The sequence below is a fragment of the Anopheles ziemanni genome, chromosome 2, assembly GCF_943734765.1.
Source record: "Anopheles ziemanni chromosome 2, idAnoZiCoDA_A2_x.2, whole genome shotgun sequence".
NCBI lineage: Eukaryota > Metazoa > Arthropoda > Insecta > Diptera > Culicidae > Anopheles > Anopheles ziemanni.
In genome coordinates, this window is record NC_080705.1 from 41948503 (window position 1) to 42020591 (window position 72089).

Here is a 72089-nt window from a genome sequence, read left to right on the forward strand (position 1 = left end):
CAAAAAAAAAATATAGTGAGGAAACAAGACAGATAGACATGGCTAATGTGGAGAGGATTAAAGAAAAACGCTGCAGGAGAAAAACCAATACACTGTGGTGGGTGATGGTTCTCAATCAAGAACTCTCTATTTGTAAAAAAGCTAAAATGGAGGAAAGAAAGCGAAGAAATAGTCCAATCTATGGATATTAAACTAACGCGTAAGTCAACACTGGAGAATATATTAAAAAGCAGAAGAAAAAAGAAAAAAAAACTACAAAACAAAATATATTTGCTATATACCAATTGCCTTGCACTGATATAAAAGAGACGATGTAGTAGAGAACAGAGACAACAGACAGAGAACACAAGACACCGGGAGAACTGTGGAAAACGAATCGCATAGTAATAGCACTCCTGTGCGGCCCCATAAAAAAATACTCGACGACGCACTAAAGATTCATTAAAACAAAGAACTCCCCTCGCGATTACTTAAGGGGACGATCCGTGTTGGTATTGTATGGATGTTTCTACGAATGCTTGTGGGTGTATAAATGAGCGCCGCAAAGCAAAGAGAAGAAAGAAAACAAGAGCTGTAATATAAAACAGAGTAAAAAGCTATTCTTTCCCAAGTTTTACCCGCATTCGTTCTAGCAAATGAGCAAAGTAGGCAGAAATGATAGTAATGAAGGAGAAAAAGAGAAAGAAAGAGAAAAGAGCGAGCAGTAAAGCGAGACCGAAGGATGTTTATGCGTTAGAGAATAAAATATAGCAAACCAAACAGAATGGAAAAACGGGGTTACTAGGTGAACAAGTGAACAAATGATAAAATAATCGAAACAATTCAAACAAAACATATGTAAAAAAGTACTATTACGCCACTGAAAGGAAAAGAAAAACAAGCCATTTCCTCTTATTTCCTCAAATATTCTTCAAATAATAAACAACAATTTAGTCACCGCAGAAAATTCGATAAGCAAATTGATCGATATTACACACTCAAAAAAAAAAAATCACATACACGCAAACAAAGGATTGAAAAATAAAAGCGACAAAGTAACACTGTAACGCTACCGCGCATTGGCAAGGTCCTTGTACATACAGGTTGGTGAAAAGGGTTATTGGAAGTTATTGGTTTTTTATGTTCGTTCTGTTGTTAGCAACGATCGACCATAAGGATGCAAGATCCAAAGTGGATGACAAAGGAAAGACTCGAAACGAGTGAATGATTTCTCTGTCCGACTCACAAGCTTTCTGGCACATTATGCCAGATGCAAGCCTTTTTCTAGCATAATTTCCTCTTTTATTAAAATTTAAACACTCACACAGACACACACACACACGCACACACACACACATACATACATATAAACACCACCAACGTTGGACCTACTGCCAGGTATGAAAAAGGACCGATCTAGCTTTTTTGATTAACTTTCAATTAAACTTAGCCTGGGGTACTTACTTAGATTACTTCAATCAACGCCACTAACAATGTGGCGTGTTATGTTGTTTATGTTAAAATATTATTCCAAACAATTGCACTGCTTACAGCCAGTGGTTTGATATGTTCTAGTTCGAATTTGTTAAAATTGACATAGTCTTAACAAACTTAGATATTATGATTGCGATGTGCTTCGGGATTTGTTTACTAGTGCATGGATGTTTCAACATCGTCCATCTTCCGTTTTTCTAGGAAATATCTATGGTGAATATAAGACAAAAACATAATAGCTTATGTTTTTGAAAGCAAGTCGAATCGGTTCATTTGGGCTCAATTCGTTTCTCTCTGTGGTACATCAAACAATGTTTCTCGAATTTATTTTTCATAGAACCAAACATTATATGCACAGACAAACAAATTGAGGCGGTTTTATGATCCGAATGGCATCACAAAGGTAAAAAGAGAGGAGGAAACAAGGAAAACGAGATCTCGCGAAAACAAGAAATAGTAAAGAATCATCAACCTTTCTCTTTAGGGCACAGGAGGGGTAAATAAAAAAAAAGAGAACTGTAAAGCATATTTAAAAACTCGATAGCTAGTTTAAAAGGAACAGTAAAAATCCGAAAGGCAGTAACATAACCGATTGGTGCGAAAAGATTTTACGACTACATCTCTATGGAATAATTGAAGAAATACGAAAAGCCAGCTTCACCTCGCTAGACCAAAACCAGCCATATTCCACATACACTCACACCTGACAGTAACACTTACATTCTTGAACATGTCCTCCCGCATTAGGAGGAGCCATTTCGGGGTTAGTTTAAAAGGGGCCTGTTTTCCGCCCGGAATGTGGATTAGGTAACCGAAAATGGCAGGAGCCGACATAGCTATGGTGCATTGCGATATTGTTTGAGCCGAACAGGAAGCACTACGTTAGGAAAAACACTTTCACTTACCTTTTCTCCCCTCCCCTTGACTCACTTAACAAATAATATAATTCGTATGGACAGAGAAACAGCAGAACAAGAAAAATGCGAAGAAAACTGTGCAAAAAAATGATTAATTCTTTATTGTTGCCACATTTAAATTAAATTTAAACAAATATTTAAAAATTAATGAAAAAGAAACTCAAAAATCTTAAAAAAAACAACAAAGAAACCCTAAATCATTTGTAAATATATGATGAAAAAATAAAAATAATTTTTATCTAGCATTGTCTTTCACTGTACAATTGAAAGAAAAGGTGACACAATATAAATTAGCGCAAAGGGAAATGTGCAAGGAAAAAGACAACAATACAAAAAACAAATAACAACAAATAACCATAACTAATTTTTCATTCCTTTATTTTATGTCTTTTATAATTCTCTTCGGTATGTTCGTTTCGCTTGGTGGAGCGAACATGATTGCGTAACAGAAAGCTAGCGATTTTGATGTGATCTCACAAGTAAACGTTGCTTGAAAACCTATCACGTTCGTTATTTTACAATGTTTTATAAATCCTTCAATTCACAAACCAAAATCAAGCACAAAACGCCCCTCCAACTTACGATAGTCCTTCACTTTTCCCAAGTAGCATAAATCGATGCATTTGAATACGATAACATGATCGGCATTCCTGTAGCAACGTGTTTTCGATTGATAAATTGGGGAAAAATGCCCATTTAATCGATTAATGCTACCGGAGTTGTTTATGATTTTTTTATCTTAAATATAATCATAAATGACGCTTTTAATTATGTACCAAAACCACCAAACGGAATCATTTAGAATTTGCAAATGGGTGTCCTTGAACGCTATTCGTAATCTGGGAACATTTCCTTCGTTCGTGTTCATACTTCACACAGTCGTTTCTGTGTGTTTTATTTTGTACAGTACAACTTCAAAGCGGTTTTTGTGAATTTTCATATATTTCTGACGGGTGTTACCCTCCGATATGCTCCGCTCCATAATTCACAAGGCAAACTTACATTAGCATAAGGAGGCAAGTCATACCATTTCAATGTTAAACGTCAAATCAAACAAATGTTTTGCAAAGTTCAATCGTGAAAATACAGTTCCCTCATTCCCGAATTTCCCCGCGCAAATAATGATATCTTTTAACATGCACCTGCTCGTGTACTCGTCATGCACTCGAATGTGTGTACTTATAGTAATCTGGTTGAAAAGGTGAGGCAACTATTTGAAAAACTCCTAATTATATTTAACCTAACCGCCTACATTCGATGGAACGAGGTGTGAAATGGAAAATTTGCTAGCTCAACGTCAATGTTTTATTGCTCTAAGCGCATTGAATTTCTTACAAAACTGAACAAAAAAAAAACGTTAGTGCAACTTTGCATTCACAAATCTCCTCTCATGTAGGTTGAGTTACTCTGTTTTCCTAGCAAAATGTGTCCACTACTTATACAACATAGTTATGAAGTAATTTGTTTGCATGCAAAGAAACATGTTTCTATCGAAGCCGTCATGTTTCTTTCGTTCTAACGGAGTGTCTTTGTCGTCTTCAATCTTACGGTTCTTTTGCCTCAGCCCCAGTTCGTCAGCTTTCTTTCTTTAACATTCTTTTCCTTTTGTTGCGGGTTTTGCACTGTTTTTTTCTCGCATTTTCCAACAGCACTACAGTAGCAAACTTCATTTGGTTTATGTTTAAAACGAGCTCCATTCGTTCGTTACTCTATTTTATCACCAGTATTTGCGTATAAATTACTAATACAAAACAATGGCATACTGGAGGGAACACGTAGATTGAAAAGGAAAAAGAGAGAGGGAGCAAGAATGAAATAAGTAGTCAGTACTTTCTAGGAAGGGAAATTCATCCGGAACCTGAAGCTGCAAGTAGAGTAGCGAGCTGAGTTGGGATGAAAGGATCTTTTCGAGCTAGGGGGAACTAAGTAGGGTAGGGTACATCAACTTCCACTATTCGCTCGGAAATCGGAGGATGATGATGATGCTGATGATGATGAAGGTGATGGTAAAGATGATTGTCCGGTTGAAGAAGCAGAAGATGGCGAAAGTTCCTCTCCTCCGGTACGGCTGGAGGCGTTGGTTGTATTGTCCCTACCAGGACCACGGCTAGTAGCTGCGGTTACGCTTGAGTTAGCCCGACTGTTCGACACCATCGTCACCGTCGGGTTGATCGGTATATTTGTAGTGCTTGTTGTGTCGTTGGCACTACCTGATGTGTGCGAATGCTGCGTCCGATCAGGAGTCGAAGAAGACGCCGCAAGGGACCCCGGGCATGACCCCGGACGCGACGGTGAAGAAGCGGAGTAACCCGGACGAAATAGTGGTCCACCACGAGGAGTTCCACTGCCAGCAGCACTCGACGATTGTGACCCTCCTCCCGTAGTCTTAGTATCTTCTCCAGGCCCGCCACTAGCAGCAGTAGGACCGTCCCCTCGCACACCACCACTGGCCATAGAAGCCGCTGCCGCCGCACACCGCTTGTTACTATATGTGTATCTTCTGAGCGGTCGCGCTGAGTTCGTCCATACTTTTGCGGGCCTGGTCCGTGATGTCGTCCAGGGACTTCTTGGTGTGTGTCAGGATCTCGTTCGTACTGTTCGCCGCACTGTTGGCCAGTTCTTTCATCTACGGTGGAAGAAATCGAAAACCAGATCGTTAAGCAAACCGCATTCAATAAACTGCTACTTCTTCACCTACCTCAGCATTCAGCTTCCCTATCACCCATTCCAAACCCTGACGACCCTTGCCCGCATTGGTACTGATGTTCTTGGTCAGCACGTCCTCCATGTACCGGTTCAGTGGGACGCCCTCGACCTGCACCGTCGCTTCCTGCTTCAGTAGCGTTTTGGACGGGTCAGTCGGGTGTGGAACGTAGCTGAGCGTTTCGTACACTGAAAGGAAGCTGCCAAAGGTGAGGTTGATCGTCTTCAGTGTCATAAGCCGTTCCTTCGGATCGACGGTTGACTTTTCACTAGCGTAGCAGACGTTTGGGGAACCAATGAGCTGTAGGGAATGAAAAAGAAGAAAAACAGTTAAATTACATCTTAAGCGGCAAGAACAACAGGGTAAAAAAAGATCTAATACACCACACGCCTAACAATTTCCGAATTTAATGGGATCCAAAACACCTGTTAACCTTGTCCTAGCACAACGCAATAACCGCAGCTCAACCGGGCCTGTATAAACTCTCTTTCTACATCAGGAAAAAAGCATCATCTGCGATAACAAGCGCAAAACACTACCTATCAAGAATTAAATGCGACGAACGATGCGACAATTCTTTTTTGAGCAGTGAAAACAAATTCAATTCCTAGCAATTAATACTTTTGACCTTACTTATCCGTTTGATTAATGGTGGATTACTTTTATTTTTTATGTTTATTAAAATACGTAAAAATGATAAAACTCTTATTTACTATTAAATTACAGCCTGCAGACAGATTAATATGTAAATCCGAATATGAATAAGATTATGAATCTCGTTGCCTTCTTAATCAAAAAGATATATGAAATTGGATTTTTTGCGTACAAAAAACATGGGTAGATAATAAGAAAAATATTGCATATGTCCTAAAACATTCAGAGTTGAATTGAAAAAAAAATCATGAGAAGCATTTTCCATGGGCTTGTTTATGTCTAGTTTACAATACAGGTTTGAGAATGCCTTTAAACTTTTAATAAAACTTGATTTTATTCACGCAATTAGCGTGCTTTTATGGTATAAATCTTTTTGCAGCCACAGATATCTTTTTAGATATAAATTTAATCGTTAACGGAGTCACAGGAAATCTTTGCGACCTTCTTAAGTCCACTAAAGCTCCCCTTGTTGAATACCGACACGGCGAGCATGACGAATGAATTGCATCCTCAGGCAGTCCAAAGATCATCACAGCGCGTTTGTCGTTATCTTATCAACTTTTCCGCAACACACTTCCTTGCTTCTCTTCTTTACCAAACTCACCAACCAAATCGGCGTGTCTGGTCACGCGTACTGGTATTAACATTGCCTTAGTTGATAAGAATTGGCAAAAAACGTAGTTTGCACATGGAAAGTTTGGCCGAGGGCATCGAGGTTGTTGCCGGGCACGAGGCAATGCTGCTACACAGGTGCTAATCAACGCAAGCTCACAATTGCCCCACTGGTAGTGTGTGGCGGTTGAAGTGGTTGGTTTGTATTGGCCCATCATATGGACGCTAAATGTTCTTATCTATTGGCTTCGTGACGATTTCTAATTAATGACTTGTGAGTTGTATGGTTGTTCAGTTCAGTGACGTATTACTTTTAGGAATATATTCTCACATGGTGAGAAGCATGATGAAATGTCCATTGTTATGGGACGAGAATGAAAAACAAACAAACGTGCTTATATAAAGGGACATAGTTATATGTGTTGTCTAAACATAGACACATTTTCCAGTACGTTCCGCTTTGAATTCTTGGGAGAATTCCTTGACAAACTCAATGCTACAACAATTAGAGCATAAATTGGCATCGATTTCACCGTTCGTTGAATCGTTCATGCAACCAACGCGTGCACACGCTTTGACCGATCATCGGAAGTGTAGGGTTTCAAGTGTTTGTGAAGACGCCGTCGTTGCTTGCATCTGACTAGACAGTGAAGAAAGGAAACCCTCGCCTCCGAAGAACGCGTCTCGAGAACATTGTCAGCGGTTTGGGTCGAGAGGGTAACCACCGGACGGGGAATTAGATAAGCCACGAGCTAACACCACATGGATGCTCGTGCACGCGCAGAGGCAATGCGGAGGAGTTTGCGCAAAGGCACAGCATGTGAAACGATGACGCGTGCTCATGACGAAGGTGAAAATTGTCATAGTAAATTTAGAGTCACATTCCGTTCACGGTGGCCACACTCGTCGACAAGCACTAACACTACCCCTACAAGCCCTAAGCTGAGATAGTGGTAAAAGCGTGGATCATTTTACTTGGCGTACACGCGAATACCCAATACAGCGACAGTAGGTAGTGTATTTTTATCACGCCGTTTTCAAGAAGCGAACCGGCGAAAGATCAGCCCAAGAAGGTTTTCGTGTCGTCTAGATCATCGAAAAAGCCGCTTGAATCAAAAGACAAAATCTTTGCCAACCAAACTAAACGGGTTGGCCGGGTGGGAAATTACCTTTTGTGCCCACTGTGGGAAATACCATTTGGAGCTGACCAGCCGGTGCGTGTGCAGGACGCCATCGACGACCCTTCGTTCCACCACGTCGGTTCCGATGACGGCTGTGTTGATGGGGTTCGGGTACTTGCGCCAGGCGGCCTGTGCTACGGTTTCCCAGGGATGGCTGTAATTAGACGGCATTGGAGAGAGAATGGATCAATTATTAATGTTTAATCAGTTAATGTTGGGTCTTGTTACAAACAAATTTAAATCAAAGTTAGCTTCTTAGCAACTGTTGCTAGAGATCGATTAATGCAATTGTTTCCCATTCGATCTGATACAAACGATTCCCAGCCCTTTAAAACTTTGTCGTTATGCGGAACGTTTCTCAACAGTGGATTACCTTGAGCGGTGGAGAAAGTCAAGGTTGGGTAAGGTTCCGCGGAATGCTATTGAACTGTGGCCAACATTTTACGGAAATACAAGAAACAGATGGCTTACGGTCAAACGACTCGCCTCCTCTATCCGAGTTCAATGGACCAAAGCAAATCATCTCCATGTCGGTTGCAAGCATCGATCAACCGCGATCGCGGAGAGAAATATTTGAGAAACTAAGTCGATCACATGTGTTTCAGGTGCAGTGTGAAAAAAAGATCAAAATCGACTCGCCAGCTGTTTCACACAGGAATGTTGTGCAAAAGCGGATTGCGTTTCGCTTCGCACACTCATAAACAAAGCGTCAAAGTGACGTTTCTTCTGTTTCACAAACCCGCACACACACACCATCGCACCAGTTGCTGCTCAATTTCGTAACGAGCTTGAATTTGATCTTCTTTGCTGAGCTTTGCACAGATGAAACACGAACGTTTGTTAATTGACGAAAATTAGAGCAGTCACTTGGAAGTCTACGATACCACTTGGTTCGTTTGAGCAGAAAAATATACAACAAGCAACGATGTAGCAGAATATTCCAGACGCACGCGGACGGTATCTGTCAAAAAATGTTTTTCACAGCGATGCGCTACATTTACATAACGACGAATCTATGCTGCTCTTGGCGACTGGCGTAGCAACCCCGATCTCGCATACTTACTTGAAAACGTGCTCTGATGTCCAGATTTTCATTATTGCGCTTTTTATTTGTGAAGTTGGGTTTAAGATGCTGTGCGTCACGATGATTCACGGACGCTTGTACCTCTGCAACCTAACCACCTATCGCCACAAGGTCTGCTTCACTTGTATTGTTCCACAGCACCACCTGAGGAACGTGAAACGAGCGAAGAAAAAGGAGTTTGTAGTGCAAACGGGGCGACGTAGGCAGTTGTTCCTATCGGCAGCGTGCACGGCACGAACGCCAAAACTCGAAGAACTCGAAACGCAACCGCGAAAATAGTAAACAAAGAAATGAAATACACGCACGTTTCAATAAAGAAAACCTCCGCAAACACCACACGGATTCGTTATCCTCAGCACCGAACCAACTGTTCAACCGTAGCATTCATGACAAAGTGAACGATTTTGCGGGAGGAGCAGATTGACGGAAAAGATTGATACGGGTGCGCACAAAGTGATTACTACTCAGGTGGGTTCATTCCGAAACAAGGTGGGTCGTAAGAGAGGTGAGCTCAATAGCCTGGCCGTGGCAGCCATATTGAAGTTCTGAGTTTTGTTTACCATTAAAAGGACAACCATGTGTTAGCAAGCTGATAGTTCCAGTTTATACGGTTATCGGAAGATTCTACCCTCATTGGCCACAACTTTACTGAGAACATTATCTGCGATATATTGCGAAGCCATCCTGGTTCCATCTACGATATAGTGAATGAGGTTGCACGACATGGGGTCGTCTTGCAGCATCTTGGTCGTCCCACGGCACATATGTTAAGGATATTAAGTTCATTATACTCTATTTTTCTTTTAGAGTTATTAGCAGCAATCGACCTTTGGTGTACGTAATAGGCTCATCTTAACGGACTTACGGGGGTGGATTAAAATGTGTTAAAGTTGCTCATTTGCCTTTTAATAGTCTTTCAGTTGTTTGCACAAATTTGTATTGGTTTCTACTATTTTTTCCTTCTCAGCAATAACCTTTGAAAGTTCCAAACTTTACCTGTTAACTTTTTACTTAGCATTTTTCAATTATATTTGAACTTCACCAAATTCGGACGGTAGCGTTTCATTGTTATATTAATCGTTATAAAGTTCGCCCGCTCGCTGATCAGCATTCTGTTGTTCATTCCTGATGTAAATTTCTTTGGCAATTGAATGATTTGCCGCAATGGAAGGAATTGCCAAAATAAAACAATAAGACAGATTTCACATTGCATTGTGATATTATAAACATAGCCTCAGACGAATTCTCAGTCACAAAGCGCACAAATGTGTGTCATCATTGCCTTGCAACGAATTTCTTAGCCGATTATTGTTAAGACATGAATCCCGAACAACTCGGTCAACTCTATTAACTCCATAAACAAAACGATTAAAGAAAAACGGACCGACAGAAGCGACAAGTTAGTTTATGTCCAAAGATATGTTTGAAGCTGTGTTTCAAATTGTAATTATATTATGCTTATTTTAGTGTTATTTAAATTACCTGTTGGTTTCAATCTTATAAAATTATAGTAAAGTTTCATCGAAGGCGACTTTTCTAATTAATAATCGTCTCTTTTAAAATTAACCGAGCAAACAGCACTAGATTTAGATGGAATCCAATTCTCTTCTTGACCACAAAATTTAAACCATCTACGACTCATTTCATCATCTACCGGAAATTGATGGAAAATAACATCGATCCCACATTTTCTTACATTTTCTTGCAACATGAAAAATAAAGCCTTTTTAACTCTTTTGGAAACAAACAGACAACAACAACTTCCTCTTCTTCTTCTTCACTTCGTCGAGGATTTACTCCAGTACGGCTATTGAATCCAGCTTCCTGGGCCTTCGCAAGCTAACCTGGAGACAGACCTCTTTAGGTTAAGGACTGGCAACTAAAGGCCATATGTCCTGATTTTCTGTGGTTTTCGATTTTCTGTAGGCGTCGCCTTTTGACTGCCACCATGCGGCCAGGAGCACTGCTAGCCAACCACGCTAGTGAGCAGTCAAAATGCGGCTGTTCACCCGCCGTAACGAAAGGAATATTTCCTTCCGTTTGTCAGATCGCACGAAACTCGTGATCCGCTTGATTACTCAAACAGCACGAGATGTGCGTCGGCTAGGATTTCTCTGACTTGAGCTCCAGCTCGGCGACACCACGCGGCCGTGCCTAAGATAACCTTACTTTTCAGCTAACCCTTTCAGGAACCTCGTGCACTGCTAACCATCCGCTCTGATGCGACGCCGAACTGGAACTGGACAACAGCAACAACCAGCAAATTGAAAACATAAACAAAACTCAAAGCGATTGTCAAACTTTTGCTTTATTTTTCTAATAAAATCCGTTCCGTTTGATCGGAATGAACCCACCTGAGTAGTAATCACTTTGGTCATGGGTTTCGTTTGACGTTTATCGTTTTGTTTATCAAAACAATTCGATCGATCTCGTCTAGTTTGTCTTTTCACGGCTCAAACTAGCCAGTGTTTTGTAGTTATGATGTTCTGCTAACTTCCTTTGAGATAACAAACAGATCTGCAATGAAGCTCAAATCGCTCCTCTTACGATTGCTGCTCAGTGTCATATCATTGGTTGTGTTCAACGAGTTTATTGTGTACTATATTGTGTTGTTGAAAGTAAGCGATATAAACAGCAATCTCTGAATCACTCGGATATGGAAGTGTTAATGAAACTTTTCTTTCCAGTGCCAATGGCCCTCCAAGCCGGTGTCCGTGAATGGATTAGAGCCCGTCAGCGTAATGTTGCTCGCCGATACCCATCTTCTGGGACCCGTGCGTGGACATTGGTTCGATAAACTTCGACGAGAGTGGCAAATGCATCGCGCATTTCAATCAGCCATGACGCTATTCCAACCCGAAGCGGTATTCATCCTCGGCGATGTGTTCGATGAAGGCAATTGGGTCAACCAGAAGGAGTTTGATAACTACGTCGATCGCTATAGGAAAATGTTTCACACTCCGCGAGGTGTAACATTGCACAGCATCGTTGGGAATCACGATATAGGCTTCCACTATGCAACTCGACCAAATCTGGTCCAACGGTTTGGCGACCAGTTTAACAACACAGGTGTGTCGCTGATCAGCCTTCGGGGAGTCAACTTTGTGGCGATCAACTCAATTGCCATGGAAGGCGATGGATGCTATCTGTGTGAAAAGGCTGAAGTGGAATTGAAAACCATTGAATCGATCTTCAAGTGTGGTCGAGGCATTGGACAGTGCAAGGATGTGCCGAAGCTGGAGGAATACAGTCGACCGATCGTGCTTCAGCATTTTCCCATGTACCGGGAGTCTGACAAGGAGTGTAAGGAGCACGATTCACCGCACGTTGACCTCTACCGTGAACGGTGGGAAGTGTTATCGAAGGAATCGACGGATTTGATCGGTGATTTGCTTAACCCAAGGCTCGCGTTCAGTGGACACTCGCATCACTACTGCCATATGCTTAAAAATCGTTTACAAATCGAAGAGTACACGTTGCCTTCCTTTAGCTGGCGAAACAAGCAGAATCCCAGTTTCCTGCTGGTAACTTGACGAACAGAACTGTCTCATCTTATGCGTATTGACCGGTGATTTTTTCTTTCCAGGCCCGAATATCTCTCAAAGAACATACCATTTCACGATGCCGGATGCCGGAAGAGAATACAATCGTAACCATTTACCTCGTCGGGGGCATTATGATACTTCTCGTCTCCACGCTCAAAGTAAGCGGGTTTATCGGTCAGCTGTGGTCATTCCTCTGCCGGGGTCGCAAGGATTATAAAAAACTTACCAAATAGTGCTGGGAACATAGTGTTGTAGAATAAAATTTATTGAAAGGTATAATAATTTACCCGTTTTAAGCTTTTGGGCCCAAAAACATCAACTAGCTTTTCTAAATGCATAAAAAAATTGTGCGTTTCATTTATTGCAAGCTTCTTCGATTTTTATGGTATTTAACGCGCAATTTAAAATATTTTAGGACTTCTTTTCGCCTCTCAATTCTCCTTCGGATGACAGTTCTCGTTGTGTTTTCGCCGCTTCTTTCAGGCGAAGTGTGTTTGATATAGTGATGGGAATAGAAAATCCCTATAGGGATTCAAATCATTTCAATCAATTAACTAACGTTAAGCAAGCCGTAGACGTTACATATTAATCTGTGCAGATCTTTGACGTCTACAGCTTTTCCTTAGCTCTTTCCAACATCCCCGAGATATTCGGGATATCTCGAGGGATGTTTGACAGACGATGGGTACGAGAGAACAAAGGAAATCTGTAGACGTCAAAGATCTGCACAGATTAATATGTAACGTTTAAATCCAGCTTTACGAAACGATTTTCTTCGCATGAATTTAAATTCGGGCATAGTGATTTTTATTTGTAACATTACCTGAAGAAGATTATCGAAGGAATCTTATTTAAATAAAACCACTTTAAAAACGGTGCTGGACTGGATGGTTACTAGCACGTGTGATAAACGTAATGGTAGAACACCATTGCAATGACAAATAAATCCAATAACAATAGGCAATTGAACGATGAACTAAATACTCATTTATGCAATAGAATGCGTGCATCGGAGTGCTCCGGATACATCGGTATGTGAAAGTGTTAAAAATTTTGCATTGTCCGATACCCTTCACTGGTTCTGGCGAAACATTTAATACATGTGCAATCCATTTTCCCAGCGTTAGATTCGAGTAAACTGAATTCAATCACATTGTATCTACATCGACTCGAACTGATTCGACTCAACTCGTGTCTGAATCGAATCACATGGAACACGTATGGATTCAGATATAGAATCAAATCGAGTTCTAAACGAGTCAAATCTGGATCAAATCTCAAATGAATCACATCTGATTCTAATCCGTCATATTTGGCCCAATTCTTTAAAATCCTTGGGATTCGAGTCTTCGGGTCTTCCGAATCCCGATTCTGCCAACACTAATTCGATACGGTGTTGCTGATAACAAACAAACATTTGGTGAATAATACAACTGCCCATTGCATCGATATTGTGTGTTGCCGTTATCAACAGTTGCATTCTGTGATAAGAGGTAAGTATCGGTGATGTAGGTCAACATTTGGTTTAAAATTGCCATTGTTCTGATAAAGCCTCGAGCTTTCGCATATGTTAAGCAGGTCATTGACCTATCCTCTATCTGCCGGGTTTGCTATTTTGCGTTCTAAGAAATCAGCTGAACTTTGTTTACAATGCCTCGGTTGGCAATGGGTGTTTTTAGCAATGAAAATGTTTAGCAAATGCGTTTATTTCGAATGGACATACAACGTACTCCAGAAAACAAGTACTCTTCTTTCGTGACGAATTGCATTTTGACTTTCAAGGTCAAGTAAAGTCGTCATCTCTTGGACATGGTTTATAGCTTGTAAGATCTTGTAAAATTGCTGGACACACCGGGAGCTTAGCATTTGAAGCTACCCATCGCCTAATTTATCTCATTTGTTTGTTCGAGATTGTGTCTTATCTACTCGCATGGTTTATTCCCCGAGCGGAAATTTGTCACGAATGCGGCCTCTGCACAAAGCAAAAGGGACTATGTGTTTCTGATTTTGACCCTTATTGAAATCCCTGAGAAATCGACTGGACGATGATAGTAAATCGGACTGACCCACTAACGGAAGCCATGGCTGATAAGAAGCGCGCCCGTTGTGGAGCAGAGTACTCGTTAATGATGTTCGCATTCGATTCCTTCAAGCGATCCTCTCACGAACATCATGCTACAGCGAACCACGTTCGAATTCTGATAATTTCGGCTACCCAGCAGAACCTGTTTTTTTTGGTATTTGCTCACCGTCGTACGAACGCCCTTGCATCCTTCCCGTGTGCAAAGCGATCTTAACGAGTTTTCCGATCACCTCCAACACACAGAGCTTGGCGTTCCGGGGTCTTGTGTGTGCAAATAAAAATTGCTACCGAATGTGGGCCGCTTACACGCCATTATTTGCCGAGTCCTCGGCCAACGGCAAATGAGTCCATAAATTGGCCAACGTTTCACGCGCAGCCGTTAGTCCGTTTTGTTGCTCAGACCGCGACTGATCGCGTCGTCCGATCTTCCGTGCCGGACGGTTCAAGTGTTCGCCTACTTCGAGTTTTATTGAAGCCTCTTCTCGACGGTAAGGTCCGTTCGTTGATGAAACGGTGCTGTGTGTATCTGTGGACGCGTGGAAACAGTTTCGCGACCAGTTGTAGTCAGTTAAAGCATTAAATAATGCGCCATGGAGCATACGCTGACATTGACCCGGATTCAATCGATCGTGTGCGGACGAAAATGGACGTGGATGCGACCACGCAGGGCAATGATATGAGCTGTGACCGTGTGCTAGTTCAATGTGGATGGTTGTTGTTGAATTACTTTAGGCTAGGAAAAGGTTGTTCGAAGGATAGAAACTGATAATGTAAGGCGTCAATTTACGCACGTTGCAAATCACTTGGCTCTCGAAAACTTGGAGTGGTTTAAAAAACCTTACAAGTTTAAATAAACATCAATCTCTTACTCTTCTTCATTGTTAACTGTAATGTGGTGCACAATTTACAATGAAGATGCGTTCCAATGTTCAAATCCAAACTCAGAAAATATGTGGCCTGGTGAAGTTATTTTGCCTCTTGAAAGTCTCTAAAGTAAAGCTTAAATTAGCCTGGCTTCCTAATCTCTGGAATTTTAACGTGCAGATTATATCTGTTTGCCAACAGGGGGACACCCTTTTGCAGTGCTATTAACGAGTGCTATTATTGGTGCAAAATTGTCTTTTTAATCTCATTTCGAAATGAAGGATGCTCTATACATGCATGTTTTACAATATAAAAACTAATGTATAATTAATGGAATGAACGGTGTACGCAACATGTATTAAAACTGATTGTAGTGTGGGTATTTTCTGGTAAAATACAAATGAATGAGTGTATAATTCGAACCTAGATGCTTCTCATCATGTCCATTGACAGAAATTTTCTAAAAAAAACTGCTTCATGCTGATAGGAAAATTGTTGAAAAAAGTGTTTTTGAGATCGAGTTAATCGTGTGAACAAATGAACGATAAACTAAGTTTTTTGGAGAATTTCAATTTAAGTTTTAGAAACACATATTATATACATTTTCATCTCTCTGGGGACCGTTATCGAGAGATGCATGAATGCTAAGCAATATTTTTAACATTCTATTTTTATCAAAACGAATACGAATGCCATTGCAATATCGTCAAGCTGTCGAATAAAAGAAAAAAGTTCATATCCGTTTTTCTTCGTCTCAATACATTGCTTTAGCGCATAATAATTAAAATACTAGTGCAATCATTCGAATGAATAAAAAATACAGGATATGCTGGTAGAAGAATGTTTATCAAATGTGATGACCTGTCTTCGTCAAATTTAGCGATCACAGGATCGTTTCAGACTCAGTTCATTAACAATGTTTGTTTTCGTCGAACGCTCCCATCGATATGTAGGTCACCGGGAAACTGTCCCCACAAACAGTGCCTAAATTGCCATCGATACGCTGGCCCTAATTGAATTCCAATCACATGCTCGCTTCCCCGTGCGTATGTGGATATGTGGTTGAACATGAATATCAATTCAAGCGCACTGAATCGTCCTTTGGGAGTGGTTCACTCTTGTCGAACGGACTTCCGAAGCAGAACATGCGCGTCTATCGTGCGGTCATCAATCTTAATAAAAGTCCCAGATTTGACTGTTTCCAACGCGCTGTCTATGGACAAACGTTTCTGTTGAAGCAGCCCGTGATAGACATGGCTTTCCGACACACTGGAGCTAATGTCGTTATTTTCCACTTATGGTGGTGGTTTAACTCCCAGCGGTATGACGATGATCCGTGACGTGGTACATCTCGTGCCAACGTTTCGATGGGACGCTGTTGAGTCTGAGAGAACCACTATCGATTTCGGTTGCGTTTTCACGCATTCCCGGATGGCCCTATTATTGACCTATGTGACCAGTGTGACCAGAAGCTAATCGAGTTTGTGTTGGACTTTTCACAGACACCCCTCCGCGCCTCCCGCAAATTCGCAATGCGTCTGATTATTCTCGATACGGCCGAGTACGTCGGCGAATGGTCGGCCAAGTACGTGATGAAGCGTATCAACGATTTCAAGCCGGGCCCGGACCGCTTCTTCACGCTCGGCCTACCGACCGGTTCGACGCCCCTCGGCATGTACCGGCACCTGATCAAGTTCCACCAGCAGGGTCGCATTTCGTTCAAGTACGTCAAGACGTTCAACATGGACGAGTACGTCGATCTGCCGCGGGAGCACCCGGAGAGCTACCACTACTTCATGTGGCACAACTTCTTCAAGCACATCGACATCGACCCGGAGAACGTGCACATCCTCGACGGGAACGCGCCCGATCTGGTGGCGGAGTGTGATGCGTTCGAGGCAAAGATTAAGGCGGCCGGTGGCATTGAGCTGTTCATTGGCGGCATTGGGCCGGACGGACATATCGCGTTCAACGAGCCCGGCTCGTCGCTGGCGTCCCGGACGCGTGTCAAAACGCTTGCCCAGGATACGCTCGAGGCCAATGCACGCTTTTTCGGCAACGACATCAGCAAGGTGCCGAAGCAGGCGTTGACGGTTGGCGTGGCGACGGTGATGGATGCGCGGGAAGTTATGATCATGATCATCGGTACGCACAAGGCGTTTGCGCTGTATAAGGCCATCGAGGAAGGCGTCAATCACATGTGGACGGTCAGTGCCTTTCAGCAGCATCCACACACGATCATGATCTGCGATGAGGACGCTACACTCGAGCTGCGCGTGAAAACCGTTAAATATTTCAAGGTAACGGAGAAGAATTCCATTCACAGAGATAACCTGGTGGTAGGAGATGTTTATTTCTAGTAGTCTAATATATGTCAGTTGGTGTTGGATCTTGATGGATGTTCACTTCGGTATCAACCCGGGGACCCGAAAACGGTTATAAACCTATCCTATCCTATCTACCCTGATCACAAATTAATAGTCGATACGTTTGAAACTAATTTGTTCTTCCATCCTCCTTTCTGGTGTTGGCTTCTTCACATACTCCTTTTCTTAAATGAAAAAAATCTAAACAGCTGTAGGTTCAAAGGCTATATACCCCATTGTTCCCTTGACTCTTTGCAACTCCTCCCTTTCGGTGGTGGTGATAAAGTAATGCAATCAAACGGTGTCGGTAAACCCATATGTCGAACCGATGGGACAGTTCGTGGCCTAATTTCGAGTCTCTTTTCCATCACTCCCATTCTTTTGTGCACCCACCGTCGTTGCACTACTCTTCCCCAGGCTCTGAGCAATGTGCACCACAAGCTGATCGAAGAGGAATCGGCCGACGTACGGAAGCTTAAGTGATGGCAATTCCCTCATCGCGATTGACCCAAGCGAAAACAAAAAATAAAAACGCATAACGCACTGTCACACAAACTGCAGAGGAAAAGAAGGATAACGAAACTATTTCTTATATCACCGGATACCAGGAAAGAGCAGCATCACTCATCGATAACACATTCCCGACCGATGTGAAAAATAATTCATTTTTATAATTCAAAGGTACTTCCCGCTAAGCGACACATTATTAGAGCTTCATTCGTGATCTTACAATTTTAATACGCCCAGAAACTATCACTCCGTTTCAAACATCGATAAGGATGCAGCTCAGTTTTTGGGCGTTTAATATAAAATTGGAAAGCTTATAAAAATTCCATTGAAATGCAATACAAAGGAATGCAGCGGAAATACTCGGAAGATGATTTTAAAGGATGATTCTCTCCCCCATTTCGTCATTCATCGGATGGTGGTTATGGCTTCATCATTCATTTAATGTTACAGACGTTTTACTTTCTGTGCGATTCTTTATCTGTGCTAACCGGATTTGGAATGGAATTTCTGTACGGTTCCGGTTGCAGTGAGATCGTTATACCGGTTTGTGATAGCTTTTCCAATCCATACCCGCCGACGGGTCTCAAATAAAAACGAAACGAATTAATCCCGTTCGTACTCGTCGCGCGCTGTGACTTATTGTTTTTTCTTCTCTCTTTTTACTTTCATTTCCCCCATTTCCCAACCTATTCCATGCACGAGAAGGATTGCTACAAACTGTCTGCCGATGGCCTCGAGGAGGCAGCCATTCCTAATTGATTTCGCCGGTGCGTTGAATTGGTTTGCGCTGTCCGTGTGGATTTTTTTCTCCGCTATTGTTTTCCGATTCCATTTTGTTCGTCCTCCAACCGATGCATCCCCGTTGCAAACGATCCGCCCAGATGCACCGGAGCTAGAGGGCGAAAAATCAAAAGAAATACGATTCTCCGAACGCGTTCACATGTACTCGGCGCTAACTCGCTTTGATCTCTTCCATGCAGGGCCTGATGGACGTCCACTCCAAACTGATTGAGGACGATGTACCGAAATGATGAGTGGTCTTTGGAGTGTAGAATGGCCCCCGTACAGGGGAGCCTTCGGAGCTAAGCGGTGGAAAATTGCGACGTCGGGCGTATATATTTTTTTTTGTTTTTTACTCAAAACCATATCTACCTTAGTATTGTGCCGCGAACGCCACAGTTGAACGGTCCTCGGGGCCCCACATGCTGACAATTGTGAACTGACGAACAACGTGTTAATCTCATGCCGAGCTGGGGAAGGGAATTTTATGTTATTGTTTGTTGGGTGAGTGTTGCTCTTTCAAAGAGAGTGTTAATTTTAGGAACCGCTGATCGAATGGATCATTTTATAAGTCGATATCAACAGAATCTTTTATGAAACCAATAAATAACATCACAAGTTTGTGTAACATACATGATTTTCCGTTTCGATTTCATTCATTGCGTTCGGAACGTAGAAAGAAGTATATAAATAAATGATACACATTACATAAGTTGATGCAAATCTAATTGTGCTAATCCCAGAACTATTGAGATTTCAAATGTACCAAGCTACATAAAGCGCAGCAAATCTCTCCAGCATAAAAGACGGGAATACTTAAAGGAAGTTCGTTAACTTTCTTCCATAAAACTTGATTGCTTGATTCGTCCACGCCGTAACGTTTCGCCATCATTCCCAGACGGCATATCGCTCCAACCTCTGCGTTCCTATTCGTGGTATAAAAAAAAATCCCCAGCCATTTCTCCCAGGCGACCCTTTAGTGTTCGTAATTGACCTTTTCTGGGCCATAAAAATGATCATTTATGAGCTTTAAAGCAGTCCCATTCGTCAGCAGATCGCGAAAGTTGATCACCGGCAGAATGGCACGGAGTGTTCGCGTGCGGTTATAAAATAAAAGTTTAATCCCTTTTCCTCCATCCCTCATTGGCGGGCAGGCGATCCATCCAGAGAAGAAGGATGCATCTCTGAGATGTTTTTTTTCTTTGATAGCGGATAAGTGCGACGTTTATGGTTAAACATCACACTCGGTTGCTGAAATCGTAAGGACGATTCAAGCAAGTTCTTCTACTAGTTTTATTTTCTTATGCTACGCAATTTTCTAGTGGTTGTAGTCGTTAAATTACTATCAGACATGCTGTTTCGTGATGTTCTCATGCAACAAAATAATTTTTGAATACACGTTTACTACGCTTATTTTACATTGGGTTCACTTAAAAAGTATGAACATCATCATCATCATCATCATCATCATCTGAGATCTGCGCATAACGTATAAATCTCGCCGTTAACCTCAATATCTACGGCTGCTCACCCGGGTTTGTTTCGGAACTTAAAAATTAATATCAACTACCATGAAGTCTCAGTTACTTAAAAGAAATTACCATATTTTCGTGTTTGAAGTTTTGTTTTAGTATGTTGATTAATTAATTAAATTCCTTTATTAAAATAAATAATTTATTGATTCAACGCATCATCTCTTTTTGTTTTGTATAAGAGAATTTCCGAAAATGTTAGAAAAACTTACATTACGACCAACATAAACAAATAGAGGCATATTTGTGAGGGTATCGAATTTATTTTATTTTATTTTATTAATAAGATTTTATTACGCACATCATGTAGTTTAGCTAAGTTTCTTTTATTTAAGATGAATACTGATAAAGTTAAACTATTTTCCGATACGTATGAAGCACTCTTCTATTGTTTCTTTTCTTTTTTGTCTCTCTGGGGTATATTCGGTTTCATGAATAATGGAAATAGAAGCATAAGACGTCTTTATTTACAGTATATACACTGTGCTCATACTGCACAACTATACACTGCACTCACGCCATTACCTTCCTGCTGAAACATAGTACAAGTAATAGTGTCAGTAATGCAGCTACTTCACACTTCCCATTTTTCTCTCTGTCACCTACTACAACCAACTTTATCCTTATCGTACGATAAATTACATCAAAGTACCAGTAAACTCTTAATTAAATCCCGCCACTGTCTTTACCCAAAAGTGACTCCGTTTCGTGATGAACGGACTGCAACTTTCTTCTTCGGAAGGATGAGAACAAAAAGGAAGGAAACCATAATTGCGGGCGAGCAAATTGAGTTGATTCGTCGCGGACGTTTTACTCTTTTGCGGTGCGTCTCCTATTTTCCTGCGCTTTGCTGTTGAGCCAATCTTGAATATTTTTTCTAGCTTTCATTCTTTTTCAACAACCTTCGTAGGAACTTCTACTAGGGAAGCATAATCCTAGCGCTGGCAGCAGGGAAGGGGCTTTTTAATCACCTTAAAACTATAGGGAAAAGAATGGCGTAGCCGATAAAACTGTACCGACCAAATGACGAACGGAGAGACGGATTGGGGGGAGAAAAATCAAGTGTAAGGGTTGCATTCGGTGGTCGTTTAAAACTGGCTATTAGAGGAATGAGAAAGTCCCGAAGCTTTGGTAGCCGGTAGCGAAACGAAACCAAGCCTTATCGCATCAATCTTCTCAATGTTGGAGTTGAGAAGTCCGGAGAGCGATGGATGCAGTCATATTCGTTAATGATTATCGCTACAGTGATCTCACAAGTAAAATAGTGTAAGAATTGTAAGTGAATTCTGAACAAATGTCCAAAGAGAGATGGGGCATGTTTTTAATTAAAGTATGTTGAATGATGAAACAAACATCAGCATCGTCGTTGATTATGAGATTCCTCAGGACTCAGGAGATTATAGCCAAAGTATAACAAGACTAGCATGCATTGTGTCTGTTGAATTTCACTGTTTTATTTCCAATAATACACAACAGCACAAACCCCTTTTCATTTTCCATCGGTTTCACTCGGTGGAAGGATTATAGGAAGACGTGCAAAAGTGTTGCCCCGTCAAGGCCCTCCGTTTGCCGGTTAGCTTTGAGAAAACGAAACGATGATATGGAAGAGAAAAATCCTTTCCATTCAGATCGTTTCGGTGGAATGTGCCGGTTTCACAAATTGGCCGGAACAACCACCCAATTATGTTGGGGATTTTCTTGCGCCTTGTACATCTTCTTTACCCAAGGCGAAGGACGAAAAATAAGGCACATTGCGATTCGATTCATTTACCAGTGGCGTTCGGAAATAAATATAGATCCATCGTTCCCATTAAATGAAATCGAAGCTGCTAGGGGCGAGGTGAATCGAATTTTTTAACCGAAAGGCGGCAAAGTGGGGAAGGTATGATACGAATTAAATTCTTTACATTTAGCTAGACGTTTTAAGACTCCACTTTTTCTACACGGACTCTTTGCTTTTTAGAGCATTTTTTCACTTTTTCAAATTGTTTGATTTACATTTCCAATAGAATTTCATAAAAGAGTTAACAATATTTGTTAATTATGCACGAAGTGTTTGTTCACAGTTTGGGATCCAATGTAAAAGGGATACTGATAACATTTAAACTAACATAGATTTTCTTTAAATACCCACGGTTTAACGTGTTACAAGCCTTTCAAACAAAGTCTTAAAGCAATGTTACTTGTTCTTTCCAATTTCGTTTTGTATGTAAAACATCATCGAGCTCGATCGATACATTTAAATTCAAACAAACAATCTTTAGACTGACTGACCTTCTGTTTCATGCTGCACAGAGCTAAAACTCACTTTTCCTTCTTGGGTCAGCAACTCTCGACGGTCGAAGTTTGGATCTTCGCACAAACCCTCGGGGTTGATCCCTCAAAAGTAGTACGATTGAAAGGTTGGTTTGACGGTGGATGTTTTTTGAGCTCCACCACCTCTAAAGATTTCCCCCACGGCGTGGTTCACATTTCGATGGTAATGATGGGAAAAAACGTGGATCTCATGAGAAATAGAAAAAAAACAAGGGATGATTCGACCATCTACTTGAGAAGCAACTTTTCTTTCTCCTACACATATCCCATGCGGATGGAGAGTTTTCGAATAAAAATGAAGTGAAAAAGGTTCTACAAATAAACCGGCTGGTGGGGTGCGCTGCTTGCTCTTGGTTTCGCTAATAAATTAAGTTTGTGAGGGATTTTAACGAAGTTTACTACTACAAAGTGAGCGAGCGAAAACAAAAACAAAAACCCCGAAAGCGCGAGGCATTTGAATTTGCAGCCTTCGAAGATTCCCTAGATCAGCGTTTTCATTGAATTGCTCCGAAATAGAAGTGCAAAAACAGCACATGGTAAAATATTCTACAAGAAATAAAGAAGGTGGCTGGCGCCTGAAAGGACGCTAATTGTATTTCCGCATTTGCTTTCCCGAACGGGCGGTTGATGGCTGGAAAACATAAACACGGGGATGAGCCATACCTTAGATGTTGCTGTGTGTTGCTTTTCCTTCGGTTTGAGTGTTTCACTTAGTGATGATTTGTGATTGAATGTAATGGAAAGTGAATTTGGTTATACCAAAACGATGCATACCGAAACAGAGCACTACATCGAGAAACAGCAACGCTAGGATATCGATATCACAATAATAAGATTCTGTTACCAAACAATCGGTTTTAACGATTAATATTAGTTAGTTCTATTTTTGCTCGAAGAAATGTTTGAAACCCATAAAATCGCCATTGGAAGGAAGTAAGACATTTTATTTTATGAGTATCGAGGGACGATTTTATGTGGCTCTCACAATGAACATTGACCGTGAAAGGCCGTAAAATGGTTCATTGAATAATCGATTCATGTATGAAGAAGAAAGTAAACGGAAGGTGTTTTAACTTGATTACATTCTTACTTCTTTGGCATATTCAATAAGTGAGTTTTTGTTCAGTTTGGCCGAAACGTCAAATTTAAGCAAATTGAAATCTAAAGGCATAGAGCACTTTTAAATCATTGCAACATGTTTGGAGAATATCATGTCATAACAACCGAACCCGTGTTATTCCAAAGTAGTTCTGATGAGTACAGAACCACAAGAATGAAGCGAAAAACAAAGTTTAACTTGCGTTTTGTTGCGTACAACTAAAACTGCAGATTATCGATTAACTACTCTACAATATCATAAAGGCTACGCTACGTACCAAAGCCCGATCAATCTTCGTACTTCTCCTGATGCAAAGCCTTGATTACGTACGAGCGTAAGCGCGTGTTAAAAGCACGCGCATTGTGATAAAAGATCAAACACGCAACGATAGCGTGCCAGAGGGAAAACTAAAAGCTCCCGATTATTGCGGTGCCTTTTTTGTTCCATGTATCGACTAGAGGTTGGAGGAAGGCACGTTCATTCTTTTCCATTCGACTAATATGCTTCCCCCCACAACACACAACCGACATCGGGCCCCTCTCAGGAAGGTTTGCAAGCGGAAAGTAAATAGCCGTTGGTTATTGTTTGAATGGTTTGATTGCTTTCATCAAAGATGTATGATCATACCGAGCCGCAAATGGTAGGTTTTTTGGTGGAGGTGGTTGGAGGCAATTATGCCGCGCCACCACCCTGCAAACCTCCTACCCGATGTCGAGGTTTTCTCCTTCGCAAAGCAAGGAATCTCGCCCCCGAAAAGCGCTATCATAAGTTTTAATTAATTTCACACCAACCTTCCACCCAGCCATCCAGAAACACGGGAATGTTACACGCCGTCATCATTGACCAGTGGTATGAATATCTTTTCCTTCGATCGGTGGTTCGACATTTTGGTGAAGGGGGCTAAAAATGAGGTGAAAAAACCGTCGAGCCTGCCGTAACCAGTGTAAACATTCGAACCGGGGGCAATTGATTGTCGGAATTGGGGTGTGTTTGCAAGCAGCTTTGCCGCAAGGCGAAAGACTTTCGCCTCACCCTCCCAGTTTCGGTGGCACGATTTCTCAATAAAAGGAATGAGGAAAATGATAAAACAATGCTCGGAAGAATAATGGAGGGACGGAAGGTCTGAAAGCTGGAATCGGAACTGAGAAGGAATGTTTCGTTTGCGCTGCTTTAGGCGGGAAAATACCATCTCTGCACCACGTGCCCGGTGTCGAATCGATTACATTGAAATATTTCTTCCAACCACACAAACACACCCGCCCTTGGTCGCGTGTTGAATGCGATAGGAATGATGATCTAAATTAGTCAAACCAGCTGATAAACTGCGCCCAGTTGAATGTACTGTGGGTAAATATTTGAACAAAGGTAATATGATTTTATCGACGGAACGGTTAACATTAAAAATGAAAGGAAAAGGACAATTAGTGTACAAAGATAGGATAGTAGATGGAGCTTTGGCACACGAGCAGAACCCGTGCTATCGTGTTCTAGGTAAGGTTTGCTTATGAGCTGAGGAGCATAAATCCTTTGTAAACGTAAAACTTCTACACGCTCAATAATATTCACGTTCGGATTGAAACTGTGTGCATAAATTAACCGTACGAGGAGTCGTAAAACTTTTGGTTCAGTTCGTCTCGACATGCGATCCATCGTAGTTGAAAAAGCTAAAAACAAAAAGAGTGCAAAGGAGCCGGCCCCAGTCAATGCTCGTTTTATGGAATTTATGTTGTGCTATGGGGAACGATGCGTGTTGAAACTTATTGTGCCGGGAAGGTATGGGAAATTTATAGTTTGAAAAGGGGTTCACAAAATAAAAAAAAAACAGCAAGAAGTAAAGTCAGTGAAATAAAGACATAAAATACAGCCTAATGTTGGTTTGGTAGTTTATATGGTTATTTTACTTTACTTCGGTCGCAAGCGTATTTTGGGTTTCCATGATTCGTAAAAAAAAAATCAAATAAACTTTGCATGAAACCGACATGTCTACCTTGACCTAGAATCCGTGAAAAGAAATCGGCAGGTATAACCTAGAGTTAAATAGATTAAAGCTAGACTTAGGAATTGCGATTGCGAAAACTAAAGCAAAAAGTTCTGAGTGTCGCTCGTTGAGTGCCTTTTCAGGTTATCGCAAAAAGCTCATCTCATCACTTGGGAGCTTTATTTCATCGATTTTCCCCTACCAAATTTACCGCGAGAAATGCTCTCTGGCTATGTATACTAGAACTGCCTTAGGAAAGAGAGAACGCTCTCGGAAAAATGTTCGTCAGCTGTTGCTACAGTCGCGTTCATTGAATAAAAGCGCCAGGACAGAAAAGCTGCAAATAAGGGAAAATCATCGCGAATGACGCTGCGATGACAGTTGAGGCAATGACACTAGGCTACTGCGACGGGACGAAAGCACAACATTGAGAAGAAAGTATAACGAGCATCCGGAAATGGACCCAATGCGCGAAAGAGATGAACATTGAAGCGAAGGTGAAATAGAAAACACTAACCAGCATTCCATCGCACGAGCGACAGCGAACATACAGCTGCCGTTTGGTGTATTTATAAATAAAAAAAGATCAGCGGTTGGAGAACTCGAGCTTCCACTTCTACAGGTGAGTGAGGAAGAGAAAAAAGGGAGAGATACAGAGAGAAATAAAGGGAAATTATGTTGTTCGCACGATTTTTATCAGCCCACCCGACATCGTCCTTAATCATGGATGGTTGGTTTGTCGTGATCTTTTTCCTCTTTTGGTCGCCTCTGAATTTCTTTTTTTTTTTCGCCCAGCGCGCTTCTAACAACATCCGAAAAGGTGTGATAGAACGAAAACATTTCGTCCTTTCCGTGTGCTTCCGGCAGCGGCCCGCTTGGAACAGAGGAGTTTCCTCAACCCATTACTTTTTGGCACGGGTACGGGTTTCTGTCCGATTGTGACTGCCGCATTTTCCTGAGTAAAATTGCGGGTAGTAGCAAAGGCCCTTAGACCTTCCGGTCCCTTGCCAAACCGGAAAGGAACGTTTCCCCCCAGAACGCGCACAAACTTTGGCCGTCCTACCCCCGCCGTTAGTGTGGGTTGCGTAGTGCGCCTTCGCATGATATGTGAATCGGAAGTGGAACGATCCTTTGATACCTGTGAGTTGTGCCTTCCTACCGGCGGGAAAAGTTTTCCCTTTGTGTCCTATGTGCCCTTTTTAGGGCATTTTTTCAATGATGCTTGACAACTCTCCCGAATGTCACTATCGTGAATTGTGTGGGCTGGGACAAGGCATGTTTACACATACAAACACACTCCATCTCCTGCTCTTACCGTCATTTCGGCACGAGCTTTGTCGAAGAAGTCAAAGTTTTTGATTTCGAATGTTTGAGCACATGCCACTAACATGACACATTTACATTATCATTTTGACTCCGAGCGTGAGTTCATGTGCGGAATTGGTACGAACAAGCAATATGCGCGTTCTTGTATGGAACTATAACGAGACGATAGGCATCAATTGTATTCTTCACTTTGTTGCAACTCTAGTAGTGTGGCAATAAATATTATTAAATTTTTTTTTTTTTTAGTATAAATGTATTCTTTGTTTTTAACTCAACCCAATTCCAAGACCAGCAAATTTGAGAGTTTTGTTTAGAATAAAGTTAAATAACAATGATGAAGATCCCTCAAAACATATTTTCAACAACATGAATTTAGATTTCTCTCCTTTCACTCGTTGTAATTAACAAATTAGAAAAATCGTTCATTGAAATTGTCGCCCATGAAGATTACTTAATTATGGTTCACAAAACATTAGATATTTATTTCTTTCGTAACGATATCATGAACTAATTTTAAATTTTATTTGAATAATAAAGATAATAAACAATGTCGGGATCAATTTAAAAGACAATTTCCATGCTCAATTGGCACACTGGATTTTTCAGTAGGGACGCATACATCCCAGGCATGCAAAGTTATCGTTGCTTAAACGAGAATAAATACTTACCAAGTCCTAGACCTAAGTGGTCTACTAGACGCATAAAAGGTAATTTCCAAATGGGTTCTACGGCGCTTCAAGTAGCTTTTGCAGAAACGAAAATGTGATACTCCAGTGGTTAACCCTTAGACCATAACACTATATACACTTTATACTGAAGCATATTTACACGACCACGAAGAACGACCACATTTTCTACGTCGAAATTATTTTCAAGTGAAATGGAGGCGCCTGGTAGCTATTACATTTGTTTAACATTTTTAGGTGGAACGTAGGCATGGATGAAAGTGTAACAGCATTAGCATAGGATAAAATATAAATATTTGTCCGTGCATCCAAGTAAATACATCTCTCAAATACATATGAACTCACCATGGTGATTTTAAACAGATATAAGTATAAAAATAACCAATATAATCTCGTCTTACGGAAGTACGGGTTTAGTACAGGGCCTACGAAATATTGAAAAATTTCGCTTAAATGTAGTAAATCTTTAAGAAATGCATTAGTAAATCATTTAACTGCGGTTTCCATTCCATACGTAGTTATGTTTGACAAAATGTCTTTAATATTTTATATACTGGTCAAAAGTTAGTGCACCATAAAAGAAACGGTCTACACTATGCAAGGCACATGCTAAGAATGACAAACTTTGTTTGGTTGATACAAAATAAACATTCGGTACCACAAAGGCAACCAGCATTCGCTAATGGAGTACCTTCCTCTGGTTTTAGTATCGTTCGCCAGTTAAGGTGGCCCCCATAAGACTTCCTCCACGAAAATTCCGCACCAAAAGATCTTTCACTGCGGAAGCGCGGTGAAAACCGCAGCCCGAAAGAAACTTGCCACAAGGTTTTCCTGTCTGGTGCGAATGAGAGCCGGGAAACCTTGCCACCTGGCTGGGTGGGGTGATCACAACAAGGAAAACCATCGAGCAAACGCTCTCATAATTTATGTAAATTGTAATCATATCGTAATTATTCTTCCGTCTTTTGGTTTATATTTAATGATGCTCGCACCGTTTGCCTCTACTGGCGCTCATGGGCATGCCGGGTGGATGGAGAGGGTCCTGGGGAAAACCACTCATAAGCCGTAAGATGTGCCTGTAATCCCACAATTGCTACCCGCCGTCTTTTTAGGCCTCTTCGCTGCTGGTGGGTGGCAAGTTTGGCGCCACTATTTGTGGTAAGTGTGGCTCGTTTCCGGGTTGGGTCGGCGGTAGCTTTCCTAGATGCAAACACCATTCCTTCATAACTCCTCCATGTCCTCGGCAGGTTGGTTCGGGGTGTTCGGCAGTAAATGAAAGCTTAAAATGTTCCCACCAAACACACCTGACAGGCAGAAGCGGCCCTGGCAAAGGGCTTATAATTTACCAGACGGCGATGAGCGCGACCTTAAAGGAAACATGGGATGATTTTGGGAGCTTTTGACTGCCGCTTACCCTTGGGAATGGTGGAACACATTTTCCCTACCGAAGAGGGATCTAGTGAGCCAGAACTTTTCTTAAAAATTACCTCCCCACGCGACTTTTTCCATGGATTTTCTCTTCACTCTCGATTATTGCACCTTAGCGCTATACCTAGCGTGAAGGAAAATTGAGTCACGCACAATGAAATTGACACATCATTCGAATGGCTTATCATATTCAGAGGAGGCTTACAATGCGGGCAGGAAAAGATGACGCACGTTTCGTTGACAGTGCCAACGATAAGGTTGTGGTTACGCCTTCCATAATTAATGGAATTAATTTGAGCAAACGGTTGGTGTTTGATTTCCCTTCGCTCCAATCCAGCCTCGTGGTGGTTTAATCGATGTTTCTGCCTCTCTGTAATCGAAATTTCCTCGTCTACCCGTGGGGTTATAAACTGTTAATTATTCTAATTATATAAGCTTTATCTTATTTTATGTTGACTTTGTATGATTCGAGCTAGATGTAAGAAATTGTCGCTGGGAGTGTAGTTTAATAATGAAAAATCAATTATAGAAAGGTTGGGATGGAGACATATCTTGGTAATAAAAGACCCTTCCGATTCTCCACAGCTTCCCAAAGGCAACAATAAATTTTTATCGCACGGCTTTGACCGAAAACTTCAATTATCAAATTAATTTAATGGAGTACAAAATTATCTTGATACCATCTAGTGGACCGTAAACATTTTCATTTTAAATTATCCACTCGATTTTCACCCCCGCAAGGGTGGATGAACGAAAACTGTGAGAAATAAAGAAATGTCCCTAATGTCCAGTCGGGTGTTAGAGATAACGACCGATTCTCCTTCAATGGCTACGGGACATTTAGTGGGAGAGAAAAAGTTTTGCTCATTTTCAGGAAGCAGCAGGGAAAAGGGGATTTGGAGCAACGAACCTGTATCGAGTGTTCGAGACGGACGACACTTTGTCGGAATCGATTTTACCTCCCGCACCGTAATCGATCGGATCGAAGTCTTTATTTCGAATGGCAGTGACTGGTTGATCGTGGGATTGGTTGATAGAAGAAGGGATGTAGGTTGCAGTCGACATGGGCTGTTTGAGCTGGGAAGACAAGGTGGCCGCTTGCCTAAGCGCGACGCAATAAAACGTGATCAAAGAAGGTGATGGCTTTTTATTGACATCCCTCGGGCCGTTCGGTGGAGAATCTGTGGGCTCGAGCGAGTCAAAGACACTCCGGATGAAGATGTACGTCCTTGGACGAGGTTTTCCACTGTTTCAATGGCGCTCCCCGTGCGCGCGCTTTATGTCCGTGCTTTTCCTTAGAGATCTTTCTCTCGCCCGAAGCCAACACGGAACGGTATCTGCGACCGGATATCAAACGCACAGGAAAGGTGATGGCGCAAACAGATAAAACGATGACAACTTCGAACGCTCGTCGCGGGAAAGGGGAATCCGTCTTCGGGAGACGGAAGGAACCGGTTTTGTCGCAGTCGTTAACTGGAATCGTGCGTTGGAATGGAAAGCCGCTTCGAGTTGCTGCCGGCCCCGAGTTTTACCTGGATGTTTGGTTTCGTCGAGACAAACCGAGAAAAGTGATAATAAACATTCGACGTTCGTACCATTGATAAAGGAAGCGCACGACTGAATGACTGCAGATGGGTAGAGTCGACTGCCTGAAGGACTGGTTTACTTGTCGATGTTTTATGGCCTACCGTATCCAAAATCATAAAATAAGGGCCATCGTCAAAGTTGATGCATGCTACCTTTCAACTATTCAATGATGTGATTATGGCGTAAAAGTAAAAGATATGTTTTTTCAGATCGGATCTGTTAAGAAAATGGCTAATTATAAATATGGGAATTGAATTAATTATTTAATTTTCAAAGAAATCCGCTATCAAACTACTCAGCACAATATAGCTAAAGAAGCAAGTTGACAGTGTTTATCCAAAGCCACTCTAAAGCCTTCTATTACCACACTACTTCAGTTACAGAATATTAAATAATAAAATAATCAATTGCGCTATTGTGCTTTGTGCTCAGAATGAAAGACAGGAATTTTTAAATATTTATCTTACATTTCCCTTCTCGAGCATCTACCTTCCCGAGTATAATGGACATACATATTTCTGGATTAGCAAAAGCAGTGTCCAGCACATTTCAAAACATAGCAATAATGCTTAAAATTGTATTAACTTTTTTTCATTTTGAAAAATTTCTTTTTCAGTTTTAAACGACTGAAACGTTATTTTATTAAACCTATAACTGGTCACATTTCTTCATATAAAATGATATGGTAATTGCATGTAATAAACCAAGGAAAAAACATTTGAATGAAATATCATTGAGGTAAATTGTAGTCAAATCTAAACTTTAATTTTTGGTTTGATCTTGATTGAAATTTTATAAATTATGAAATAAATAAATGAAGCTGCTGATTCCCCTAGAAGGCTTAATCCGCCTTTGCTTTCGGATTCCTTCCGGACCTTCGATTCACCAGGGGTTTTCTAATATTTTTCGTTAGGCAGAGTTTCTTTTGCTTTAGAGAACCTTGAACGGGTTGAATAGCGAATTTTATATAAATTGTTCAGAGTAATACCTAAGTTGTGCAACATTGACTGAGCTATCATAGAAATGCATCAAATAGACCATTGGTTGCGTGCAAAAGGGTAAATGATGTTTAAGGTTATTAAAAAGTAAAATTGAAAATTTTCAAAATAAATTACTAAATTAAAAAATTGATATATTACATAAAACAAACAAAATTGACAATTCATTTTTGAAATTGTTCAAAGAAAAAACTGATTCCTCACTCATTCTCTGGTGTGTAATCCATAAAAATAGAATGTATATAAATATCAAATAGAAAACTCAAAGGCTCTAATTTAAAACTCAGCAAATTTCGTGTTTAAAGTTTTTATTACTTATGTTTTTTTTATAATGAAGGATTACATTGGTTCTCAAATCGAATAGAGAATAGAAGAAATAGGCAAATTAGGCGTTCGGTTTGCATAAAATATATAACATATTCTGATCCAGCAAAATTCGTGTTTAAAGTCATTTAATCTATTTTTGTTCTTTATAAAGGATTTCATTGCCTCATAGATGATGAAAAAATTTCGTTTGTTATAGTATAATATAGTTTACCTACCTATCTTCAATACGAAGTATTCTCTTCTTGTACCAAAATGTTCCAAAATAAAACTAATTTCGTTACGTTCTCTTTCTAACTCACAAAAAACACGTTTCGATGGGAGCTCCTCCTAATTGGGACCTGATGATGACATGGAAAATTGAAAACCAGGTCACTAGTCCATAGATTCTTGGCCTTCCAAATCCTTCTTTTGCCGAGAACATGAACAAGTACCAGGTAAGAGCCATTCCAACCGCTCTAAAAAGTGGACCATACTGGAGAGCAATTATTTTTTATGCCAAGACTTGTAAGCTCTTGGTGCTGGTACATTGCTTCATTTTGGCAAACATTTCAGTTTGTGGTTTTATTTTCCATTTGCTTCATATTGTTTTTAATATTAGCAGCCTAGCAGATCGAAATTGTAAATATTTCTTCAATCTGTACTCAACCTATACAATGAAAAATTCTCGATCCTATGTGGTATATCGTTTCCTTTATCCTATTATATTCAACACTTGCACTGAAATGGAGCCCCAAGGGAGGATTGCACTGGAGCACCATAACTTGTACAACTTCGGATCGAATCTCTTTCCACGTCGGAAACCACCCAATGGTTTCAAAAGAAATCCTCCTCCTCTGCAAGAAGCCAATGGTTTTTGGTGGGCAAATTTAATTATGACTGTTAATTTAATTCCGTGGAAAAGCAGAAACAAAACAGTGACAAGCGATGGTGCTGGTGGTGCTGGTGGTGGTGGTGATGCTGCCATTTCTCCAAACACTTTTCCCTCCCCTTCGGCGATGCGACGAGTGTCGATGGGAAATGTGACCGGGCGAGAAGGAGAAACGCGAAGGTCAGCGTTGAAATGCGATGGAACCAAAACCTACGTCACCCGTTTCACCCCCGAAGTGGGGAGAGTTCTGGCTAAAGTTTTGCCCGGGTAATAATATTTGTGCACCGGTCGCCCAGGGGTGGAAAGTTTAATGAAGGTGAAAAGTTGGCGGTGGAAAAAGATAACATCAGATAAGCATACCGCGGTCGACACTCAGGGACGGGATGGGTGTTCGAGAAAGTGGGTGTGGGTGTGTGGGTGTTTAGAAGAACGCCATCATGTGCTTTGCTTTGAAATTTGCACAGAGAAGTCTCAATGCCGGTGAAGCTGCTGATTGGAAGTCTTGAATGGTTTTGTCGACGCACGTCGGGCGGCAGCTAATGGAAGACGTGTTTTATTTCCACTCGCTGTGGTATTAATTTCGCGTGGCTTCCGAGGAGCCACCGGCACATTTTCCTATGAAAGAACATTAGGGAAATATTTTTCCGGAATGGAGCGAAAAACTTGTACAGAACTTATTGATGTTACGACAAACTAGTTGAGAAAATCAAAATATCAACCCATTCCTTTCTAAGAAAATGGACTATTTTACTTACCATCACGTCTCATTTGTAACACTGATTTAATTGATAGAAACAACTGAAAAGTGTCAACTGAAGTTCGACCCGTTGAAATTACTTCCAAAGTTCTGCATCGATAATTGGGATCCACTATAGACCGGGCAAACGAATCTCGTTGGAGCTTGATCCGCGACTCGTCGTGAAAGCTGTGACAATATGCAAACCCACCTCGTAAACCGGTGGGGAGGGGCGGAGGAAGGGGGGTCAATTAATGGCGCGGAAAAACAGTTCTCAATTTTCCTAGTAATACAATCTCCACCCGGACAGTCACAAGATTCACAATCATTTGCATACAGTTTGGTTTTGTTTTGAATCGGTTTTTATTCTTGCACGTAATTGATTTGATTACATTGTTGCTTTTTGCCTAACAGCAGAGAGTTGTTCAAACTTCTCTTGTCATTTTTTGTTGTCTTCTCGTTTATTTTGGTTTGTTTCACTCTCCGCTTATGGCAATTATGTTTTTTTTGTTTTTGATTTCAAAGTTCTACGGTGATGGAATGAAATGAAGTTTTGTGTTCTTTCTTGCCTCCCTCTAGCTTATTTTTCTATTATTAATTTTATGTGTTTACCGCCAATGTTATTTGCACCTCATTTGTTTGTTCTCTCTACAACGTGTTTACTACTTCGCGAGTGACTGTGAGTGGTACCCTATGCTTAATGTTTTTTTTCTTTTTTATCGTAAAGTTTCATGCAGAAGTCGGATTACCGGGGAAAAAAGTTCGACTCGTCCGAAAGGAATGATAGAAGGTGAAGAGATTTTAATAACGGGTACGTAAAAAATGATTTTGTGTGTGAATTTTTCATTTTTATTTGATCTAAGGGTGGGTCAAGTTTTCTAGATGAAGCTTAAATGCACTTTTAAAAAGAGCCTTTTTTGCAGATCAGTCTTGGGAATAAGGATTGTTCGTTCGTGTTCGTTTTGCTATGATCTGAGTAAATCAATGCCTTGTTCGCTCAAACGGCAGGTGCTTGTTGTAGGAAGTTTATTATATATTATTTCTTAAGATAACTTTATAGTAGAGGTCTCCAAACGCTCAAACACAATCGTAACCGATCGTTTACTCTGTTATGAAAATGAAAAATAATTAACATTTATGAAACAATCCGTTCGTCTTTCTTCGTTCATACATAAAACATCTTTCGATTCGATTTCCGACCAGGCATACCAATTAAAATTCGGACGCATCGTTCATTGTGTCTGCCATTGTGTGGGTGCGACCGTCTGTGCGTATTTGTGTACAAAATATTGGTCCACGAAATAAGACATTATACATCTCGTTTGTTGTTTGTTTGTGTGTTTTTTGTTTTAAGTTTCTAGCATGAAACATAACTCTTCCGGTATGTTTCATTATCTTTCTTCTTTTTTCTTTCTTGCGGTCATGCTGCTAACATTACAATCCATTGGGCGTTTGCTTCCTATTGTTGCTTTGCCATTGGTGTACTCTTCGTCTGCATAATGATGCACGATATTGTTATAAATTTATATGTCGGGTTCGAACGTTGCAGATGAATTAAAGTACAATAGTCTTGTTACTTAATACGTTTTTCGTATATCCGTTTTTTGTTTTGTGTGTGTTGGTGTTACATGCTTTTTATGTTTGTAGTACATAAGTTTTTTGATTTTCGTACATTATTGTAGTTGCATGTGCATGATGAAACTTATTCAAGATGTTTGTATTTATTTTAATTGTGAAGATAAATCAGAAACACAGTTTTCTAGTAGTATTATCATCTACAATTTATGACACAATCGCATTATTTGTTCTTTGTTGGGATAACTTTTGCATCACACCTCTAGCCCAAATGAACAAAATCATTTCTAGAAACAACATCTTATATTCTACATCTTTCTGATTGCGTTCGTCCCGTTTACGTTGTCTTAGCCAAACATATAACTCATGTAGATTTTTTTAAATTGTTCTCAACGATATGAACACTACCGAAGCGTGCAATTTTTATATTGCATCGGTAGCACTTTTTTCCGGCGCATAACACGTAACTTGCCATTTTTTTCGTTTTAAATTGACAAACAGGACATCTATATCACAGTTATCACTAAACTTAGTAACGTAAATCCGTCGGTTTTGCGACGTCTCCTTCGCAATACTGTGTTTCATTGGCGTCTATTTTAAATATGAGATCAAGCAAGGCATCAACTAAACGGTACATTCTTTTTCGCCGCGGATAAACGATGGATTATTTTATTTAAAAAAATAATTGCCATCAATTGATATTATTCTACTTGATACAGTATACTACAATGCACGTTACCAGCGGGTTTGTGGAACATTTGGGCATATTTTTTTTATAATTTATTCACAAAAATATGTTTCTAACGATGCATAACGTTATCATTATGTTGCGACTCGAGAGATTTTCGCGTGTGGGTGTGTTTTTTAGTGAAATTATTTTCGATTCGATGCTACAGGTGTTTTAGTGCTGTTAAAATATTCAATACTTCATGGGGATGATGAGTTACACCAATTTCATCTTGGAATCGTGTACATAATAATGTATTCATATTTATGAAAAAGAATTTTTGGAGTTTTTCTACAATGATCTATTGATATTTTACTGTTGTTGATCTATTACGTAGCCCATACGATATTTTACATTACCTTTCCAATGTTTTACATGCCAGGCATGGTGTCATTATCGCCCGTTTTTGGTACCATATTCTCGCCCTATTTAGATCGCAATCTATAAAACCCATTAAATAACTAAAAAATATATTGCTTTCGTACATTCAACGCACCTATGACATGCTTTTCGCTAGTTTATTCGTCGTTATTTTTCAACCCGAATTAGCTTAACAGTTCCCACAACATTCCCATAATGAATTTGTTTTGTATTCTGTTTGATTTTCCCCTTTTGCTCTGAAAGCATGCATGTTTGATGGCGGATCGTTTCATATATATATATTTTTTATATTCTCGACGTTTTACCTCATTTGTGTGGGGAACAGGATGTTACTTGTCAATGCAATTTCCGTCAAAAGCGTAACTCACTGGTGCCTCAACCAAGGTCATATGAGATGTATTAAAAATGTAGCCAAACGAAAGTATTACTGCCGATAGTAATCGAAATTCTAGCAGAGCCATCAGTATGATGGGTGATGATTCGATTAACCTTATCCATGCCATTTGGGTCACGAAATGAGAATTCTTTTACCTTAATTGTCGTAATGATGGGATCGATGCCTCTTTTCGGTTGACGTCATAAATGAATTCGTTCAACTACGTGAAAGTGTGATGGACTATTCAACATTTTTGGACTGTTCAACTGTTTTGAACAATAAATTTGCCGTCAAGAGTGGTAGTACTCGAACTGACATTCGAAATGTGTTTGTTATTTGCACCATTACTCTATACAACTTGTAGTGCTCTAACAACACCGCCGTTCTAGTATGAGTTAATGGGGGAAATTATGCTTCACATTTAAATCCATTTAGAAAATCGGCAGCACAATGGTTCGGAAACGATGAAAACAACGTCCCTGTGGGACCCGTCTGGTGGAAGGAAGGAAGGAAGGAAGGAAGTGAACGTACAACACAACGCTAATTCTAATCTAATCCAATATTTACGCCACCCATTAGTATGGTTATGGTTATTGAAATGATTGTTGGTCCCGGGTACCGGAAGGAACAACCAGAGACGGAAATCCCCTAATGAAATCATTCCATCTGAAAGCGCGACCGGAAGAAAGTGAAAGGGAATAATACTTTTTTCCGGTTGATTAAACCTCCATTAAAAGGCTGGCCAAACAGTACCACAACGCCAACAACAGCAATAGCTGACCCGCCGCAAATGAACGTCGGGTTTTAGTCATCGTAAAAATAGACGTGTTGAATGTTGGAGTTACAATACGCTTGGGAACATCACCCAACCCGACGGGTATTTTCGAGTTTCCCCGTTTCAATCCATCAAAACTTGGTTGAATCATTTGTTATAAATGACGTTCTTTTGCCTTCCCTTTTAATTTCATTTTTGATTGATGATGTTTTTGTTTACTATAATGTTTTCGATGCTGAGTTAAATTCAACAATGATGTAAACTAAGAACTTCCTATGACTTTTGACGACCTCTGGTCAAACTTGAGTGAGAATCAATGCATTCATTCGATTAAATTCTATATTATTTGTTTATCTTTTATAGCAATCGAGCAAATGATTGACGTGTGAGATGTGTCGAAAAATATTTTAACATTTCCAACGATTTTTACTGACACAGATTGACCCAACCGTACAGGCAGATCCCAACCGTGTCATAATGGAATTACCAAGGAAAAAGTATTGCATTGAAATTTTTTATGATGCATGAAGTGGAACGAACAAAAGCCAGGAAAGCTTAATCACAATCGCCACCATTATCGTCATCATCATAATGTTGGCTGCGATTGGAGTAGATCGTATGCTGGATTATTGTTCAGGTGTATTTAGCGCCGGACATTGGATTGGGAGCCCCATTATGGTGTGTTGATTATGCTAACGAATGATGCATTGAAAGTGGAAAAAAGGGAGCTGATTCGTACAATGGCAAATCCATTAGAGCCGATTGTGTGTTTTAATGTTGGGGTTTCCAAGGCGAGTGAAAGTGCCCCATCGAATGGTGAATAAACAATATGAATCAGCACATGGTTCTATTTTTTTGTAACCACACATTTCATGCTTTTAAAACCAAATTGATCAGTTGATCATTTGATAAAGGGGAAGCATTGACAAATAAATTGGGTTGTAGCGCAAGCTCTAAGGGAAAAGGAAATGCTACATCATCCAATCAATCGCACCACTAACAATAAACAAACTTAGCAAAGTCCTCTGACCATAAACGGAGAGGTATAGTGAGATAAAAAGAAGTTTCAGAAAAATTCGCATCTTTTCCCTATCTAACGATGGAATGGAAAAAAACTCCTACCGTAGATTTGTGGTTAACCAGAGCATGTTGAAAAAACAAACAACAAACAGAAAAGGATAAAAGGTTCAAAAACATTTTCGTTCCCGCATGGTGGTGGCAAATTTGCACCTTTTTTCCGTTGTAAAAGTTTGCCTTCGTCACGTCTTTTTTTGTCCCTACGAATTGTTTGCTGTTTCGTGTTTTTCATATGTCTGTTTATGTTTTTTACTTCGAACCATTTGTTTTCGTTTCGTTTTTTCACTTCGATGCACTTTTCATTCCATCGTTTGCATGCTGTTAAACAACCCCGTGAATTCCGCGAAAACACCCGGCTTTGTTTCTACCTCCTCCTATGGTTATCGGTATATGTTTTTGAATTTCACATTTTTCTTTCATGAGTGGGGTTTGTGAGAGCATCACTCTTCGGAAAACTACTGGGCACATACTTGTCAAATGCATCCATAGTGGCTACGGTGATGGAGTCGGATGATTTTCCACGGGTAGGTGTGTTTGTCCGCCAGTTCCTTCGCCAGCTCCAGCTGGTAGCCAAAAGGTGATGGATTGTACGTCCCCAATCAGAGGTTCACTGTCAGCTTCTGCCGAGTCTCGTAGCTTAGGTCTCATGGATTTTATCGAGAAACGCGATCACGCTACAGGTTCGGGTATTTTTCAGTGCAATACAGCTCCATTCGGCCGGAAACCGAGAGACTGATTCATCCTGCGGATTGGTTATTTCTCATTGGCGTCGGTGGGATTTTGATTTTTCTCGTTTTGCTTTTCAGGAATACACATCGGGTTTGTCCAGCGAGAGACCGTCGTTACACCGAACACCACCGACAGCTGACGGGCAGCGCCGGCCGCCGACCAGCGTCAATCACGCCGCGCAATCCGAAACCGCCGGTGGTGGCCGTGTTCGCATTCATAGGTAGTTGGGCCGCGATACGCAGCACAGAAGGCCCATGTTCTTGTAGAGCGAACCGCGACGCCGCTTCGCCGGCCACGGTCCGTTGACTTCGTTCGTCAGTGCGATGGTGCGCTCTGGGAAGGGAAGAGTGGTTTAATTTTAGTACAACATCGATTTTAGACCACCGGCATTCCGGTGGTGGCGATGGCTTTGCGCTTCTTTTAGAACGGAAGCTCTGGGTGGAAATAGATCGCCCCACCGGTTTCGAACTCGCTCGATATGAGACGGTGTCCCGTTCGGCACCGAACGGGCCATAAACCTCTGCCCGGGTGATGGATGGGTTCATGCCGTCAAATGGCCGTCATCGAATGGTTCGGTTCAAAAGCAAAAAGAAACCAACTTCGGAAATGCCAGCCTCCGTCCCCAAAAGCTGTATACTGTGTACCTACCCAGGTAGGTCTCCTGCTGGGGCATGAACTCTTGCAGCTCCTGCAGTATCCGGGCGATCTCCTGCGAGTCCTTGGTGATGCTGCACAGCTCCTCCTGGTTGAAGTCGGGCGTAATTTGTTTGCAGAGCAGTATCTGACTTATCACATTGCCGAGATTCGACGGCCCGGCCCGGTTCTCTGTGCCGAGGAACGAAAGAAAAGAAGTAAACGCCTTGCTTTGGCATCGGGGAACCCGGCGTGGAAAAAGTAGGTCAACGAACTTACCGTAATAGCCGGACATGTCCATCGGTATTACCTGCACCAGTCGATGGCTTTTGATTAATTCTCTTAGAAATAGTTGAGCAAGGTAGAACAGCAGCACCAGGTGCGGGTTGTCGGTCAGGATGCCTTCGGCGATGGCGCTGTGGGGGGGAAAACAAGGGAAGAACAAAACCGTTGATCCGATGAGCATCAAAATGTCTGGCTGGACGAGAACGGTATCGATTTTCCAGCGCCTGTCACTTTATTGCACAGCCTATTTGGCTCAATATTTGGCGCGTTCAGTTATCCCGTTAAAAGCATTTGGCGTTCGTCCATCACTCCGGCGGGAGAGGTATGTGCAAAAAATATAGAGTGAGGATTATTTTTGAGTCGAAAACGTCAGAATGTTGCTATAAAACCATTATCCCTGTATCGATAAACCTAGCCGATGAAAAATGAACAAAAAACTCGCTTTGTTCCAACACAAAGGCTTCAAAGGGAATGAAGACAATAAAACGCAAAAAGAAGGAAATAAAGCATTGTCCATCCATTTCCTCGTTTAGACCTTGAAGCGGTAATGGGCAATCATTTTCGCTCGATATTCCCCCTGGTTCGGACGGGACGCCGGTTTTTCGTATCGGAAAGCTTCTGTTTTATCTCACCTCAAAGTAAACCACTGCCATGCTGCGAAAGCAATATCTCCCCCGCTCGCCCGGATAAACCCTCGTTCCCTCATCCTTATGGTAATATACATGTTCACGATTATCATCATCATCATCATCATCATCACCATCATCCACACCACCGCATGTGAGTTTTAGCTAACCGGACCCGTGCCCCTGACAAACTCTCATAAATGACTGACCGAGCAAGGCTGTAGGATGTCGTTTTTGCGGTTAGGCCTTATACCGGGCCAGTGTGGTTAGTGACAGAGAGAGTTGGTTTTCCATTGGCTGGAGGTAGCATAATTGGGTTAAGCGCTTAAAGCTTATCAAGCAACGAACTGGGCACGTTGGTGTAAAATAAAGCAGACACTAGAAGCATTCGTTTGAGGATTGCAGGAGATCGAGGAGCCCTGAGATATGTTCAAGGGAAAAGTTAAGGCACTTTAACTTTTTCATGCTGACATCAAGTTTGGCAGAACTCGTGGCAAATCTCAGTTAAAGGTGTTAACATGGCGTTACAATGTCCAACTCCTTGCCACACATTTATCGATCAGAACACCCTCCGTAGTGGTTGAATCTCCGAGTGCGTGCCATGATTCTTGTGGCTCTGTCAAAGATCTTACCACCAAAAGTAGTATCTTCCGAGACTTGAAGTCCCTGAAGCTGACATCAATTAATTAACAAAATTGATACGCGTGCTGGATCCAACCGGGGCCCGAACCGACCTCTCGCAAGTGCTAATTGCTTTGAGTAGCAGCACCAGCAACAACGACCACATCGTTTGCGTTAATGGGTTGGGATTTGTCTGGTCGTTATGGGCGGCCAGTGCGCCAAAGGGTGCCGATTTTCGGTGTATTAGTGTGCAAGCAGCAAAGAAAAAAAAACCTCTCCTCCAAGAAAATTAGCCATGGAGCCAAAAATCTCCCTTCGTCCCACTGTGGGTGCCTTCTGCTTGTCTTCACGACCGCAATCTTTTGCAGTGTTTATTGGGCACCTCGACCTCCTCTTTCAACCTCGGGCAGAGAGTTTTCCGTGCACGTACGTATAGGACGCAATCGATCCCAAGGGAGTGTAGTGTGCGGGAGAAGGCAAAAGGTGCGAACATCTTCGAGCAAATCTTGGCACAAAAGAAACGCTTTCTTGCCATGGTAGTGTTACGAACATGTTTTTTCCATTCAGTATACGCTTTGGTATAGCGACGAAGTGAAGAGGAACGTAAGGTAGAACAAACTGAAGAATCATGTTTTGCTTGTTTGATGAGTGGTGGAATACAGGTGCATTTGGGGCTAAAATTGAACTACTTGGGAATTGTTTAAGTTGAAAGTCATGTCTGGTAAGAGAGTGATATATGTTTCATAAGACAAATTACCCGTTTTTGCCAAATAAATAAAACCTTAAGGGCACTAAAGATAATGTCAATGATTTTCCCAAAACAACAAATAAGATGTTGTGCATACAAGCTTGATTGAATTCGAAAACGAATAAGCTATGCTACAATACAAACTCGGGGGTACGCGAGAGCCGACCGATAGCGCGGTTAGAAAATCGACCCATGAGCGCGGGGGCTCACAACCTCGACGGCTTGGGTTCGAATCCCAACCGAGACCGGACTCTCCCTTGTACCAGAGGACTGACTATCCACGTTACACATAGGGTAAAAAGTGCCCTTAACTGGCAGGCATGACCAACAAGGTCGTCACGCCAAGAAGAAGAAGAAGAACAATACAAACTAATAAAAAAAGTATTAAACTTTACAACCAATTCTCAGTTTGGAGATTTTAAGCAATTCATAAATTGAGGAATCCAAGGAGTTTTCAATCCACTTGTATTATATTTAAAGTAGGTGCTACTGTAAAATAAAATTTTTACCTACTCTTGCAGATAATATCTTGTGTAAAACTTTTGCTTAAAAAACTAGAAAAAATCTTTGACGATTACATTCGTTTCGAATAAATTCAATTGAAATTCGATTCATATTATAACATCTTTTTATTTCCATCTTTCGAAGGCGAACTGAAACTTCACCCATTCTTTATAACAGCGTAAGTTAACTAGGTATTTATAAAATGATGTTCTACTGCAATAAGCTAATGTCAAAGCTGTTTATAATTTATGTTGTCTTACAAACGTTCGGTAGATTTAAAAAAATGTAAGGAAGTCCTGGTCAACTTGGATGGTGTAGTAAAATTTTCCCTCGTTCCATGCTGTAACAAAAAAGGTCGTTTTCATGCTCCACGCCTATTTGTATGATTTTCCTAACGCTAATAGTTCCTTTTGATACGACAGGGGCTTGTTAATGCAAGTACAGGCTCATAGTTCCGGACTTTTTTTGAACAAGTTGATTGAAATAAAGAATAGTTGTACTACCTTCAGTTTCAAAGTTGCTTATAGACTTAACTGATTTTGATATTGGGAAAAAAATTAAATTGTTAGTTCAAAGCATAAATAACGAGCTTGATTCGTTTCAAAGTGTGCTGATTAAAATGGATTACATCAGTTTTATTTGTGTTTATTAATAAGCATGCTTCCCAGTGGGCTGCTCATTAGCAGCTGCGTACCGAACGCCCTAATGCGCACCGGAATGCAATTTCACGAGGCAACATTTAATGACGGAGCAGATTTACGATCGACTTTGCTTTAAATACGCACCACGACACCTGATTGCAACGCGTCCGGCTCCACTCTTGGGCGGCAAACGTTGCTAATGATGCTGTCACCACTTTCCACCTTCCCGTTCACTTTGACTCCGTCGTCAACGTCATCCGTGGTGCTGGCTTCGATTTAATACCTTCGATATCACTCTGACCCAGCGTTTCCACCCAGGCTGCGAGCATTAATGAGCGAGAACCGTTCCATGTGGTGGTGCTTTTTGCTGCTTCTGCCACCAGCGTGAAACACCATGCGTCTCCATGGGGTTCCCGGCTATCGATTCGCCTAGGTTGAAACCGTTCCGGTCATGAGCACCCCCTTCTGGCGCTCGATGATAATGGAAAAACAATATCACCAACTCGATTTCACTCGACGGATGGTCCTCTCCCGTTCGGCCGCTCAGCCATTCAGCCAGATTCTTCCCGATGTGGTACCTTCAATCCGTATCGAAGGCTACGCTTTCGAAAATAATGAAAAATAGCACAAAGTGTTCCGAGATAATAGGGCGACCAACCAGATTGCTCCCCGTTTTCTAGAAACGTCCTGCCGATATACTTTATGGTACGTGTGTAGGCTTCCGAAGATTAAAGTAGCATCGAGCCTGTTTTCCGAACGAACTGATTTGAATTAAAATTTGATTTTGCCAATCATCGGAGCTTCATTTCTTACTCAGTAAAGCTGTGTGGGTTTCTGTCTGTTTTCATTATTTTTTGTACTTTTTTTTATCTTTTCATGAGTTTTGTTTGCTGATGACTTAATGAAAGTTTTTTCTAGCACGAATACATACACAAGGCGCAAATTCATTTTTAACCTTATCGCATACTTTAGCAGACGCCAACGAAAACGCGCTCGAATGCGTTGCAAAGACTTGATTTAAATTTTGATTCCGTTCGTCAGGATTTGATGATGCCGGTGCTTGGTTTCCGTCGTCAGCCAAGCAAGACTTTTCCCTACCGACATTTGATGTCGAACATAGATATGACAGCATAATTCCCTGTCTTATCAGGTTCGCGGATCCGTACGGCGTGCAGCCAATCACGAAAGTGCTATGAGATGACGCCTATGTGAGCCATCGCAAAAGGTGCTAAGATTTTAAGTTTAAAATGTAATCATACTTTGACTCCGGCGAATAGGTGACTCGATTGTAGGCACGCTGGTTGGATTATTTTACATTGTTTTTGAGTGGTGATCAACTGGAGGTTGGAGTAAATGTGAACAACGGGTGTTTAAAAGCAATGCACGCATCTCAGAACGTGTTCGATTCGTCGGTGAGGAGCTGCCAGTTCTTATGGGAAAGGGAAAATTACAGCCAGAAAAACATACCGGTGTAATTTATCATCCCTTCCGCAATATCAGCCTATAGATGAATGAAGATGCGTACCTTCCTCAGATGGTTGGTGAAAAACAATTTTCTGGAAAGCTACAGAATTTACGAGGCTTTAGCCGACGCTTGCCTGTTTTGATAGCGGGCGCACGACATTGCCCTCGTCACGCAAAGAACCTGTATATATCGGGACATAAAGATCTGAGCACGACGTCGCAGAAGACGTCCATAATTAATGTACTTCATTACGCGCGGTTGGTCGCATGTTTTCGTGGTTCAAAACCATGCGCATATGTATGTATCTTGCATAGGATGGCGAAGCTTTTCCTGCTCCTGTGCTTAACGTTGCGGCGGAAAAGAAGAGTTGTTTGTTGTTGTTTTGGAGAACTTTGCCAAACCAGAGAGCTCTCGAAACCGGGACCCTCATCAAACTTCGATGGGCCACGCAGGAGTTGAAGGAGATTTCGGAGAAAACAGTCGCCCCATCTGGCAGGCACACCAAGCGGGGGGGATGAGAACGAAACTGAGAAACAGGTGCAAAGTAGCAGATAAATTACTACCTGTAGATCTTCTCTCCTGAGTGGGGAAAGGAAAATAAACGTAAGCTCCCAGCTTCAGAGGCAGTTTCAAAACTAGATCCGTTTGAAAAATAATGATTTTGACCCAGCCGACTTTTAAAGGAAACTTTGAGAAACCCATAGATATTCAAGAAACCAGTTTCAGATTTAAGGGCTTGAGCTGGAAAAAAATCTGTTTCACCTAAGTTCATGAAGCAAAGGTGCGCAAAATATGATAATGGGTGGCCCAATTTTGTCGTTAATTGAAGTTGGTAAATGGTTAATAATACGATTTTGTATAATTTGTATACAATTCAATGTTAAACATAAATTTCTAGAAATTTAACTCAACCTTTATGAATGGTCATGTTCATTGCGTATTGGAATAGGAATATAACTTCATTTAACGAATCCCTTTCGAAAAAACACTAATCGGCGACCCCGACATGGCGACTGATAAACGGATCCACCCCAGCACCGGCCGGCGGATGATGATATGAACCATGATCCGGAGGTATAGCGAATCGCTGCCCGTGACCACATGGATGGCCAGAAAACGGACCATTTGATCTTCTACTCGTTAACTTTTTCACTCTCTAATTGGGTGATTTGCGGTCGTCACAGATTATGTGACGTTTTGCGGTCGTTGACATGCTTGTACCATCACGTCGCCAGCTTCAGTTTGCTATCCCGCACCGTTGCCTGGGTATCGGGAACGGGATGACTTGATGACCTGTCCCCTGTGCGATCCCGGCGAGGGATATTAGCCCAGGGATGTCATTGCGACGACCTGTTGACCGGTTGTTAATGTTGATGCTTGCAATTTGTACCATGTCGCTACAAATTGTGTCAACTTTCGAACGACATCGTTTCACATGGTAGAAGACGGAACTAGACTAGGGGACGAAGTTAACTGACGTTCGACAAGTTTGCATTGGGGAAAATATTTTGTGGGTGGGTGGGTATTTGGGCTTGTTTTTGGCGTTACTCGATTTTCCTGGAAAATGCGCTGCGTAAGGTGATCGAATTTAGCTTTCGATGATGTATTTGTACCATAGCGTAGGTGGTAAAACATTTCTGAAACGCTACATTTATCCATGCTTTGATGAGAGTATAAAATATGAAGAATGGGAAACGATATCATTAAAGCTGGATTTATGATAGTTTTAATGAAATTCAAAATGGTAAAGCGTTTGAATGCTAAAACAAGTCCAATTTGAAGATGATTAATGAATTGTAATGGATTTTTCAACAAGCATTGAGGCAGCGTGTGAACAAGAACATAATTGAAACAGAACAATTACCACGAAATAGTAGAACTAGATAACTCGAGATAAAATTGCAAAACCATCGGTATTTGTAACGCATTGTTCGTTTGTTGTATTACTCATACCATGTTCTTTCTAATTTGCATTGTTTTTCAAATTGTGTTGTAAAGATTTTTTTTTAATTAACTTGAAAAGATGTTCGTATAAGAAAAATATTTAATCCTTTGGTGAAAATCTTTTACTGCGAATAAACCCATTAGCGTTCCAGTTTTAGAGCGTTTTACAAACATTAGCGCTCTTCCTTAATGCCTTTCGGGATGATTTGTTGCAATTCGTGCTATGATGATGGTATGTGTGTTTGTGTCATCGGTACGAAATGGTTCCCGAGCTACCAATTTCCTTTGCCCAGCACGCAGGGCAATAAATCAAACTTTTCATTTTTTAGAAATCCTCCAGCATGGAATAGAGAATGTGCCCACCGTCTAGTCCCAGTAGCGATGGACCGTTTGCGGCAGATGTAGCACGGTTTTGTTCGGGTCAAATTTTTTGGCGGTAATATTCCTTTGAGGGTCCAGATGCGCAATATACAAAAAAATAAAAAGAGAAACGATCCCCAACTGAGAACGTCCACTTCAGGGAGCGTTCTAAATATTTTACAATAGCACATTTTCCGGCTTCGTTCGCTTGTGGCGCCGGCAATTGGTTATAATTTATAGGAGGAGGTCCTTTTCCAGTCGACCTTTTCGGCGTCGCTTAAGCCGGGACTGCCGCTAGATTCTTCAACGAACTTACTAAAACGGTGTCACCAGTGGCATCAGTCGCAGTACGAGCCGATGATTTACGGTGAATTATTTGAACTTCGTAATCTCCCACGACTCGAAACGTGTTCGGGGAGGGAAACGTTTGAGCAAGTGCAGCGAAAGTTTGTTTTGAAACGGTCGTGCATGCACCAATAGGTTCACTTATTCAACCCAAACTGTTTTCCTGTCTACATTCCGTATGTAACATGGAGGGGAAAATTCCCCAATAGGAATGCACACAGAGCAAGGCTCGATAAACTCATTGTTTTTTTTTTCGAAAAGAAAAGTGAATGGACCCGCTACGGTATGTGTGGGATTGCATTGAGTTGTACAAAAGATTATTCCGCGAAGCTTACCACTGGCAGATCCCTTCTTGCCTGGATTATCGCCTACGAAATAAGATGCCACTAATGCAGAGTAGGAAATCGGGAAGGATAGAGATATAAATAAAGTGAAAGCGCTTTGTAATCGTACAATTCCAAGAAACTGTCTGACCATTTCAAGAACGCGTTTAGCTACAAGCCGTGCAAACGGTTTGTGAATGAACGATTCTCGCTGTCTAAAAGCTTTCCTTGCCGCGGGTTATTTTCCTCGTCTTTCTTATTTCTTGTTGGGCGCAATCAGTCAAATGCTGGAGGGCTACCATTTCCAAGAACTATGGTCGTGTATTTTCTTTTTCAACGAAGCTTTACTGATCCAATGCAAATCTTCAAAATAAGGCTTTAAAGAGGAAAGCGTGCGCTGGAGGGTACAGAAAATCAAACATGGCTTTCATTTTTAATACAAAGTTCAAAGATGCTCTCGGGTACTCGTTCAAGCACACTCTGAAAACCTCTAAGCTGCCGACGGCTGTCCAATCATCTAATTGAAAATTATTCCCATACCAGCGTCGTCAATCAGCGCTCGGGTAGGCCAAATGGACGGTGATTTCATTACAATCTCCGAACGTGCTCGGCATACGGACAAAACGTGCAGCGAAAGAAAGTCGGCAGTGAAATGAACAATATGTAAAATTATTCGTAAAAACTCTACAGAAAAACTGCTCGCAAAAGAGACGAAGCGGTACGGCAATGGAATGAAAATATGGCTTTCCGTTTCTTCCAACAATAGACGGTCAATAAATCGAACTCAACAGGTTTATTCCTTTTTTTATGTTGAGCCACGATCCGGAAAAATAAAGCTTAGTGACGGAAAGAGTGCAAATGTTTGCGTTTAGGGGAAAAAAAGTGTCCCACTTTCTGCAGTTTTCTACTGTCGTAGAAGAGCCTAACGTACCAAGAAAGTCGTTCTCACACCAGCACGTGCAGAAGACATTCTTCGACGTTCGGTGGTAAGCTGAGCTGACGGGAAACAGAATTTGTCCCGAATGGGACATGCAGAAAATACGAACGAAAAATAGAACGTCGACACACGCTGGTGCAGTTTTCTGCCAGTGCGACGGGTGCAACGCTTGCAATCGTGCTCTATTCCATTATAACGGGTGCTCAAGACCCTGGGAATAAGGTGGAAAAACTAGACAAATGCTTCCATGGTGCCACACTTGGGTTTGTACGTATTTGAACATGGAAGACGGACGGACACAAAGCAACATAAAAAAAAAGGTTGACAGCTCCGAACGTGACAGGAACGGGAAATGAAATAAGTTGCATAAATTTTGAAACCTGTTGGCCATTATTTCCTCCAACTTCCACTTTTTGCGCAAGAAAGGAAATGGAGGGTAAAACTTCGCTACTCGGCAGTAGCTGAAGAACGACCCGGAAAGGCTTGAGCTCATTACTTTCCAACTAGGGGACATCCTTTGCCTCTGGCACGGTGCCAGGGGCCACGGTTCTTCGACATGAAATATAATTTTCATCAGCATTTCCATTCTTCTCTTCACTTCCATTTCGTAATGATTCCGCGTGCCATACCGAATGCAACCGGCATTGTCAAGACGAAACTCTCCCGATTGGGATTTATTGACAAACCCAACCCACTGTCGAATTCGAATCATTATGCGACACAATGGAACAAATTTATCTTGGCCCCTGCCAGCAGTGTACCGTTTTTGTTGCACTTTGTCCGCAAATGGATGCTAAATGCATCCTGCTGGAGGAAAATTTTAATGCCAGAAGAGATTTGTTACCCGCCGCATAGATTATACGTCACGATAATGGAAAAACTTTCGCACCACCGAGAGGAGTGGAAACGTTAAGCATTACGAGAACAGTTGCAAAGATTCAACCGTATGTTCAGTTTAACGACTTGGAGAATGGGAAAAATGTGGAGCATATATATCTAACTTTTTTAGCTCCATCAAAACTGGTCGTAAAACGTCGGGAAATAATAATTCCTACATTTTTTAAGGTAAAATAAAATAAAACGAACATGAGTGGTATCTTAAACATTCAACGATTCATCGCAAGGATCCGGACTTTAATAACGTATTCATTTTAGGGAAGCATTTACATCGCAGTGGGAAACTTCATGAATAACAAATGATTCCCTATTATGTCAATTGGTAGAAATGACTCCCGATTTCAGCAAGAACGCACCCAAGAATCACCTTCTCTAGCAACAAGAATACATTTCCGCTCTCGACGTGCACAAGAACAAAAAGAAAGAAACCATAAAACTTTTGCACATTCGCACGGCTGACGCGAAAATCCGCCTCGACGACCGCGTCTCTGCGACTCGTGTGGCATGGACACGACGGGCTACGACTATGAAAGAAAGTTGAAGAGTCTCTCGAGAGTTCCGATGGCTCGAGGTCCTATTGGTCCATGTGTCACCGGGCGTCGACGATGGTAAATATTTAAACTGGCGGGGGCAATTTTCAACAGCTCGTTGGAGAAAACAACTTCCGGGCCGGAGGGCACCTTTGTCCGCGTGGCTTGTTTGCATCTCGTTAGTTGGATGATACGCCCCGCGGGTGGTGTCTGGTGGCGGCTAGTGGGGACGGCCGTTCCAACTCGAGGAAGTGAACTTTTATTCTTCAACCTCCCTACCTTATTTTACTACCTCTGCACCGTTTCTAAGTGATGAAATGTGCAGTATATTAGCAGATGCGAGGAACTGTACCGCTTTTTCAAAGATGCTAGAACTTTCGCTAGGAAGTACTTCTTCAGGGAGGGGACCTTGAACAGCATCTTGTTCCTGTGCCGCCCCGATTCTGGCGTCGAGCGGCAAAGTTCAGTGAAACACCGAGCGCCGATGACAATGAGATGCTAATATGCTTATCTAAAGACGACCGGACCTGCGCCTGCCGAACGATCGACCGCCCTGGGTTGGGGCTGTTTAAATAGTACTTACGTTCGTATTTGCGGCAGTATGAGTGCGGCGGTGTGTTTGCACGCTTCGACGCAAGATCGGCGCAGTTTTCGAATTTTCTCCCGCAGCTCCGGGCAATCGCGGGATTGACCGACGTGGATAAGCAGGTCCCGGAACAGCGCCACCTCGCTGTTGATTTCGAGGATGAGCTGGAAAAGCGGAAACAATACAGGACTCAGTTAGTCTCTTATCTCGTCAAGATAATTTACTAATTTTTACAGTACTAAGTATTTTGTTTTCAAATTGTTGAGAATTGAGAAAATGAACTATTTTAATAGCTTTACATTTTCGTCACCTTTCATTCTAATGTCATTAAAATTTAATATGCGGAATGGTAATAAATCGCAAAGACTTACTTTAAATAAAACTTTATCTCTAAAAGGTTTAAAACGAGATGCATACACATTCGAATGGAATTTGGGTCCAGTAAGTTCTACAGGGTGTAACAGAAAAACTTGATGATTTGAAAAACCACTATAAGGAAAAGTGCAAGTAAATCATATTGTTTCTTATTTGAAATTGTAGTTTGTGTTATTTAAAAAAAAATATTGGATGATATTGGACCATTTTGACATTATGACATTTTTGACACTGCACTTTTCCGCGAACTGCTCAATGCTGCGTAGCTTGTATTGGTTTTCAGCTCTTTCAGGGTCGGAAGCTTGGCTTGTCTAAAATATTATTTTAGTTTATTGCAAAAGAACACAAATCCAGTAAAATGAAACATTGAAACGAGTTTGCAATCTTGGATTTAATCGATAGGATGGATTGTAAAATATTAATGAAGAAAATTGAAAACACTCCAACCTCTGGTTGGGTTTCGTAATGCACCCACGATTTCCCAGCAGTTGCCTATTGTGTGTGATTCCCTAGCAACCTACAACGCAGCTGCAGCGAGATCCGGCATTGCAGCCATTCATTTCCCGCAGGAACAGCTTTTGGTCCATTCAGGCCTGGAAGCGGAGAACCCATTGCCATACTTCGCACACCGGGTACACCATTTATGCACCGAGTGGAAGTCCGCGCAATTTCAATCCAACATCCGCCACGCTGCTGGGTTTTCAATTTCGAATCCAAACGTCGGCACGGTTCATTTGATGGGAAGCGGCTTTGTTTCTAATGCCTGTTCTATTGCTCGTTCATTTGTTAGTCGGTGGTCGTGACTGCTTCCACAACTCCTTTCTACCTCGTTATGGTCGTCAGACAATTTCCTAGTTTGGGAGTTTCACTGGCTTGAAATGTAATGGTTCTTCGCCACCGTGAAAAGGCGGGGGTGCACAAGGATTGGCGAGTGTCGTAAAATCATTTGAATATTAATGTCACCAGGAAACGGGTTTAGTTTTTGGTGCCGAAACTTATGCGCGGTATCCTGAGAAACCGTCCAAGAAATTAAGGAAGGATCGAGAATAATCATGTCTTACGCACGTATGATCAACTCTGAATGCGACACAATCTCAAAGTGCCATTCTTGATACATTAGTTCAAGAGCATCCTCGCCGTTTAGAGATCACCGGGGAGTGAGTTATTTCCACCAAAGTTTGGTTATCTTAGAGAAAATAGTTCGAGTCGTTTAATATTAACTTTGGTGCAAATTCCGTCAAAGTCTGCAATAATACAAAGCAAACAACCAAATGCAAACGGTGGTGAACCAAGATGAGCGTGAAAATGAATTTTTGTTGAGTTATCGCAGTGACTGGAAGAGTTTTAACGGTGGAATCATTAACTGCACGATCTTAGGAAAGGGTTTCCTCTTGAATATACCGTCCTCAATTCACTAAAGTTATCCTAGGTTCTTTACGGTGTAAAATGCACACAAATTTTGAAACTGCATCATATTGCATTTCCTCAGCTTAAAACACCATTTTAGATAGAGCCACACTCTCAAAAACAACTCCAAAAGCACCCATCGTCATGGATTCCACTGAACTTCCGGATTAGAAGTTGGAACCCTGAAATACTGCCGTTGCCGTTGAAATGGAACCGTAACATTCCTTATGCAAACACCTCATACTGCAGGCAAAACCAGCGGAAAGCTGATGGTCACGGTATCGTCCGCAGGAGATGAAAAAGAACGACCTCACATTCATACAACATTCAGGCATCCATTAGCGATTCTGCGATATCCGGTGCGCACGAATGACATCATCATCAGCATTACGCGTCGGGCATAGGCTACCCTGGTACGTTAATAGTTTGCCACAACCAGAGGAGCTTTTCGTTGCCATCGGCACGCCTGGCGCACAGGAAATTCATTAAAATTCTACCAACTGCGTGGCCGAAACCCGCCTCCAAACTTAACTCCTCGTGCGTGTCGTCTGTTTCACGAGTTGGATCCGAAACCCAGCGATACTTATGACATTTCGAACGAGAAGGTTGGAAATGTTGCAACGGGTCCGCACAATGGTTCGACAATATGTTTAATATTCATTGGCTGCTGGGAGGCTTAGTTCGACTGAAAAGGTCCGATACGATGCGATCGATAAACCTTAGGGAATTTCCAATGGGGGGGCATTTTGTTATTGATTTGATCGACAGTTTGGAAATATGAATCTTTAAATATGATGTTTTGATACGATGAAAATTGAAAATGTTCTATGGAAATTTTTATTTATTGTATTCAAACATGTATAAATAAGTTCACCATATGAATATCAAGTTCCAAACGGAGGACATTCACTTGCATTGACATGTTTTTCACCTTTTTGTAATTTCTCTATCGTAACTGTACACCATCACGACTAATAACAATTTTCGAAAATGAATCAAATGGAAGCTCAAACTAATGATAATATTGATTTATTTGGTTCAAAGTCTAAACCTGCGACCTACGATAACCTACCGTGTGTCCCTCGGATACATCGATATTGATTTTCCGACCGGTTGACTTGATTCCATTGTTTCTTCCACGGTTTCGTCACGGTCTAAGCTCCCGAATCGTAAAAGGAACAATAGATTCGGATCGACCGATTGTCACCAAACCAACCTTACAAATTCAGAAATCTAGAAGCTTCAAGGGGTCGACCTTCCGAGCTGACCAAGGGATACTAAATTAAACAATTTACATAATAAATATCACCACACCAGACAGGCCAACCTGGCCTTCCAGGTGATACGGTCCGGGTGGAAGAGATCCACATGGCAACGGTCACTCTGCCGGTAGCTGAACGACGTTCAACTGATAGCCGGCCTAGCAAAAGCCGGCGTTTGGTGTTGTAAAGTTTGTGAAACCAATTTGTGGTTTAGAGCCCTAAACAGGCCGGCAAGCTATAATCGCACGCCGTATCGTATCCAACATGGTGCCCTCCAGAGACCCTCGGGCCTTTCAACACCTCTAGCGGGAAAGTCAAACCTTTTGCCCTGCTGTAAAGGGCTGAGGTTTCGCTCCGGTACCACTATTTTCATAACCTCGGAACCACATTCCGCCGCCGGGAAAAGTTGGCAGGTACATTTTAATTATCATAATTGCATCGGCACAAACGGTAAATTCCTCCTCCCATCCTCGCCCCGTGTGCACGGCCTTTATATACCGCAGTCGCAGACTAAAGAATGTTCTGCATTGCTGCAAAAATGTGCAGCCGTTTTGAAAACCGTGTGGAGTTAAATATAATTTTCATAAAAGTATCCCCGTTTGTTCCCCCGGAGTGTCGCAAATAACTTTGGTTTAAAGAGGGAAATGGAAAGGAAGGTGGATGGCCTAGGTCGTGATGCACCAAAAAGGTTTTAGTGCTTAATTAAAAATTTTCGTTCATAGGATCAGGTTTTGGTTGCTACCTGTTGTGGTGTTGGTGGAACAAGAGAGAGAGAGAGGCACCATAAACGGGAACAACTAATCTTTTTATTCTTTCTTTTTCTAGGGAAATTGAAATTAAACTCTACACCCTTCGAAAGAAAACCTGTGAAATTATTCGGATAGTATCATGTCTGCTAGTTTAAGGGCAGAAAAGAAAACTAAAAATAAAAAAAATTAACCACCGACGTGAACCTCCTCTATCTGATTCGGATTTTATTTTCTTACACCGAGCAACCGAGGTCCACCACAGGGTCACGTACTTCATCTTTAATTGCACCACCATTAGTCAGCGATGTCGATAAAAGCACAACCGAACCGAGCAGTAATAAGTGTGTGGCAAAATCCGTTTCATTGCTGCCCGAGTGAGCTCCGTTGAAACAATGCTCAATCCGAGGTGAAAATGTGAGGAAAAACGAAAAGGAATGGAATGGAAAATTAGCCCCAATCATGCTCGGGTTGAACCGTTCATCGTCGAACCGACCGTGCCCTCGGGCGTGTGTGTGTTAGTTTGCTGTATGGACGTCCATTTTTAATTAGCATTCACAGTCAGTGAGTTTTTTTTGTACAACTGCTACGAGATCCAAATGCAAGGGTAGTAGATGAGCTTGTTCTTTTGCCAGTTGAACCTGGTTGAAAAGGATTTTCCTACTCTCATGGTCTAGCGAGCTGTTCGGGAGCGAAACACCCGCTGTCAGTACTTGACATATGATGGATGTTTGTAAAATTGCTCTTCTGTCATTTTTTCTATGAACCCTGGAGGGGAAAAGTCTTTCCATGCGCTCGTACGGAGATGTTGATGCTTGAGCACAAGCTTGAGGGAAGCTTTAAAAACCGAGCGATGTTGGTCTAGAAATCGATCGAAAGGAACTCTTTAACACGTGTTGCGAGGAAGGAAGAGGACTACTGGGTAAATGGAAATCTCTTTCCAGACTTTGACTTGTTGGTCGTTAGTTACTTTTCGTCTGTTAACTTATCACCGCCGGAGTCGTCTTTACTAACTGAAGTAGAACGCTATAGAGGGAGCAAAGAAGGCAAGAATTCCATGGCATCGGGATGCATGGTGGGTAGCGAGGACATTAATTAGATTCGCATGCTGTTGATGTTGGCGTTTGCTTGCTTTTGCTCAGTTCTGGCAAGGAACAATCGCACACGTTCAACCTTTGCCTCGTATGACACGAGTGGAGATTGTAAGCAATCCTGGAAACTAGCTTCACTAGAAAGCGTTGCATTAAGTGGTTGTAGTTTAAGTAGTTTTTGAAACTTGATGCAAATGGAGCCATGAAAAAAATCATTGTATGATACAGGGAAAAAATCTTGGAAAAGGAACAATTTTGGAGATCCCAATTTTCCTACTAATTCGTTTACAACTCACCGTGTGCAGGTTGGAGATCTGGGTAACTTCCACCGGGGTCATATGGTGCATGGCCAACATGGTCACCGCCGGCGGGCCGGTTCCTTTCACCTTTCCGTAGCCTTTTCACCACCTGTTCCCTGTCTCCACTTCTATCCCGTTTGCCACAATGTTGCCGCTGTTCACTGCTTATCGAAACCACGCCAGTATACGCTCTAGACCAACACCTGCGCCGGCTTTCTCCCCCGAAGGGATTTGGGATCGGAATATTTTACGACCTCTCGTGATGCTGGTCACGCACTAAATCCCCACCGACACTATCGACACGCGAGGCTTGACGGCCGGGGCCGCTACCACCGTCGTGATCGTTCGCAGCCCCAGAGACAGAGCCCCTGATTCTTGCATTTTTACTTCACGTTTTCACACCGAGGATGGTTTTTAGCGGCTAGTTTGCGGATCGATTGCGGTGGAAGAAGAACGACGGAAATGGGAAACATTAAACACGAGCCACTCGTGAATTCGTTTCGCTAGATTTATGGACTCATAACACTTGTGGTGGTAACGTCCGCAGGAGTTCATAAGCCACGATCGACACGTGGTGTTCTTATGTTTTTAAGTACACATTTAACTACGTAATATTGCGACATTGCTGGAGTATTGAATTAGTAGTATCAAGTAAAAAAAAGGGTATGTGCTTGTAATTTTACACTATTATTGTCTTACAAAACCAGCATGGTTTCTTCACCTATGACAAAATTTCGTTAGTCATAAACCATAAAAACAATTTATTTTCACCCTTTAGTAAATAATGTTTGCTCCGTAAACCGATTTCCAAGGTATCAAAAATAATTCCATACTTTCGCGGAAGGATCCAACTAGACCCTGTCTAAACCTAAAGCGCAGAAAAAAGGTCTACGGTCGGTTGTGTTCTTGGCATCCATCATTTAGACTTCGGGGAACCCAAAACGCGGAATTCGTAGCTTTTCCTCTCGGTCATGCCTTGTTTTCTGTCCATCATTGTTTCACTTCCCATAAACCACTTCCGGTTAGGTGAAAAGCAAACACAGCTTCCGGCCTCATCACCCAATGCACGTTGGTGTTGGTGCTGAATCCTGAATCCAACAGCCGCACGATAAGGACCAGCGGTTGTTGGCAACACCGCCTGGGTCTGTTCATTACTCTTCCAGCTAAAAGCATCCATTGTGACGGTTTTTTTTTGTCTACCTAATACTCGTCGACGGAAAATACATGGTGGTGATGAAACACATCGGTCGCCCGATGGTGGCACACATAAAAACGAAGCCATGTTGGAAAGATGTCGGCACATGTTCTGTAGTGCGATAAAAACGGTAACGAATTCGGTTCGAGGTGGGCATGAGGACAACGACGTGAAACAAGCGAATAGGATATTTTAACTTGTGTGACTTCTCACCCTCACATCAACCAACGGGTTCGAGCGGTACACAGATGCAATAATGGCAGGGCATGAACAAAAGTAGCAAGTACGAGGAGAAGTGAGATCAGCCTTGTCGGACATTCGCGCGAACAGCTCGAGGTAATACACAGTTCGAGCTGTTACCGAGCTCGTGTGTCTCGGGAGAAGATGGCTCAACTAGTTTCTCGGAACATGGAAACATGTAGCCGTGGGACGTTTAATGTAGTTGTAGCAATTCCCTTGCAAAGAGCTGTATGCAATTCGAGAGGTTTCTTTGGATCGTTGGACTATACCTTGTAACCACTATTCCGCGGTACAGTAAAACCACGTGTAGGGTTAGATAGGAAACTATTAATTTTTTACTAGTATAAAACTAAATTTGATAAAATTGTGTTCATATTTGGATAAGATCATATTTGTTTCGGAAACGGAGACCACATAATATATATTTGTTCAATGACTTAATAAATTATCATCGATCATCATTGCGAAAACCTTAACTAAGTGAAGGTAGAAGCACGGTTAAAATACTTAAACAATTTATCTTTTTGTATTTTATCATGTATTATTTAGGTGTTCAAATGATTGAATGAGAAAATTTGATGTGACAACAGAAATGTTTTTAAATTTTCTGCTGTATATATAATCAACACATTTCAGAAACGGACATGGCGAAAATAAAAAAAAATCGAAAAATATAATCCCGAAAGGATATGATTTTTTAAATTTGGATTAGGTGTATACAAATGGAAAGTGTATTTTTACCTTTTGTAAAATTAATTCAATTGATTTATTGATCCTAGGAAATAATAATAATCCAACTTCCAGTATATGTTTGGTTTTGTTACCCAAATATGCATTTAAAAATTCTTTATAATAATATATAGTGCCGTGTGACATTCGTAATTTCGGGATACCGTTATTTATAATATCATGTGCTTCATTTCCGTATCTCATACCAGAACAGAACATATCTACCCAAAGTCCATCCGCATCTCTAACGCACACACAGATTCGAGTGAACGGAGAGGATACAGCGAGTGTCCATGTCAGCGGCGTTTTAGTCCTTTATTTCGGAATGGTTTAACGATAGCAGAAGGCGAAGGCACATAGCGTCCTGTTGGCGAAGGACACAAACGCATATCCTTCCGCTTGTCATCGGGCCACTTGGCCAAAGTGGATCAATTAGCTTGTAACTGCACTCGAGCGAATGGCTTCCACACACACACACATACAATCATAACGGCGCGAATAGTACACACCAGCCGGCAACTGGTTGTTCGTTATGCCGGGGACGGAGGCGCTTCTGGCAGAACATGAGCAATTTTTCGGGTTTCCGTTGTCACTGGCAGACATGGCGACGAATGTGTCCTTTGCTCTGATTGCTCGTTTAGTACATCCGCGTTTGGAATGGCTCGGTTGCATTCCGACTGCGTTTACCGATCGACCGCTACGGAAGTGAATGCCGCTCCAAGGGCTTATGCTTGTTTTATTGCCACCGTAAAATATTGCTCATGAAAAGGACGGGCGTTGGATTTACGCTTTGGACCAAAACCTCCAAAAACGGACATCCGTTGCAGCACCGATCGTTCATGTGGTTGTTGGGTTTTGCGGGACGCGCCGGGATGGGCTGGCGGTTGTGTACTGTGCTGATTTTTATATTCCGTTACTCTTCCACAACAAGCCCCGGGAAGCTTTTGCATGAGTGAATAAACCGAGCATCCATAATTCATCGCTGCCAGCAAGATTCTTAATGGCGCGTAAAATATTTGCCGTACAACTTTTGTGCCGTGAAAACTTCCTAATGAAAAGGATGTTGCAAATAAATTGTGTTTAAGTGTGTAAATTTAAAATTCACTGAACGGGAATTATCCATGTCAGCGCGTAAAGGAATGAAAAACAAAAACACTAGTATCCTGTTTTGCAGTTAATAATTCAATCTCTCGAAGCACTTCACTAGACGAGATGAAGGATGCAGCTTTTTGAGGTTCGCAAGTTAAATGGACCCGTAGCAAAGAGAAAGTGAAAAATGATCTAAAAAACCAAGAAGTTTACTCGTGAACAACTAAAGTAGTCCAAGCACGAGGAAATTGAAGTCCAAGCACGAGGATATTTATTTGCTCTTCGTTGGAAATAAGATGTGGCATCATCGGTGAAGATTATGGCTGCTTAAAATATTAATGACAATTCATCAAGTATAAAAACAGTAATTTTATTTCGCTTTCAATCAATGGTATTGCCTAGAGCTATTGTTTAGGTTTAATGAAAGTATTTTTTTTATTTAGACTGTCTATGTAAAATCATGAACTGGTCCACGACAGCAGATATGCGAGTGCACTGCGTATCCACTAGACAAAGAAGAAGATATAAAAACATAAGCCAACCTAAAATGTATGCTGTCGCACTAAAATTTTCGATAAAATAGTAAAGTCTTTATTAGTTCTTAATCAATGTGTTGTCATAAGAAAATCACATGAACTTGTATGCCGCGGTAAGAATTGGAAATTAGTTTAAAGCACATTGCATTATCATAAAAATTCATTCTAGCAAATTCTGACGCAAGAAACGCAAAACATTTCTTTTAACAAAAAGTTTCTTTAAAAAAGATGATTAAAACGAGACATTGATTAATTACTGAAAATTTATTTATCGTAATAGAACATTAACTTATTGTGAAGTCTTTCTTATGAACGATGGCGGAAACCAAACTGCTTGACATGATGCATCCGAATGATCGTCAAATGTAACCAAATGAATAAAATAATCCCCGGTACTGTAGAAAGCATATTTAATTTCCGATTACGAAACCCATCACTAAAACAGGAAAACAACCAAGCACAAATAAACCGTTTCCCCTGCAGTCGTCATTGTATCGCGCATCTGGTCCGTTATCGTTTTGTAAAAGCTTGACTGCAGCCTTAAATGTCTTCAGAAGTATTAGTATGCGCATGTTGGCGCTTTATTCTCGCCGCTGATGGGTTTGGTTGGACCTGAAAAGTCTGCGGGTATGATGAACAATTTTCCAACAAATCGCATCCTAAGTGCGAACTGATGAGTTGGCTGTAGGCGATGAAGTAAATAATGGACACAAAAAACCGCACACTGCCTCATTTTCCATTGCCTGGAAAATCCGCTCACAAACGTGCCATGCCAGAACAAAATGGATGGCAGTTGTTTTGTTGGAAAACCCTCCGGAGGTGATGAACCCTACCGCGTGGCGTGGGGCTTTTCATTATCCTGGGCAGCTTTTGTTCCACCGTTTATGCCCGGGTTGACGCGGAATGTAAGGAAAGGTACTTGTTTTGAAAGGATTTCAGTGAAGCGGATTTTGGGACGCCGACTTGGGCGAGGTCGTCAGACAATTTCAGTCATTGTGCTTTTGATTTGTGCATCGTTCTCGCGGTAGAATAGTTAACGGTGCTTTGACTTTATGATCTTGGGGCTTTTCTCTCAACGTTGGCTTGTGTCATTACTTTCCACAAATCCTTCCTGGCTTTGGGTCATATATATCAAAATATCTTACGACCGGTTGATAATATTTCAACAGAGAATTGGCTCGAGAAAACGTCCCAAAATCCTTGATAATGTTTAGATTTAAGCCATGAGTAGAGTATCTCCACCAACCAACATCGGGAAACGAACGAAAAATGTAGCACCACCGAAGTAATGTGTGTCTCTTTACTGTGAATTATTGTACGCGACACGTTGGGGCGTTGCGAAATAAGCGTCGTTCATGCGCCACCAATGCTAGGGGCTTAGTGTTGCCAGATGATATTATTATGGCCGAGATGTGCCGTTATTGCCATCGACACATGCGCCAGTTCGATCACATCTGGAAGCCATTTCCCTACACATTTAAAAAGGTTTCCCTAACGATGCGGCTCCATGGTCGCACTGAGGTTGGTTTACGGAAGTGAAATTCAATCAAAATGTTTGCCGCTCTAATTGGCATTTTGAAGCGTATCGTGATGCTGCAACAAAGAACCGATTTTAGAATACAGAGAAAATATGCTAAAATTGACATGGTTACAGCTAATGAACTCGAGAGATACGCAGCATTCGTATGGCTAGAGCATATGCGGGTGATATGATTGAATATGAGCTATTGTATTTTTGAACCAATATGAAATGCACAATATAAATGCACAGTATAACAAAGTATGAGGCGAACAGAAATATAAAACAATGTGCTATTTCTTTTTTACATCGTACCGATCACTGAGAGCTCATGGAGTGAAAACGTGGAACGTGAAAAGTATAAAATTAAGTTATTAAAAATATACGTACGACACTCAAAATTCGTCCAAAATTAATTAATAGCTTTTGAAATAAATATGAGATAATTTTTTTCACCCAATTTTCATTCCATAACATTTTGCGCATAGGCTGCGAAACTCTCGGGTACTTTCGGGGAATAAAATGATGGCACAGTCAAAAAATTGTATTTTATGTTTGAAACCAGTAAATTTGACGGAACAACATGAAAGTGAACCAGATTATGCACAACAATTTTCCCTTAGATTTACCTTGCCCAGCAGTGAAAGTTAACTTTATTTTCAGCATTCACAACTTTAACCCAACAATATAACAGACGCAAAGGGAATCTGTGGTGGAGATAGAAAGTTGGGAATAATAATCACTCTGTTTCTCGTCTCCCTTTGGGTATTAGAGATTGTCTTTTGCAGATAATTTTACTATCCTTTCAAGATCAGTTACTGTATACGATTCCCTCAATAAAAATCTTTTTCATTGTCTTTATGAGCTGGTTTCATTCGATTTTTAAATGAATAATTATAATAAAAAACTCCTGACTTCTGTATAAATTTTCTACACCTGGTCATCCGTCAAAACCATGGTGATACATTTTATCTTAAAGCATGCTCCTAGCGAACCGGTTTAATATTCTTTCTGCCACCCGTTCATCCAAGTGGCAGCCAAAAAGGCAGACAAATTAGAGACGGTGTTTCATGGAGTCATCTCTTTTGACGACTCCATTGAATGAGCGTGTAATGTTTTCATTAGGTACCATTGGTTCGTTACCACCGTGAGTCTATTCATGTTTTTCATTGGCAAAGCACCAGCGGAGGAAAAGATAAATTTAATTCTCATCTATCATACTTCTCGTCGCATTTTGATACCGGACGTGTTGGCTCGCTTCAGGTCCTTAAAGAGGGTAAATTTTGTGTACTTGCTTGAAGTGACAATTTCCATCATCACTAGGTCGTACTGTATTCTCCAGTTTCAAACCATTGCAGACAATCCAACAGTATTATCCTTCCTTTTTTTCGGTACAGAGAAGAAATGTGCTTGCTGGAACTTTTTTGTTACGCTCACTACAGAGCGTGTCATCAAATTAATGTCAGCCTTGATAATGATATGACACCGTTCTCAACACGGCGCCGAGAGCGTCGGACCGATTGCAAGTTAACAAAAGTAATAAAAAGAATATTTCTTTTCATTCATTCCATCCTTTTCAAGAGGCGAGAAAACGAGATTGAACGATAAGAAAATCACTAACTAGAAGAAGCCCGAGGGCGAGAACAAACCGACCGACTGCGCCGTGGCTGGGATGCCCAATGGAAGCAGATAATGGGAGAGGGCGAAAAAATGATGGGCAGAACAATGCACACGCCCAACGACCGCGTCGGCACGGCCCGGTGACACTTGTGACAGATCCCCCGGCGGAGGCCACAATGGAGGCGCCCGGTGGTTTGTAGCTTTCAGCGGAAACGGCTCGACCACAAAAGCGTGGGGCAATCAGAGGAGACGAAGTCACACACCGAGTGACAGACAGTGACAAATGAGAACTGCTGCCCGACAAAGGTTGCAAGGTTATGTGTTTCGCTTACGCTGTGTTATTGTTATGCCCGTTTGTCGACAATATGACAAAACGCTGCGCAGACATTACACCGTGTAAAAGATACACACACACACACACACACACACACACATACACTCGCGGACAGCTTGGTTTTGACGGACAGCCTGTATATTTTGACACACCATCTACTAACCTTTTCAATTGCTCGCTTTCCCGCGGTTTCGTCGTCAGCAAAACTTTGCTAATCCCACCTGGATAGAAAATCAATCAAACTCCCATACCACGCCTGGTAAAGAGTATCCTTATCTCGGGCAGAGCTTTTAATCTTGTTCTTCATTCTTTTCTCCACCTCACCAAGCCGTTCACCGACTCAACACATTAAGAAAACCTTTCATAACTTTTATCTCATCGCTGAAGGAAAGCTGAAAACCACAGCGTGGACGAAAACAGGGAAGGTGAGAGGAGCACAAACTCAATCAGAGTTAAATGAAGTTTGTAAAAGTGTTTGTTCTTTCATTTGATTTTTCTTCATTTGAAGTGGGGGATGAAAGAAGTTTATCGTGAAATGTCGTAAAAAAAATTTAACCTTCGTGGAAAAGAAAGATTTTCATTGATCATTTTGACTGGCAGATGCTTTAAGAAAAAAATCTTGAGGAAGTATTAAAACGGCTTTAGCCTTCTTCTACTTCTTGACGTAACGACCGTGTTGGTCATGCTTGCCCGTTAAGGGCTTATAAGGCTTATTCCCTTTGTGTACGTGGATAGTCAGTCCTCTCGTACAGGGGAGGGTCCAGTCTCGGTTGGGATTCGAACCCACACCGTCGAGGTTGTGAGCCCCAACGCTCATGGGCCAATATTCTAACGAGCGCTACTGCTCGGCTATCTTGGACCTCCTTATAGCCAATATCACAAATGTTCAGGTTGTTTTACCTAACGAATTGAATTGCTTCTGCAAAACCACCTGTTAACACGTAACAGTTGAGTGAATTCGTTATTCTATTTTGATCTTTGTATTTATGCAAGATTTTATCATATCTTTGCTTCGTACTGGCACTCTTTATCCTCTAAAATATTCAATCAGTTTAAAAAAAAAGAAATACTGGAATCTAGTTTTTCGAGTAAACGATTCCAATACATCTAAATTAATCTTTCTTTAAATTCTAGAAAACAGTATTATAATCGAAGTTAATTGTTGACCTAGGAATACAACCAGAGCGTAACAATAAGTTAGTTCTTGCACTGTTGTTTCTCAGCACACTCTAATGTTTTTTTTTCAGAGAGCCGTTCCTGTCAATTGGTTGAAACAACGTTGGTTTCTTCTAGATATAAATAGGCCAGTCGTTTTGTAAGCTTCTAATAGAGTTCGCGAATCCTAAAAGGAAAACATAAATGTACCACTTCAGTTGTATTAGTAGAGCCACTAGAATCGTGCGAATTTGAACTATTACTAACAATCATAGCACAACTTTAGGCTTTCAGAAACACCCCGTAAGAAGATTTGTTTCTTGTATATTCTTCCAGCTCAAACCCATTTTTCAAGCATGGTTTAAATCAATATACGAGCAGACGTCTGCTCGTTCTCCAGTTTGGTCTTTAGAGATCATGGATTAACCTGAGAATTATTCGAGTACCCTTAAGTTCAACTTAGCCAATCCTAGGCCACTTGTACCCAACCAAACAAAACAAATGAAGTCAAACACATTTGCTGGGATGGCCTTTTGCATACACTCTCGAAATATTTGCTTGCCTAGAGCAGGAAAATGTTGGAACTGTCCCCTGATGGTTTCTAGCATTGTTGAAGAAACATAAACTAGCTTGACGTTCAAAGATGCACGACACGTTAACCTTCAAACTTTCGCATCGTTGCTTTCAGTAGGTGAGCAGTGTCTCATTTGCCACACTTTTTTTTATCCCGCTTGACAATTGTCAGTGATACACATGGTTCAGAGTATTTTGCGCCAACCCTGAACACAACATAATGATCTCCTAGGGGAGGCTCTGTGCCAACTTGAAAACCGAAGCTCAAGATGACAAAGAGTCCAAATGTTCGTCTTCTCTTTCCGTCGCATAATAGACGCTCTCTTTACGATTCTCTATACGGCTTATACGACCCAACAAGATACTTGTCTGAAACGAACGTTGTCTCCTGTATGCTTCGCCTCCTTTTTTTCACGCACCGTTTCCTCACGTCGCAACATAACTGCAACTTAGTTGAGTACCAGGTTTCACCGTACGCCAGGTGATGGCATTGTTGAGAATGCCACCAACATCGACGACGACCTGTTGTCGTCCCTATCTTACCCTCCTCCCTTAAACCAACCCGACCAGAGTTTAATTGTATGCGTCAAATCACCGTCACCGGCTTTGTTGGGATGCATACAAGAGTGGCACCGACAGAAGCCGACCAGAAATAACCCCATGCAAACGAGACCGTCTGTGAGGCAAAAGAAAAACTGAAAACAAAAAATGAAAGCCAATGGAGCCGGCTTGCGAAGGAGGGAAAAATAATTATCTTCGCTTGAGCGAGGTTAAATTTACCTTCCTTGACTGGATCCGCGCGAAAGGGGGTTTAGACGTTATTTTACGATCCATGGTGCACTTACGCGAAACTGTGTTGGTATTTTCCATAATGTGTGGGGCTGGTTTCGTGTGTTACTACAAAAGCTATTTGTTTCCCCCTGCTTGTAAATGCGGCAAATAAATGAAGGTAATAACCACGATAGGAGACGCATCTATCTTGCGAAGGGTTGCTCTTACAAAAAGTTAAACCGGGTAAAGCTGACAGATATTGATTATTTTTGTGTTAAAGTTTTGCATATTTCCTCAGCAGAGTAAAAAGTTTATGCGTGTTCAATTTCTGGCAATTTTGGGAAATGAAATTGAAAAAAGCCAAACTTCCGGAAATGGTTAAAGAAAAACGATTTTTTCTTCCAGTGAGGCTTTAAGCTTACATTAGCGTCGGTGATTCATGACGCAAGTTTTCATCGCCTTTTGCGTCTCATTTTTCACCAATTTATTTCCTTATTTGTAACTTTTTCCCCATGTTTTACAATCCCGTCCGATGCTCCCACGATGTCCGATTATTTACAATGGAAATGCAATTGAATAGTGATAGGTTGCATGTATTTCTGCCATTTTTTTACACATTCACCACCCTTGGGAGTGTAGGTCGAAAAAAAGCAGGAAAACATTTTTGACACTTTATGGAACATCAAATTCTCCACGGGAGGTTTCATGGTTTTTTTTTCATAAGACGCTGTAGGTCGGGTGGAAAAATATGTAAAACACACAAATCGATAAAGAACGATAAAACTGGGGAGGCCTCCGGAGCGAACGCAATAACGAGAAACAATCCCTCGCCGGGCGGAACCAACTTTCCCATTTACGACGCGTCCCGTGGTCGGGCTGGGGGCTTTGAGGCGTTCGAAATCCGGCAAGCATCCTTCATAATCCTCTGGGCGCCTACGAGCTCGAACATTTTACTCGAAACAGGCCGCCAAAATCAGGCCCTGGGATGGGTTGTTTTTTCGACATCCCCTGTTTTCCAGAAACGCGCTTGAATTGGCAAGAAGTTTCGTTGCTTTGGGGAAAGGCCTGCTTTTCTTTACCTCTTGTAGGGTTTGAATTTTTCAGCTTCATTTTCGACCGAGTAAGAAAAGAAGAGCCCGAGAGTCAGTTAAAGTTACTGCAGGCAAGGCCGCGATGCGTCTCGCCCTATCGGACGGAAAACGGAAAGGATTGCCAGCCATCAAATCCGCCGAGTGAAATGAAGTTAATTCACGTCCCGACGCGCTGAATGTCGGCCGATGTTTTTATGTTTCGGAAACGGTGCTTTTTTCTCCCAACCATTTACTGCTGGTAGCGCTAAAAACATTTTCGCTGCCGATCGATCGAAAGCGTTTTAGGGTATTTTATTTCTTTGAGCTAAGTAAACTCGCTTTTATTTGGAAAATGGAAGAAGTGCATGTGTTCGAGATCGCTTGTAGTTTGCAAATGTAATATCCAATGAATAAAAAAACATTAAATGCAAGAAAGAGGATTTTATTGTCTTTGAATTAGCCATTAAAATAAATTTTGCGAAAATAAATTAGTTATACAATTCAGTCAAGGGATTTATTTGGCAAATTTCAACAAACCAAAACATACGAGCAACACACCATTTTGGTATATTTTACAAAAAATTTGGGCAAAAATTTCCATTCAATGATGTTCAATCAATCATCTTCTCACAACCTTCTAAAAATCCTTCTCTTTCAATTTACTGTTGCAGACCACGTCCCCAAATAGAATCCTTCTTAACGAACTTCGGAAACCATTCGACACACAAACCGCATTGAAGTGAAACGAAAATTCAATAGACGTCTTCGAAGGAATCCCTACTGGACCACGGAACACCGGTGGGTTCAATTTTCTTGTGCTTCGTAAGCCACCAGCTTTTTCCATCAGTGCGCCGGTTTTGTTTCGCTTTCGCAAAGCCACAACTACCGAGAGTGACGACCGAAACGTAATGGATTTGTTCACTGTTCAACCTTTTTCCGATTGGTTAACTTTTTCCAAAATGGACCATCGGCTGCGGAAAGTGAAGAGAGCTGGTGAAAGGAGTTTTAAGGTACACAAAGTCAGACCAGTATATTGTTCGGAAAAGTCAATCACGGCTTGTGCGACAGCCGAATTTCAGGTGGTTGTAATGAAAACCCGGTACCGGAGCCGGTGACCAGCCTTTTTTGGATGTGGGTGTTTCTATGTATGGAGGTAATATTCATCTCTTCCATACATGCTGGTGGCTAAGATTAAAGTAAAATAAAATTACATCATTTTATTTTGTCAAATTATGTCACAAAATATCATTTTATCTTATGCAAAACGGCAACAGCACGAAATATTGTTCCTGTTTCATACTTCAAATCAAATCAGAAGGATTATTTTATTTAAAACCATATGCTATATCAATTTTCAAGTAATAAAATTATTCAACCCTTGCCTAACATCGTTTTCTAAGGGAAGCCGAGGGTTCAGATTTAGCACGTGCTAAAACATCATACCTTCTACCCATTTCCACCGACTTCATTTGTTTGCTTTTTTTTCGGGGAATTTGCACTTTTGGTCGTTTTCCCATGGAATGGCGACTTTTGGGGGGTTTCTGGAAATCCCATCCAGATCGTAAAGTGAATCATCTAACCCGTGCAGCTAACGAAAAACTGTTGCTTCCAAAGCCGATTTGAACTACAGCTTCCACTCTGGTCCGTATCATTTGATGATGGGTTTTGCACACACACGAATGAAATCGTGGAGTCGCTTCCGGTGGTGGAATGGAGAGATGGTTTTTATCCATTTTGGTGATTTTTTCATACATTTCCTACTCTCGAAACAGCAAACAGGTGTGTTTGAAGGTAGGAACATAGCTAAAGTGACATTGCAGATTCACTTCACACGTAGGACTGATTATTTGACGTGAAACATTTGCCATCATAAGAGAGGCTTCACGATTGAATTAGGCAGCGTAACAGGCATTCGTGGATGGAAGTGACCTTTTTTGATACATAATCGCCATAGAAGATCTGGAACAACGTTTTGGGCGCCAACAAATGGGCAAGCAAACCTTCAAAGCGGCCAGGCTGCAAACATCGTGTGTTGAGGCTCCGATGTGTGGTAAGACTGGCCCACAAAAGAAGTAAAGAAGTCCAGAGAAATGGGCCTTTAATTGAATTTTGTGCACACAATCACCAACACAATGAAGCCACCTTGAAGATACTCTTATCCTCAACAGCTTGTGTAGTTTATTTTTTTTTGCTGCGGAAAATTGTTCATCACATGGCTTAACCTTTCGTTAAAGAAAAGGAAAATTGAATTTTTATACGAAACATATTACACAAGTCTCGTTTTCCGACCGTCTTTCAATGCTTTCCCAAATTGAAAAAAATGAGAGACTTGAAAATACTTTTGTGAAGACGGCAAGAAAGGTACGTTTTTATACCTCCAGACAGGCCTACAGGGAAATAAATTTAGCATCACACAGTTATGCAAGCGTGATGGATATGCCCGGTTTTCACGACTTTCCGTAGGAGACTTGACTCCATTAGTTTTGAGAAGTACCAGGCTTTGCTGTTCTAAGTAAGCGTTTTTACTTTTGTATAACATTTTAGATATGATTCAAAGACATGAGATCCTATGAAAGTATAAATTTAGAATAACTAATTAACTAACCGTAGAATATAACTTTAAATGGATAGCAACAATATAACAATAACAAAATATAACAGAAATTGAATATAATTTCATCTATCTACGTAATGTGATAATTTTTGGCGAAGGATCCGTGTCAGACACTCAAATTGGTCACTCCAGTTGTATTCTTCCCAGGCAGATTTTCATGGCTTTTCCCGTTCTCATGCCTTGCTTTCCCCCCGTTTGAACCATTTACTTTTTTGTGCAAACATCCTTGACATTTAGCTCAACGACTCTTTAACAATGGACGGTGCCCGTAGTTTATTTCGATCAGATTTTTTTTTCGACCGGAAGTTTTTATGCTCCTCAAGTTGCCCTGAATAAGGTGCTTAATGGGACGGAGCAGAAAATCGATGCCCAGGAACGGTATCCCGTTGGCGCTGTTGTGAACGGTTATTCGGGCACCCAATTAACACATCGACCTAGTGGATGAGGTGGATAATTATTTTTTCTCTTAATTTACACACACAATATTTCAAGAGATATTGGCAAACGTGTACATAAAAGCACCCTTCTAGGCGACTAAATGACTTTTTCGAAATGTGTTTGTCAGACTGGGGCATTTGACATTTCCAAAACAAAGTACAAACAAACTTTTTCAGGGTTCAATAAGTTTGTTTGGAAGTATCTACGATCATATCACATTACTTTCATCACAGATCTATCGTTTCTATCTCGCTACTTTCAACTTAGATCTGTTTCCCTTGTAAATTAGTTTTCCGTTAACGAACGGCACTCTAGGGAATCAAATTGTTCATTGGTGTTATCGACAGTTTTGAATGACGTCAAAGACTCAACTATTCTCCGAAATCAAATTCTTGTTGTTTTGAACTATGATCAAAATTTGCTGTCTCAGGAAAGCGAAGTGACAAGTGTTGAAAGTAATAACAAGTTTTCCTCAAATTCAATTCTACGAAAAGCTGCAAATGTTGGCGAGAACAGGTGTGGAAAAGTTTTCCCTCCCACACACGTTGCTCCGGATGTCTCTCATTGCCTTTTTCAGTTCCTTAAGAGATGTTAAACTTTTCCAAGACGATAAATTGAAACCGGACACTTAAGATATCTTGTATTGATCACACGTTTTCATTCCATCCGTTCAAAACTTTCCAACGTGGAATGTAGGGAACCAGATGTGATTTGAGATTTTGCGCTAAATGTATTTAACAAACACATGTTCTGTAGGAACATTTTATAAAATAAATATTGTAAACCATTTCTTTACACTTATTTCGAAAACACATTTTAATTGTTACACTTCTCCGTTATCGACTCAGTAAGAAACAGTCTTATAAAATAAGCACCAACCAGTGAAACCAACCACGAACGGGAAAAGTTTTTAAAAGTAAAAACCATTACTTGTTCAAGAAAATAAATCACTACTAAATTCAAGAAAACAAATCACTACAGAAACTAAATCCCGTTAGAAACTCGAAGGTTTATCGGTTTCGAACTTTCAATCACGTAAGCACGCGCTTTTGCGAAACCAGTTTTCCCCGGTGCGATGTTCGTTCAGCATCGGACGAGATGCGGAAATTAACTGCCAGCGCTAACTGGAAAATCATTCCGATAGGCCGTACTCTACTGGTTTGAAACGAGCTCAGCAACACGTTCTTACTCGACCAGCCTTGTGCATGATGAAGGAGAGCGATAATGAGAGTGAAGAAAATGTTGAGCACGTGGAGTAACAGAAACAAGCAGCGAGTGAAAGTGAACGAGAAAGAGAACCAAAACCCCCATCAAGCGAGTGCGAGGATGGCGCAACGAACACTTGAGGAATGAGCTGGTCACGAGAAGTCGTAAGAATCATCTAAGCTGAAACCGTCATCATCAGCATCATCGTCAGCAAAGAATCTCTCGAGAGTCAAACCATCTGATCGGAAGTGGCAGAGAAACTGTTTGCCATGTCCTTTGGTCCCGTGGAGAGAATTCTTACTTGTTTTGAACCAAGCCGCTTTCCCAATCGATGAATGAGAAATTGCGCCATTTTGCGAGCTTACTTGAGTGGGTGTAGGGTTGCTTCGTTTCATCGAGCCCTTGATCGAACCTTCCCCTGCGAGAGGCTCGTGAGTTCTGCGAGCTTTCATAGTAAGCTTTTATAACCGAGCTTTGGGATTCGTTTTCAAAACAGGAGTTCATTCACTCTTCCCTATGCAGTAGGTTTTACGATGCAACGCCACTGACCTTTCACATCAACCAGTAAGCCCCCTCCAATGTTTATCCACATTTTTGAAGGTCCATGTAGAACCATTCGATGTTCCAGAATTCCAGCTTGAGGGCGGATATGATTCTGTCTCGCGTCAATGGACGCTGGATGGCGACGATGTGATAATGGTTATTTTATTGCATCGTGAACTATTCCATCCAATGGTTTCCTATCGGCTTCAACATCCAAACGAATAGAATCGGAACGTACACACCCGTGTTCACCCACTCAAACACGATGGGCCAACGAGCACATTATTGGGAACTGCTTGTTGATAGAATTTTATACATATTTCGCGTTTAGCTGTCGTTGGCTCATAAAAAGTAATCGAAAATTATGCCCGATTGATATCGACAAATTGCATTTTGGTCAGCTCTTTTACCCACCGTATATTGGCGTTAGGTCATTTTATTTGTGCCGATTTCGTGCTGAAATGTGGAACGGTTTATTTTTCCATGAAACATGTTGTCGTTTCTGCTGATGAATGATAAACTCTGTATTTAGCATTTG

General features: G+C 41.4%; 4 protein-coding genes across 6 annotated transcripts; 2 read left to right on the plus strand and 2 right to left on the minus strand.

The window, feature by feature from the left end:
• Positions 1 to 4867: 4867 nt before the first annotated feature.
• LOC131283166 (protein slowmo) lies at positions 4868 to 9013 on the minus strand. The gene is made up of 5 exons (XM_058312748.1): positions 8931 to 9013; positions 8605 to 8769; positions 7530 to 7695; positions 5089 to 5394; positions 4868 to 5016 (listed from the first exon to the last, which is right to left on the minus strand). The coding sequence occupies exons 2-5, from the start codon at positions 8634 to 8636 to the stop codon at positions 4876 to 4878; spliced, it is 645 nt and encodes a 214-aa protein (XP_058168731.1). The 5' UTR covers positions 8637 to 8769; positions 8931 to 9013; the 3' UTR covers positions 4868 to 4875.
• A 2070-nt stretch (positions 9014 to 11083) lies between these two features.
• LOC131294918 (metallophosphoesterase 1 homolog) lies at positions 11084 to 12439 on the plus strand. Its single transcript, XM_058322972.1, has 3 exons — positions 11084 to 11243; positions 11313 to 12149; positions 12212 to 12439. Exons 1-3 carry the CDS (start codon positions 11148 to 11150, stop codon positions 12401 to 12403), a joined length of 1125 nt encoding a protein of 374 aa, XP_058178955.1. The 5' UTR covers positions 11084 to 11147; the 3' UTR covers positions 12404 to 12439.
• A 4184-nt stretch (positions 12440 to 16623) lies between these two features.
• Positions 16624 to 19383, plus strand: LOC131281935 (glucosamine-6-phosphate isomerase). 3 transcript variants are annotated; one of them, XM_058311307.1, is made up of 2 exons: positions 16624 to 17417; positions 18699 to 19383. In XM_058311307.1, exons 1-2 carry the CDS (start codon positions 16650 to 16652, stop codon positions 18750 to 18752), a joined length of 822 nt encoding a protein of 273 aa, XP_058167290.1. In that variant the 5' UTR covers positions 16624 to 16649; the 3' UTR covers positions 18753 to 19383. The 3 variants fall into 3 exon arrangements, with proteins under 3 accessions (XP_058167290.1, XP_058167292.1, XP_058167289.1); XM_058311309.1 differs by having other exon boundaries at positions 18974 to 19383; XM_058311306.1 differs by lacking the exon at positions 18699 to 19383 and adding an exon at positions 17901 to 18200.
• A 20125-nt stretch (positions 19384 to 39508) lies between these two features.
• On the minus strand, positions 39509 to 55976 carry LOC131281405 (uncharacterized). Its single transcript, XM_058310734.1, has 5 exons — positions 55917 to 55976; positions 50737 to 50903; positions 40207 to 40343; positions 39943 to 40119; positions 39509 to 39627 (listed from the first exon to the last, which is right to left on the minus strand). Exons 1-5 carry the CDS (start codon positions 55974 to 55976, stop codon positions 39509 to 39511), a joined length of 660 nt encoding a protein of 219 aa, XP_058166717.1.
• Between the last annotated feature and the right edge of the window lie 16113 nt (positions 55977 to 72089).

Excerpts from the sequence above, each read along its gene's own strand:
- LOC131281935 (XM_058311306.1), top strand. The coding sequence starts at position 16,650 with ATGCGTCTGATTATTCTCGATACGGCCGAGTACGTCGGCGAATGGTCG. Across the intron at positions 17,418-17,900 it reads AAACCGTTAAATATTTCAAG|GCTCTGAGCAATGTGCACCA; the intron begins GTAACGGAGAAG and ends ACTCTTCCCCAG.
- LOC131281405 (XM_058310734.1), bottom strand. The coding sequence starts at position 55,976 with ATGTTGGCCATGCACCATATGACCCCGGTGGAAGTTACCCAGATCTCC. Across the intron at positions 50,904-55,916 it reads AGATCTCCAACCTGCACACG|CTCATCCTCGAAATCAACAG; the intron begins GTGAGTTGTAAA and ends CCGCTTTTCCAG. Across the intron at positions 39,628-39,942 it reads CCAGCAGGAGACCTACCTGG|AGCGCACCATCGCACTGACG; the intron begins GTAGGTACACAG and ends TTCCCTTCCCAG.
- LOC131294918 (XM_058322972.1), top strand. The coding sequence starts at position 11,148 with ATGAAGCTCAAATCGCTCCTCTTACGATTGCTGCTCAGTGTCATATCA. Across the intron at positions 11,244-11,312 it reads ACTATATTGTGTTGTTGAAA|TGCCAATGGCCCTCCAAGCC; the intron begins GTAAGCGATATA and ends TTTTCTTTCCAG. Across the intron at positions 12,150-12,211 it reads AGAATCCCAGTTTCCTGCTG|GCCCGAATATCTCTCAAAGA; the intron begins GTAACTTGACGA and ends TTTTCTTTCCAG.
- LOC131283166 (XM_058312748.1), bottom strand. The coding sequence starts at position 8,636 with ATGAAAATCTGGACATCAGAGCACGTTTTCAA. Across the intron at positions 5,395-7,529 it reads TCCCACAGTGGGCACAAAAG|CTCATTGGTTCCCCAAACGT; the intron begins GTAATTTCCCAC and ends CATTCCCTACAG. Across the intron at positions 5,017-5,088 it reads TAGGGAAGCTGAATGCTGAG|ATGAAAGAACTGGCCAACAG; the intron begins GTAGGTGAAGAA and ends CTTCCACCGTAG.